This window comes from Zonotrichia leucophrys, chromosome 11 (genome assembly GCF_028769735.1).
Source record: "Zonotrichia leucophrys gambelii isolate GWCS_2022_RI chromosome 11, RI_Zleu_2.0, whole genome shotgun sequence".
NCBI classification, from domain to species: domain Eukaryota; kingdom Metazoa; phylum Chordata; class Aves; order Passeriformes; family Passerellidae; genus Zonotrichia; species Zonotrichia leucophrys.
In genome coordinates this window covers 13,047,144-13,119,232 of record NC_088181.1, presented here as the reverse complement: position 1 = coordinate 13,119,232, position 72,089 = coordinate 13,047,144, and the positions used below count along the sequence as shown (strand labels likewise).

Genomic DNA, 72,089 nt, shown 5'->3' with positions numbered 1-72,089 from the left:
AGCGGCTGCTCATTTCTGGGGGCAGCGCGGCCCCGAGCCCGGAGCAGCCCAGCAGTGCCGCAGGGGCCGGGACCGAGCCCGCCGGAGCCCTGAGGGGGCCTGACCGTCCTGCGAGGGACCCCTCGGTGCTGGGGCGTTCGCGACTCCCGCCCGTGGCGGAGCTGCCGGACAAGCCAGGCCCTTTTCTGTCTCCGGCTCGGCGCAGCGCGCACAGCGGTGCCCGCAGCCAGACCCCCAGCTTGGCCGGCTCCGCCGCCTAAAATGACACCTACGTCCAGTTCCTTCGGCCTGGTCACCCCTCGGAGCCCATTCTCCTCCCAGCACCGGCTCGCAGGGCCCGGGGACCCAGGCAGGAAAGCGGCCTTGCCTCGGCCGCCCAGGTGCGGGCGGTTTCCAGGATGAGAACGGGCTCCGAGCAGGTGCAACCAGGTGCTCATTTCACATTTCCCTGCCAAACAGGGAGCCAAAGCACCGCGTACACGGAGAGGTGGCGATGGCTGCGAGCCCATGGGTGCGACCGGCTGGCCTGGGGAAGCCCAGCGCCCCGTTTGCCGAGGGGGCTCGGCAAGGCCGGCTTCCCTCGGCCGCCCCCCAGGCTGATCGGGGGCACCTTGGCGGCCTTCCTCTCCCTGTCCGCCGGGGGCGCAGGGACGGCAGGAAGGGGCTGCTTTAAAACACAACGCGTCTGCCGAAGTAAATCACCGGGCAGCAGCCCGGCCGCGCTTCCGAGCACCGCGGCCGGGGCATCTCCGGGCCGAGCCCGGGCGGGGATGCAGCGGGGCCCGCCCGCCCCTCCAGGGAGCCGGGGCGGGTCCCGGGCCAGGGCCCCCGCCCAGGACACGGGCAAGGGCTCCCCGAGCCGGCCGAGCGCCGCGGGGGTTTCGGGGCGGCGGCAGCGGCTTTACCTCCTCAGCCAGGGACGCCACTACTCCCGGCCCAGCCCGGGGCCTCCGGGCGGCCCGAGGTGCGGGCTCGCTGAGGGGAGCATCGCTGAGCGGGGCGGGGGGCTCGCTGCGCGGGCGCGGAGCAGACGAGGCTGTTTCAAGCAGCCACGGCGGCGTTTTATAACAGCCGCAGAGCAGCGATTTGCTGCGATCGGAGTAATGTAATATCCAGCTGCACAATATTAATGAGACGCTCAGAACCAGGGGAAAACTTTCAGCGGAAGGTGGCGGGTTTATTTGTTTCGAGTTAAGGGAGAGGAGGGAAAAGGAAAAAAAACAAAACACGAGCATCAGCATCATCAGCCCCCGCACCTGCGGCGATCGCTGGGATCCCCCGCGGCGGGCCCAGCCGGGAGCTGCTGCCTGGCTCCGGCGCGATGAGGCGGGGAGGTCACAGGGCCGCCTTCCTTTCTCTTGCAACCGAGTAATTTTTGTTCCTTCCTCCTGCCTTTTTTGTTTTCCCCCACTGCCCGCTCCCCGCGGTCACGGGAGGCAAGGGCGGCTCCTCCCGCCCTGACCTGTTCGGGAGAGGAGGTCGCGAAGGGGGCCCGGGGCTGGCAGCCGGGCGGGAGGGAGGCGGCGCGGTGTGGAGGCTTCAGGAGAGAGTGATAAAGAGTCTCGCGTTGAGAGAGGGGAGCTTGCGGCCGGAGAATGCGACGTGTTGGCTGTCTTGAGCAGTTTGTCACTCCAGGTGGACGCAGTTCGGCTGCTTTCCGTCACGATTCCTTCTCCTGGTCTCAGCTGTTCCCTCGCACGGCTCCTGGCCGGCTCCATGCGAGCTCCTGGCGGGACTGGGGAGGGCCGGGCCGCGCCTCCCCTGCTCCTGCGGGGCGCGAAGCCAGGCGGTACCCGGGGCCCTGAAGGCGTTTTGTCCCGTGCGCTGCAGGGTGACCGGGGAGCAGGAGCTGGCAGCAGGCTGGTGAATTCCACTTGCAGTCCGAGGGCCGCGGCCATTCCCGGCTCCGGCCGACCCCATCCCCACCGCCGCCCCTCGCGGAGCGCGTCCCCGCCCGCCCTGCCGGTCTGTTTCCAGGGCAGAACCTGTGAATAAAGCGAGAAGCGCTGCTTATTGTGCTCGTATTAATCCCCCCGTCCTGGAGCTAATTAAATTCCTTCCCAGGAGCCGGGGGCTCGCGCGGCTCCGCTGGCGCCGCAGCCGGGGCAGCCCCGCTCCAGCCGCCGCCGCGCCACGCACACAGCCCGGGGGTCGTTTCACCGATTTATTTCACATTAAAGTTTAGATACAATCGAAATCCTCGGTACGCACCTTTTAATAAAAGTAGTAATCTCTTTGAGTACTGCAAAATTATAGCATTTATGTCTTCAAAAGACGGTAAACAAATAATACCAGCGAATCAATAGTATCAGCCTCGAGTGCACATGGTCAGGTGGTTTTAGGCAGCCGTATAAAATGCGATCTGGTTTAGAGAATATAATACAGATAAATGCTATAAATAAGTGGGTATCAGAGACGGCGGGAAACTCCCTCGTATGGACGGGTCCGCTCGGGCTGCGGCACCGCCCGCAGGGCTCGGGGAGCTGGGTTAGTTAGCTAACCCTAACCCTAACCCGCGCCCCCGAGCAGCCCCGGGACCCCGCCGAGCCTCCTCCCCCGGCCTACCTGCAGTGAGAAACCTTATTTCTGGTTAAGAAAAATAAAAGTCCCATTTAAACTTTATTGAATTAAAGCAAAAATTAATTTTCAATATTCACACATATATTACAGAGTAATAGTAAAAGTTCAATATACTTCCTGGCGTTTAGTTGGGCCACGTTGTACAAGAGCAAAACAAGCATCAAAACATTTAGCAGCCTTAAATTTCACAATCACTCAGAATTACATAGAAATATTGAAATACTCTAGTCAGCCTTGGCTGTGGATAGTTCTTCATGTAGAAATTTTTCCTTTTGCCAGCCAGTACACAGCAAGAATTGCATTTCCCCTTCCATCATGGCATCCATGTATTCAAAAAATACTTTGCTTTTTTCTTTTTTTAAAAGTTAAACTCAGAGAAAGAGTCAAGATTAACATGTTTTAAAAACAAAACTACAAAATATGCTGTAAAGAACAATGAAAATATCTAAAGTCTACTTGTGTGAGGCAGAAGCCATGGGGGAACAATGGCAGATTACACCAATGACACAGAGATGGGAACTAATTTTGTGGGAGGAGAGAGAAGAATATAAATGGGGGTTTGATCAATTATAGTGTCTCCGGCCTGTTGGCTGCAACACAACAAAAATAAGTAGTAATTCTTCAAAGCAGATGTACACAAACCTAAGCAGGATTAAGCTTCTTTAATATTTGAATGTAAAAAGTCTGCTGTCCATGACTCTTCAAACCCAGCTTTGACTTGGGAACTTGTAAGAGATTTCTCCCTTTTCTTGGACGAGAAGTGATTTAAAGTGGGAACACTAGAAATCCAGAGAATGTTGAATACTTCCAGCCTCCCATCAAGTTTCCTCTCTCCAGTTTTAGATAAGCTCTGTCTCCTTTCTCCATCTGAATCAGTACTCCATTGCTAGCAGCTTCTCGGGTCACATCTTGGTCCCCTGCAAAGGCAGAAATCACTGGCCACCCGTTTAGCATCAAACTCACCTAAAGAGCAAGATAAAACAAAGCCCTCTGTCAATTAAAGTCAGACAATGACACCGCTGGGGCTCGCCTAACAGGCAAAATGCTTAGTTAAGGAAAGGCCTCTTCTGACAGCTGAAACTCCAGCCCCATAAAAAAGAAATACCAGTCTAAACCCAGGTAAGGTATGTACTCCAAAGGAAGAAGTCTTTCAGCACTGTTTTAGACTGACAACCACATCAAAACACCCGGTGCATATAAAGCAGGACATTGATCCTATTTTGGAGGATTTCAATAGGGTGCCTGTGTTTTCAGGCTATGAAAAGAGGTCTGCTTGTACTTATTGAAAGATGGCTTTATGCGAAACCTCAGAGGCAGCGAGGAGCAGAGCCACAGCCGCCGGGAGTCAGGGCCTTTGAAGTGTATTCAAGGGGTAGTTTTCCTTTGTTAGGCAGCAAAGACAATATGCCACAACACAGTCAATAAGGTCTGCTAAGCTCGCGGTAATGATCCCGGGACTGCACACCCCACATTAATAATGCACTACCTGCCCAAGCTAGAGGTGTTAAGCCACTTACACCAGAACGGTGCTATAGCTGTCCATACACCTTTGCAAAGTGCATCATTATACAGTCAGATTTCCTGTCTTGATTGCACTACCTGGCTTCAGGCCGGTAATTTATTAACCCTACCTAGAGACGCATAGGCATCAAACCCCGTAGAAACGGCAGGTACATACAGGGTAGCTGCACAGACATGCACAGATTCATTATCTTTTCCATATCATAGGCACCTCCCTGAACCCCAAATCCCTATGAAACCTTCTGCCATAGGAGAGTGGGTGAGAAGCCTGCCAGGGACGGCCGTTCCCAGGGGCTCTGAGCAGGGATGCTCCTGCCAGCGTTCCGCGGCACTGGGCAGTCCGAGGGCCCGGACAAGCTGGGAGGCAGCGGCAGGCGGCCGATCACCTCCCATCCCGGGACGGCTCATGCGGAGAGGGGCGAGCGGAGGCCTGGTGGGGCTCCGTGGTCCCTTGGGCACCGTCCCCCGGGCGGAGAATAGCCGCAGGTCTGCGCTCCCGCGGCTGCTCGGGGGCACGTCCCGCCCCGCCGCCCGCACGGCCCCGTCCCCGCCGAGCCGTCCACTCCCGCCCGCGGTGCCCAGCGACGGCGCTCGGGGCTGACCTGGATGGTTTGCCTGTTGTACACTTTCACCACGTGAAAATTGAAACTGTAAATCCCTTTCCTGGGCGCAATGAAAGTGCTCCGCTCCGAGTCGAAGTTGCTGCCGATATTCACTAGTACCTGTAAGGGAAGGGCACCGTCAGCACCAACGCGGGGCCACCGCCGCCCAGCCCCGCTTCCCCCCGGCTCCCAGCGCCCCCCCCTCCCGCGGGCAGGGCCCCGCGGGGCGGCGCGTCCCGGCCCGGCCCCGGCAACTTCTCCCGCGGCGGCGCGCCCCGAGCCCCGGAGCGCCCGAGCCCCGCCGCGCCCATCGCACCTGGTCGAAGTAGATGATCATGGTGCGGTTGCTCATCTCGGAGGGCTCGTGGTTGGTGCTACGGATGGCGGAGAAGGCGACCTTGGCGCTGCCGGAGCGCACGGAGATGCCGAGCGCCGTGCCGGTGGGGTCGGAGGTGGGGTTGGAGTCGCACACCACGAGGCACTTGCCCTCCAGCACGATGGGCTCCGTCTCGTTCTGCCCGCACGCCACCCACGCCGCGCCCAGCAGCAGCCCCAGCCCCAGCCCCAGCCTCGAGCCCCGCATGGCGCCGCGCTCCCTTCGCTCCGCGCCGGGCGGCACCGTCCGGGCTCCGCTCCGCTCGCTGCCCTGCCCCGCCGCGCTCAGAGCGGGGCCGAGCGCGCCCCGCCGGGTGGGAAGCGGCCGCGAGGAGGCACCGGAGCGCCGGCACACATAGCGCGGAGCGCCGCGGTGCGGAGCGGGGGCCGAGCGCTTCGGAGCGGAGCGGAGCCGCCCGCCGCGCCGAGCGGGGCTGAGGGAGGCGGCGGGAGGCGGCGGCGCTGCCGGGGCTGCCGGCGAGCACAAAGACGGCGCGGGGCGCGGCCCCGCCTCCCCACCGGCCCCGCGCTGGCGTCAGCGCCCCGCGCCCGCCTCCGCCGCGCCCGGCCCAACCGGCGCCCGCCGCGCGCCGCCGCCGCCAATGGCCGCGCAGTCCGCCTGCCGCCGCCCGCCGCTGCCGCTTTTGTGGGGCGGCGCGGGCCCGGGCGCGGGAGCAGGTGCCCGGCAGCCGCCCGCACCGCACCGCACCGCGTAGGTAGGAGCGCCGGGGCGCGGAGGCGCCGCGCGGGGCTGAGGCAGGGCGGGGCTCCAGAACTCCCGTGGAGCGGCTCGGACCGGGGCCGTCGGGCGAAGCCGGGCTGAGGGCCCGTGGGGCGGAGCGGGGCCGCGGCTCTCCGCGGTGCAGCTGGGCGAGGCGGGCTGGAAGGGAGAGGGCTGCTGCCCGGGCAAAGGGCCACCGCCGCCTCTCAGCAGCCGGAGCATCACCGGCTGTCACCCCGCGCCCCTCCCGCCGGAGATCGCGCCGAGGGACGGGATGCCGCCGGTCCCCCTCTCAGAAGTGTCAGGCTCCGCTGTCTTCTTCAGCCGCCTCGTTCGTATCCCGGGGAGGAACAAACCGCACGGCTTCCCGAGCAGGCAACTCCGGCACCGTCTGTGCCTTTCGTGGCCGGCAGAGCGCCGTGAAGACACGGACAGTCCCGCCGGGCCAGGACTCTGTGCCCTGCCCGCCACGGGACCCGCCCGGAGCGCGGCTTCAGGGTCGGCGTTGTTTCGTAAGGTGCAAAGATTGCTTCGTCTCAGTGGGCGTCTGACCTGTGTTCGTTCTGGATGTGCTGTCAAAAAATCATCACCCGGGATTGTAAATGAAGAGATTAGAAACAAACGACTGGAACAGAGTTATTTTCTAACTGGCAGATCTGTTTACAAAGTTAAACTTCAGAGATAAAAACTTTTGTGGAGTTTTAGCATCTTCTGTGGGAAACTGAATGTCATCCAAAACTTGGCTCCAGTGCAAATCATTATAAATTTTGGTAAATGCTTTACTTTATTTTATTGTGCTGTTCCAATTGTGTGATTCGTAAGATTTTTTACTTGGGGTCTCTCTCTCTGAAAACTGCCATAAATAAAACTTTGTCCATATAGCTGCCCTGCAAAGTTCAATGAGTGTCTGTAAAGTTGTTCAGACAGTCTGTGAAGTCTCAGTGTGCCCGTGGGTTGGTACTGGCTGGCTCTGAGGGGACGGGATGTAGCGGGAGCCAATGGCATCAGGAGCCTCCCAGGGAGGGTCCAAACACCCCGCGCTTTAGATGTTCAGCAGCGAGGCAGGCTGGAAACCAATGTAGTGGCAAGATGATTCTAGGGGAAGAACAGTGGTCAGAAGGAAGTTGGGGAGATAAAAAAATAGAAACAAATATTCTCCTGAGAAGCAGAAAGTGAGTGGGTGGAGCCACAGCCTGTTAGAAGGTGTGTTACGTTTTACTTCAAGACAGGAGCTTAAGATTTACGACAGTCTTAACTCAGTCTGAAATCAGAATCAGAAACTTTAAAATAAAATTTATATTTCTAAGGGGTACTAATAAGGCTAAACCAAATAAAAACTAGTGAAAATGAGCATTTTGCATTCTTGTCACTTTGGCAAAATTACTCAGGGAAATGGAAACAGAAGGAGCATGATGCTGCCTTTTTAATTTTTTTGAGCACTTGACTCAAAGAAACATACATGTTCTTTCAACACACATGACTCATAAAAAAATATTCATGTATTTCTCTTGTAATACACTTCTTGTGCATGACAGAAATCAATTCTCTTGTGCTATAGAGCTCTTTAGGTGCAGTTTGTGGGTTTGAGGGCAGGAGAGTGCCAGAGCTGGAATTGTTTGGTGTGGTGACCCCGTGGCAGGAGGCTGGGTGGGCCTCCTACCCCCAGGCTCCTTGAGTACTCCAATGACTCTGTGGATGGAGTTAGCAGAAAGAGCCAGAACAGGGCACCTGGAAAAATGAACAAATGTGTCACTTTATCTCACACAGGAGGTGGGCAGGCAGACAAGGGGGTGCCAGGATTCCTGTGCCAGACACCCTCGTTGTCAGTGACTTTCATTTCTGCACACCTGACTAGCACTGTAGCACCCAGCTTCTGCAGCTCTGCTGTAATAAAGTAACACCTGCCATGCAAATTAGACCCGACTTCATTTTCATTAAATGTCACATGCAGCTGACTAGGCAGTTGTGTTGATTCTCTCTGTGGTGACAGTCTCTGACTCGTACTGAGCACAAAGAAGAGGGGCTCAGCAGGAGGGTGTAGGGACTGATACATAAGCACATGGCATAATTGGTGATGTGTGGCTAAGAGCTCCCCATCCAGGAGTGGAAATCTGAAATCCAGATGCTTACAGAGGGCCAGGAATTAAGTTACCCCATCTAATTACAAACTGCAGTGTTAGTCAATGTCATTGAGATCCAAGAGGGCAATGGTCATTGAGATACACTGGAAATGGTGTCAAGGTATTAACAAATGGTAATAGATGTTGTAGATGTTGGTCTGAAATGGATATATTGGTCAAGCAGAGCTCTTTGGTGTTTGCTTTTAAGAAAAAACTGTTGTGGATGTGGTAAAAATATGTGAACTGTCCATTGTGTGGTAACTCACCCTGACCTCAATATTGACAAATTGACTGCAGGCTATGAGTTTATAGAACTCCCCTAATGTTTCACCCCAGGTTAAAGAAACAAAAAAAACCCAAACAAAACAAAAACACCAAAAAACCCAAACAAACAATTTGGAAATAATCTGGACAGAAAAAAAAAATGGAATGATCCTACTTAAGTCCCTGAAGCACCACTTCAGGACTGGTTACTATCCTGCTCAGATCATGACAGGGTTGCTTATTTTGTACCAGAAACAAAACTATGGAGACACTAAAATAACAATTTTTTTTACCTCTGAAGAAGCAAGTTTAAAGCTCCTAGATACTGAACTTTTATATGTGGAAACCAAAACATAGTTTAGCCAATAAGCAGCAGCACTACCTGGCCTCCATTACAGTGTCAGTGAGCCTTAATCCTATTTTAGGAAAACCATCCTTAAAACTCAGTCTCACTACACATCTAACTTCAGCTTCACTCATGAAGAAAGTCTCTAAGGGGAACAAGCATAAGCTTCTCTGAAAACATGTATAGGAAAATCTACTGGAAACCTTTCTATTTCCTTCAAGAGAATAATTTAGCAAAAGTTTAGCTTGCTGTGTATAAATTCACCTTTTCACAGACTACTTCCCTTTTGATTTAATCCTTCTTGAATAAGAAATGCAAGGTCTGGTCCATAACTGGATAACTTATATGAAATGCAGTTTGTTCACAATTCTGAAAATGCAGTTTGTTCACTGCTGTATTAGTTTATGAACTATAAGCAGCAAAAAGCAATTCAAGAGTTTATATATGCCCACATAAACTTAAGATACTTGTCTTCCCAAGCATCTGCTGGGATTCTGTACAAAGTCTGAAGATGTGTGAAAATGAGATTTAGAGTGAACCAGCTCTTGCTGATCCATACTGTGCTCTGTCTAGAACAATCTGATTTGCTGTTGTAAGAGAGGTTTGCATGTATTTATGGTGATTTGCCCATGGTGTCACCTTCAGCTTCCACAGCAAGTGAGGCATCTCAGGAGCAGGCTGAGTTCACTGAGAGAGTGCACAGCAGGAGCAGATGCACTGCGAGGGTGCCAGCCAGCAGAATTATCTGTAATGCTCCACACTGTAGAATAAAAAAGGCCCAGGACTTGCTGTGCCTCTTGCCTGCCTGTGCAGGTTGTACTCAGCAGAGAAAAAACATAAAATGGCACAGACAGGTTTGGGGCCAGGGCAGAGCAGCACCAGGCCAGGGATGGACACCAGAGAGTGCCTGTGCTTTCTGAGGTGTGTGGCTGACAACAGCCAGGTAATCATTTGTGTATATTTCTGTCTCAAACTTCTGTAATTTTATTTGATCAAATGAAACCAGGTTGTTTCCCAACATTAATGATGCACTTTTTTTTTTCTATAGAAAAATAGTTTTGATTTTCACTTTTAGATATCGCTTCTGCTAGAGAATATCAAATAATATAAGCTTAGTGTTTTCCCTGTGCCTTCATGTGTTTTGTAATGTTACGAAAATTGATAAAATGTTGAAATAAAAATTCAACTCTTGCAGTTCACATTTTTGGCAAACCTGAGTCTCAGGAGTGGGAATTTTTGATGGATACAGGTAGTTACAAACAGAAGGTCAAAGGGGAAAGAGTTACACAGTCTTAACCAAGTGGGGATTGCAGCAGTAAATTAGTGTCAAATTATCTACCTTGAAGGATCCTTGGGCTACACAGGCCTTATACTGGGCTTGTATATTTTGAAGAACAACACAGCTCATTAAGATAAATTAATAATAAATTTCATCTGCTGAATTTTACTGCCCGCCTGCAATACAGTGTTTGATTTCTGATTTCACATATGTATTACATAGGGCAACTTTGGAAGTGGGAAGGAATATTAACTCACTGCTAAGGACATTTGAAAACCCCATCCCTGAGACAAATATTAAACATTCTGGTTTATACAATTGTAAATGTCCATGTCTAGAATAGCACTATCAAGATATTTTTTTTTTAACATTGGATTTCAGTCTTACCTTGAGATGTCTGTTTTATGGCTGCATTTACCTATGGCATGCACAGCAACAGATCTCTGTTGCTGTATTGACTGATGATGTGGGATAATTTATTACTCACGTGGAATATCAGCAGATTTTCTTTCAGGTACAAAAATTTCCAAAGTGAGTGATGATGCCAAGGTCAGGAGCTCAGTTTGTTTTTCTTGTCATGGACTTCTGTCAAAACAAGTGCATTGTTACAAAAGAATAACTCAAACTGGGAATTAGTTGCCATTCAGATAGGTAATTGTATTTTAACAGGGCAAAATCCCAGCCCAAGCTGCCAGAGAAGGCTCAGCTGAAGCCAGCACGGGCTGGAGCAGCGTGTGTGCTCTCTGTAATTGTAAATGGGGCCACCTCGGTCACGCTGCCTCTTCAAACTTAAAAGAATTAAGACCAAAGCTGTCCAAATGTTAACTGAAACTCCTAATAATTAAGGGTTATTAGGGGCTGTTGGCTGGCTTTATTTTCTACTGCAGTGCACTTGTATTTGTGGATTCTATTTATACACAGAATTAAGAGCTCTGTTTGAACAGGTAATCCAATCTCCTCTGTGTAATTTAGCCAATGATTTTTTTTTCCTGGCCCTTAATTTTGGCCGTGTTTCATGATGTACAATGCAACTGCAATACTAAAAATAATCTCATTCAATATATTTTATCTGAAAGGATAAATTAGACCACCTTACAAATGCTGGGTAATATTCTGATTTTTTTTTTGGTTTGTTTTTACTTATGAAGGAAGCCCCAGAGGTGCTGAGGGGAATTTTTTGTGTGCATCTTTCCCTCTAGTGGCTGCTCTTCTCAGGGAAAAGCAGCAAGAACAACACTTCTGCACTTCTGTATTGGGGACAAAGGGATGGCAGGATGGAGGGAAGGAGACAGACAAACTTTTAGATAGCAGGAAATTAAAATTGAATGATGAGCCATAGAAGACAAAGATAAAACAACCATGGATTTGACTACATTTTCATGGAAAATGCAAAGTGTTCTTGAAATGTTATAATAATTTTGATCAATTGCATGCAAGACCAGCTTCTCAGCCAGTTCATAATCTATCACGCTGATCCTTTTTGTCAGTCAGTCACATTCCCAGTGGTTGCAGGACTCATGGAGTTGGAAAATACCTCAGTGACAGCCCATAGACCAGCTGTCCCTCATGTACCCATTCCACACCCTTTTCTCCAGTTTGCTAAATACTTGCTTCCTTTTGTCTGTCCCTTTCTTTTTGGCAGCATTAAACCCACAGCCAAGTGTCCATGTTCTCTGTGTCCTTTTGGCTGTTCCTGCTCTGGGTCAGTGCCTATCCCACACCCCAGCACCCCTTCCCAAATTGTGGTTAAAGGAGTGAGTTGAAGCCATAAATCCACAACTGTTCAGAGGATGAGGTGGCTGAGACAGCACTGCAGAAACACAGCTGGCCCAAGCAGAAAACAAGGCTGCAGGGGAACAACCACCACGTGGAATATTTCATTAGGACTTATTTATGGTCTGCATGCAGCAGTGAGGGCTCACAGGCAGTGAAGCCCATGCACTGTATTGCATCTCTGCTCACCTTTTTCAAGTGTTGAACCAGTGACTGTGTGGAGGCTAAACACCTCAAATGGAGTAGGAAGAGAAAAAAATCCTAAAGACAGAGAGGGAGAAAAAATCTGCTGTAACTTCATTCATCGCTCACATGGATGCCAACCTGGGTTAGTTTTCCAGTCCTTTAGCTGGAGACATCTTTATTCCTCTTTGCTTGCTTTCACCCCTTTATTTTCTTCCATTTTTTGCTAGTTTTATGGCACAGTTGCTCTCTCCAGCCAGACTCATTTATTCTGGCTCAGAATTGAACGGTTTAGGTCTTTGCCAGCTACAGTAGCTGAGAGATTTCCTTAGCCCTTGTCGTTTACTGCTCTGACAGTCTACAGTAACAAAGCCTGTTAGATACCTCCCCTTATTCACTGCACATGTTGGGCATATGTGGAATCCTGGCTCAGAAACTATCACAGGGCTACCCCAGGGTGCATCCCAGGGCACTCTTCCATCAGAAATCAAACCTGACAGGACTAGCAGATATAGGAGGTTAACTTGGAACCATAAGCCACAAACAATTAAAATCCTGAAATATTAGTATTTAATTAAGGGCTTCTTCTAAGTAACTTATTTGCTATTCAACCAGTTAAAAATGTCTATAGCATTTCTCAGAAGAATTTAGACCAACCCATGGTTAAAAAAAATTAATAATAATGGATTACTTACAAGATCTTTGAATTTCTACTGGGACAGTTCTTCCTGCACTTATTTCTCTTTAGGTTTGAATGGGAAAATGATTAGTAGTTATGTCTATCTTCAGCAAAAAAAGTAAAATAGTAAATTCTATCAAACACTGACTACAGCTACTTTTTATCATAAAATTTTACAAAGTCCCCACCAGTGAGCTCATTAGTGTAAATGATAGAGCCTTATTTCAGGTTTAAAGTCAGCAGTTTTCCTTAGCTACCAAGCAGCCTGTTTTCTTTTGTGACATGGTGATGGAGGACCTTACTCCAGAGAGCAGGGAAAATTTCCTCTCTGTTCTTGCAGGGCAGGCGAGTAGGGCTGCTAAAAGCAAGCAGACTGAGTGGGATTCAGTACTGTCAGTGTCCTTCTGGAAGCCTTTCTGAAAAGGGGCAGAGCCTTTGTGTGTAAGGGAGAGAAGTGCACAGGGCACCCCAAGCTTGTTGTGAGGAGCTGATCTCAAGGGACGATGGAGGAGAAAAGCTGTTTCTAAAGAAAATAACAAATTCTCCCTATTCTACCCTCCAAAATCTTTGTGGCATACTAGCACAACATGACATACACATTAGCATCCCAGGATGCCATCTGTGTGCCTCACCACACACTGGTACCTCAGCAGAGCTGGGGACACTGCACTGTCCTGCTGGCAACAGACACGGCTGGGGCTGGTCTCAATTTCCATGAGCACCTGCAGGGGTAGAGGCAAGAGGAATGGGTTGAACTGTTAAAGACACTGACAGCTACAGATAAAGATAAAAATATTCAACTGAAAATGATTACTTCAGTGGCAAAGAGGGGGGAGGGAGGGTAAAACCCTGAATATCAAGTAATTTCTCCTGATTTTCATCTTAAAACCCCTAGCCTGGTAATTGTGGGTTAAACGTGTTAGCCAGCACATGGACACTGTGCCATGCTGCTTACTGAACTCTGCTTTTCACGGACAGTGATTTCTGCACTCATCACAGGGCATCACAATAACTCTAATGAGCACGGTCAGGGGCTGGGGCTGGATTGTTCAGATGGGTTTGTGCAGGAACCGGGGGCTGTCACTATGTCCAGTGCTCATCTGCTGCTTGCTGAAACCATAACACAGCACAATTCCATCCTCTAAGCATCGGGGTATTTTAAAGCGCTGTCAGTGGCTCTGAAGGAGAGCCCAGCCCCGCAGCCACCGCGGCGCGGTGCGGAGGGGCTGCGGGAGCTCAGCCCGGTGGGAGCTCAGCCCGTGAGGGAGCTCAGCCCGTGAGGGAGCTGAGCCCGTGCGGGAGCGCAGCCTGTGCGGGAGCTCAGCCCGGTGGGAGCTCAGCCCGTGAAGGAGCTCAGCCCGTGCTGGAGCTCAGCCTGTGCAGGAGCTCAGCCCGTGCGGGAGCGCAGCCCGCTGGAGCTCAGCCCATGCATGCCCCGCTGGAGCTCAGCCCGGGCGGGCCCCGCAGCTGCGGGCTCCGGGCGCTGCCGCCGAGGCACGGCCGCTCCAGGGGGAATCCAGAGCTGCAGCCCGGAGAGCCTTTCAGCCCGGAGAGCCTTTCAGCGCAACAAACAAAATAACAAACTGTGAGATGTGGGCACACAGATTTTCAAAGTTTGAGTTAGTAAAGGCTGGAGGAGCGTAATTTTGTTCCATTTCTGAAGGAAACCCGCTATCCCTAGAGGCAAGAGCAATCTAGTTTACAAAAGAAAATAAAAAATCCTGGAAGCAAACCACCTTGACTTGGTGAGGAGAGAATATATCTCACAGAAAACAAAATGTCTTCCATTGACTAATCGGAGCAACATTGTTTAAATATTAAGCTGTGAAACAAAAAGTCACTATTAATTTCCCTGGGGTTAAGCAGTGAATTCTTACCTCTCAATTCTAGATTTCTAATTTTGCAGGCAGCTGGGCTTGTGGTACCCCCCACAAAAGCATCCTTTGGTGTGCTGATTCCCTGTAAAGTTCCATCCAAAGCCTATCAGGCTGACAGTCCATTTTTTTCTTTCATCTTCTCTCAACCTTGAACTTACCTCACCATCCATGGACTTGAGTGTTTTGTGTCATTTCTGGAACTGCAATTGTGCTACAAGATTAGGGCAGAAAAAGAATAAAGAGAATTGTTTCAGATGAGGAGGACTTCTATATTGCAGGTTTTTTCAGGTTCACAGAGCACAGGGAAGTGCCTGTAGGTTGCAGTAAGCTCCTGGCCTGGTACAAGGCCCAGGGGAATGGAGATTTTTTTATTTGCTGAGCATTGCAACCACCCCCTCCATGACTGGTGTGAGGGGTGGCTGGGAAATGTAGGGAGAACTCCTTTTCCTCAAGGGCTAAATCTACTTGTTTTGGAAACTGCTTATATAGATGAACTTTTGAGGAGATACAGATTGCACTTCATGTAATTGTCACTGCCACTTGGGCCAGATTCTTATTTACAGTGGAGTAATTTTTGCATATATATTAAATACAGCAGTGGTGGAAAGAATAGTTAACGAATATGGGTACCTAGTTCTCCATCAACACTGCCTCCACAGGTACATTTCATCCCCTGAAACAAAAAATCCAAGTGAAGGCTGTCACAAATATCATGTCTTACATATTCCTTCCTCTAACAATACCCACCAGCAGATTGTCCATCAGTGCTGCAGGCAGCTTGTGACAAACTGCTGCTTCAGTAATTACTGAAGGTCTGTACCACATTTGTGATGCTGCTCACCAGAGGGGTTCAAACCTAGAAAGACAGACATCATCATTTTTCTTTTGAAGCTGAGACCAAGTCTGAGTCAGTGGGCTGGCCACTGACTGGCTCAGCAGATCAGCAGTGGCACCAAACATATTGTATTTATTGAATCTGTGAGGGAAACAATGAGAGGTAGGATGGGAACAGCAGTGATACAAAGGGATAAGGAATCCAGTCAGGTATTGGCCAGCCACCAGCATGAGCATATTTATAACAAAGATCATTTGAGGGTCATAATCAGGACATAAAGGGAATCTGCTTTGTTTGCACATCATCATCACCATTGTTCAGCATATTTTTAAGGTACAAAAATGCACATGTATTTTCCAAGGTTTTAATAAGAAGTACATTTTTCTTTCTGCACGTAACTTCTTTATTATTTTTGCATCTCAATTAAACTGGGAGTTCTTCATTTAGGTTATGTAAAATATCTACCTACAGAGAAACCTAGCTGCACTGAATGACTCTGCACCATCCCATTTTCTTCCAGGGTCAGCAAAATTCTTAAAGGCTGAAGTGTAAAAATTGTGTTGCACTGCATTTGCGCATTGCCTCCCCTCCATCCACAGGAGCTCACCTCACTTGCCTCAGTCCTTTTGCATCCTAGGGCTTATTTACAAATTGGCAGTAAAGTGCTGTAGCCTCTTTGACAGTCTGCAATTAATTGCACACAATCTGTTTAGGTTTCAAGATGCACTGTTCATAAATGATGATATATTCCAAAAGGCAGTCCAATTGGCTGCTTTGCATATTGCATATATTTTTCATATTTCTGAGACAGGACATATGCAAAATCATTTTACTGTGGCACAAACACAGGCAAGATTATTTGGAAGAAAGGCCAGAGGTTCTGTATCTAATTCTTTTACTCACCTGCTGCAGACTGTGGGTAAGTCATCTAATATTTCTCTGCCTTTCTTCTGCATCTGCAGAAGGTTGTTTATTCTTCTAAGAGCTGGAATTCAGTGAATGAAACTGTAATTTATTATTATTAATATATTCCAATAAAATGGCATTGCAGTGCTTTGAAGTCAGTATTAAAGAGTATTAAAGAAAGAAAGAATTGGAAGAAAAGGTAGTTAAGTCCATCTGATATGCTTGCATGGAAATGCTGTTTGTGGGATAACCTCCTCAGAACATGAAACTGATAAAGGCATATGTGCTACATGGATCCCAGAGCCTTGACAAGCTTATCTTTTTCCTCATCTTGAGTAAAGAGTGCCATGAGTCATGTGTCCCAAACCAAAAAGCAACTTTTACAACACAAAGCATTTAAATGTGCCAGTAAATACCTCATATTGACATCATATCTCTCACCATGCTTGCAATGAGCTCCTATTCACTTTAATTTTTCTCTCTTTTCTCCAACCCTGCCTTCCTGTTGTGAATTATGGGCACCTCTCAGAAAAGCGACACCCTTTAATGATACATGTAATACTATAATTGAATCAAAGTACTTTGTTTCCCCAAAAAGCTATTCTTTATTTGCTGGCAGGCTGCTTGTTTACCCTACATAATGTTTCCTAACATTGTCAGTCACATCAGGAAAGCCATCTTAGTCATAAAATAGCTATTGTAGAGGAAGCATTACTGGTTCTGTACAGGGCTTTTTAGCAGTAATTATGTACAGCTTTTAGTAATTTTGAGAGTCACCCAAGCATCATTGATACAAACCATTTGCAATGACATGCAATGATGCCTGTATAGAATTTTTACAAGCAAAATCAAATAAGACATTTTGGTGGTAGCTTGTAAATTAGCCTTGAGGCTTGCAATGCAATGCTCATCAAGTGTGTAACATTTAATTACAAGACCACTGAGCATGAGTGAGGTCCCCTGAGCCTTTCATCCCCACAACAGAAAGATTCTCCCACTGAACTGATCATTTGAATCCTCTCATCAGATGTGGAGTGAATTCACTGCTCTCTCAGCAGGCCAAACTGGCATTTAAGGGTCTGCTGTGCTTCAGGACCCTGTTGGCTAAAGTACTTCATGGAGCCACTGCTGCTTGAGATCCCTTGTTGAGTCCCATCTGCCAGGAGCTGAGAACTGCAGTTGATAAAATAGCATGTCAGGAGGAATAGAGTTCACAAAAATTTGATTTTAAAAATTGATTGAAATTAATTGAATTAAGTTCAGTTGATGACAAGAATCAAATAGAAAACCAATTAGCCATTTCAAATTCCCAAAGTGATGCTGTTTTCCAGTAAGAGAGAAAACATTACTCAGTAGGTTTGCTGGAGATAGGAGTTTCATTTTTAGTGTCTATCTATTATGGCAAATAAATTTGGTAACTTACTTGTTATAGACAACAATATAGACACTATTATGTGTGTGCTGTCCCAGTTCCTAGGTGCTGGAAAATGAGAAGCCTGAGGGACTTGCTGCCCTGCTGGATGTGGTGAGGGACAGCTACTCTTAATGTTCTGCAATGTCCTGGCTTCCCAACACTGTGTTACCTTTTTATGCAAATGGTAGTGGCAGCAGCATGCTCAATCTTTGCTATTTCATGATTAGTGTTTTCATGTGCAATCAATAAATGCCCAGAGCCTCTGTCTGAAATGGCCACCTTGTTCAGCCTCTCCAGTAGGGAGGTCTGTTTAGCAGCAGGTTTTCAGCAGACCAAAAAGTGGAATCAATGCCCTGAGAATAATCTGTCCTTATGAAATATTTGTATTTTTCCATGCAAGTTCTAACAGACTGGATGACTTTTCCAGTATGTAAGGCTTTAGTGCCCTGTATGGAAATGTGTCAACTTCACAACTGCCAGCACATCTGAGAGGATCTCTCAAGGTCACTACTGGATGGACTGAAGAGCTTCAATGAAGCTTTAAAGTCATGCAGATACAGAACACCCACCCAAGAGGTTACAATGGCCTGTGAGCTACTCCAATGTGTAGGTGAGGAGAGTCTGGGTAGGACATGGAGCTTTGCTCTCCTGAGCTCACTCCGCACCTCTTCTGTCACTTGAGGCAAAAATGGGACCCTCTCTGCATCCCTCACCTAGGGAAGGAACAGTGGCTCCAGCCTGCTTTCTCTGTTGTTTTACCTGCTGCATGGTTTCAGCCCAGTGTGGGACAGCAGCCCTCACCTCAGTCTGTCCCTTGGGCAGGGGAATCCTCTGCATTCTGTCCCCAAAATATCCCTCCCTGGTTGTAACTGTACCATGACACCATTTTTTAACTTTGAAAAGTAAATACAATAATATTGTTATTAATAATTTTAATAATAATGGTGATTTAGGAGGACTTAGAAGTTTTTCACAATTAGTTTTTTACTTGACTCCTTTAATATAGTCACAAGACTGCAGTAATCTCCACATGTCTTTCTGATGCAGGATATATCTTTCTCATCATGGCTTTCAAAGGGGAAGCCCTCAGCAAAGGGTATGAGGTCACATTTTCATTTTTAGCCTGGTTTCCTAAGGAAATGAGGGTCATGCCATTACTGTCTGTCTGTCTGTTCTTATTTTTCTGTCATATTGCCTTACAGGAACTCTTGAGCCTGTCAGTCAACCCCAGTCAGAGTAAAAAAAAACCTTTGTAAGTCTCAAGAATAAATCCATGCCTGTAAGGCTTCATGGCCAGTGTTGGCTGGGGAGCAGAAGGACACACAAATTCGAGCTCTTGCTGAGCAAAGGTGAGGAGAACTCAGCCAGTGCCATCTGCTTGGCAGCAGCAATGGACAAACCAGGGCTGGCCACTCACCAGCACGAGGCTAAATTTGGACAAGGCAGGGCAGGAGCAGCTTCTTGGCTGGAGAGGGTGGCATGGTGGCTCCAGCTGCTCCCAGGAGTGGGAGGCTCCAGGAGCACAGGGCACCTCTCCCTCACAGGCACATCTCTGATTCTGTGCTTCACTGGGGTAATTACAAATCTGTCATCAAATTCTGCCTTCCCTGCCAAAATAGTCAGAGTGTTTTGCAGATCACACAGTGATACCATTCATGTTCTAGAGAGATTATAATTTAGGGATATAAATTATGGTCATTCCTAAAACATACTGCCTGCCTAAATTTTGAGTTAAGAGACTGGAATATAATCACATGGTATCAAAATCATCCAGAAATTCTCAGATAGTGTTTAATCCAGCTTTTTATGTAGCTGAAATAAAGCTATCACTGAGTTTAGTGATGCAGGACCAAACCTGGGCTGTATTTGTATTTGCTTAGTAGCACTACACAGGATGAAATAAGCACATTGTTTGTATATACTTTATATGAAGCAGCACTGTGTGGTATGAAAAAGCACTGAGAGAAATCCCCACAAAAATAATTAAAAAACCAAACTACCAATGATAACAAAGAAAAAAAATCACCCTGAAAAAAGCCACAAAATCAATAGATTATGAAAGCTATGCTGAGGCTTCCACTGCTATTATCCCAAGGCTTTATTATCAAATATCAAAAAATCATTACTGCAATATCAAAACAGCCATAATAACAATATAAAAACTCCACTCAATCTGTTCCTGCAGGGAACTGATCTAAAAATCCTCAAGAAAAAAACCAGTTGCTGTGAAAATGGCAGCTAGCCAGTTCAATCATGCTGCCAACCTGGTTCTATAATTGTACACCAGTCACTGCACCTCATGCCACTTCCATAGATAACTTCAAAAGAGGTCTTCAAACAAACAAATTACAACTAAATCAGACAAAGAATGAAATCTTTTGGAAAGGCTCATAACTGCTATTATCAGGTGCTGTACTTATGGTTTTGGCTTTTTCTATGCAGTGCAACTGATTCCATATCACTTAGAAATGTAACTTAGACACTCTGCCTTGTGTCCTCCTGCAGAAGGTCAGTTCTTACCAACTTAAACATTCTTCAGGTTTCCTTACCTCAAAAGTGAGAGTCACTTCAGCTTGCATGGGAAAACATCATCCTTGCTGCCTATGGGAACATAGTTTTAAGGAAAACAAGTTTCTACATGAAAGACTTGTGTTGTTTAAGATTTCTGTATCTTTAATGAGTACTTATCATAGTGTTTTCAAAAATCCTCTTGGAACCTACATGCAAATAGAGCTTGTAGCTCATAATGGTATTTGGTGGGTGGGAGAGAGGGAGTGAATGCCATTCTCCATTTTTTAGTATAAGAAGAAAAGAAAGTTTTCCGGTCCAGTTTGTCCAGAGTGATTTGCTTCATTCTTGTTTGACACCAAAACACCAAGTCTGGCCTGAGATTTTTAAGCCCACTCAGCTCTTTGCAGTGTATTGTTATATTTAACAGTTATTTATAAAAGTCTCCTCTATTTAGGGACAAATCATAAATTCACACTAGTAACAGATGTCAGTCTTTTCTTAAGCTTGTAATAAGTAAGACTCATTATAATTCCATTACAATTTGCAAAAGTCATACCTTTTTGTGTGGCTTTCTTCTTGAATGTGTGGGTAGCAGATGGCCCATCTGAATTCCAGAAAATGCACAGAGTTGGCTGACTAGATCAAAACAAGAAGTTACAAAAACTGAGGGGTGGGCAGAGAAATGACAGGGTTAAATTTTTCAGTTGCACAAGCTCATGTGAGCTTACTCTGTGATTTTACACTGCTGGAAAAGACCTGTGGGAAAAGTACCCAGACCCCCCCCCCTCAAAATGAGAACTTTGTAGGTGAGGAACATGAAATCAAACCAGCCTGTGAGCAGAGAGCAGCTCTGCTTTATATTCCTCCCTGCCTACACGTCCTTGGCTTCTCTTGTGCTGCAGGCAGACTGTCTGAAGTCACCCTGCAGCCTTGCAGCCCATGATCTACTTCCTGACAATAACCAGCAAAAGACTAACGCTGCACTGGGCTCTGCAGTAGGCTCAGAGCAGCCCAGAGGCAGCAGGGCCAGCCTGCTGCTAGGCTGTTTGTTTATTTTGCTTGACATTTTCCTTTGTGGAGAATCTGTTCCTTGTTATTCAGGACGTACAGCCTTGCACATATCCTATGTGTTTAACTGTCTTTGGATAAAAGTGGGTATTTTCCCATGTCAATAAATGTTATGGTGTGAAGCTGTGAGCTGGACTCTGAAAGAACCACCCCCTGCTGATCATCTCACTTTTGCATTGAGTTTTCTTTGTTAATCATGTGCAAAATAAAAAGGCTTTCTGTCTAGCAAAAACCCATCATTAATTTTTCATATGAGCACTTAAATTTTGAACACAATCCTCAAAGAAGAGAGAATAATAAAACCAAAGAGCATTTTCTTTTTTGGGATCTTAGTTATTTGATATTTTAAGAAAACTTTTTAATGCAGAATTACGGTTCTCTCAGCTTCACAGTGACACATTCATTCTGAAGGCTACATTTGACCTTCAACTTTGTCCTTCATTAGCAGGATTACACCTAAACACTCCTTCATTTTACTGCAAATGAGACAGATGCAATGTGTATTCTGTTCGGCCCCAGCATTAGGATTATCCCAAGAGTGGCATTTATGTTCTTGTAGTTCCTTGGTATAAATAAATATCAAAGTAGGAAGACCAATCTGTACTCCACTAGGAATAATAAACTAAAATAATATGGCACTGATTCTGTTTGGGTTGTCTAAATGTGTTTTTATGATTGTATATGTTTATGGCTTTCTCACACAGCCACCATGAATTCCAGGCAATTAAAAAGGACATGAGTTCTGAAGCATTTTAAAAGGGGCTTTGCTTTCCAAATGGTGTGTATTAAAAGTAGAATATATTTTTTGACAGAACTACTGCAAAATCAACAGTTGCACACTTGCCCTGCTTCAAATTCCTTTCCCTTCTCCCACCTGAGATAACTAATTAGAATATTTCTGTGAGTTGAAAAGAAAGGCAGGGAAGGATTCCTTATGTTTGCACATATATCAGGTGCAGGGCTAGCTCAAGCTCAGCTTGGAGACCCCACATTTGAAAGTAGCTCAGAGGGAGAATTTAGCAGGTCTTGTGTCAGGTCTATCAACCTACCCATACTCTGTACCATCTGCTTTTTTCAGGCTGAACCAGTGCAGTATCACCACAGGTGGGACTGAGAACTCTGTGCTGCTCACGCTGCCTGGCCTTCACCCCCACTTGACTGAGGGACAGATTTTTCAGTCATGGGTGCAGAGAAGAGCTGGATTTAATTGGACAAAAAACCACTGTGCTCTAACCTACCTCAAACTGGTCAGTCTGTATGGTGTCATGAGTAATTGAACAAAGAAGTTAAAGTACAAATAGTGAAGAAGCATTAAATTTGATCAGACTGTTAAATATTGTAGGCTGGCTTTTGTTATTTACATCATTTCAAACACAGGGGAAAGGGCCAGGAGAAGAAAAATATTTTAAAATAATTTTCCAGTTATGAACCAAGTCCAGTTTCCAATGGTAATGTTCAAGAAATACTTTGGAAGGCTAGAGAAAACTAATTAGATAGGTACATCAAAAAGGTACATTTTTAAAGGCAAAAATATCTTGTTTCTCCCTCAAGTAGAACCATCCCACATAACTTTATACATGAGAAAAAGTTAATAAATGGAAGAGAAAGGCTAGTAAAGCTTGATAATTTGCTGCTCCACACAGTGCCCCAAGCTGTCAGAGGAAAAATTCATGGACTTCAGTAGTAACAGGATAAATTTCAAAATTTAGAATTCAGAATTAAAAAACAACTTATTGAAGAGTATGGCTACAGCTGTCACTAAACTGTTAATAACACATCTGGAACAAGCACCTGGAATCACTGCAAGGTCTGGAGACATGATGTTGTAGTTCCAGCAAGTGGATGGCACAGCCTTGGATGAACAGTGGATGTGGGCAAGCATACCTAAAAATTCTGAGCCAAGAGCATTGAAATATGACAAAATCACTGGGGATCTCTGCCCCTTCACTTGTAAGATGTTGCCTCTGCATTGTTCACTGGGCTTTGGTCCATCAACCTGTTGCATAAGTACTTTACTGGGAGCACAGTCATAAAGAGAACTATTAGCCCATTGTGCTGAAGTGCAGAATGTCAGCTGTTTAGTGGAAATGTATCATCATGTCATTATTAAATATTTATTTTGTTGTAGCACCAAGAGACCAATCCTGTCAGGTTTCCTCTGTTAAATTTTTTATGAATGATAGTCCCTGACAAGCTGACAGGAATATGAAAGAGCAGAAATTGACACAAGCTTCTGGTGTTTCCAGAGGAAGGGTGTAAATCCTGCCCAGGACTCTTGTTTAGCAATGAGATCCCTTCTGGAGATGAAACTAGGATAACCTCTGCCAGGAGCAGGGCAAAGAGCAAAAACCCTGAAGAGCCAAAAGTGTTTCCAAAGGCAACAAAAAGCAATCTAGTCCCTCTGGGGGGTGAAGAGGCAGGGAAAAAAATGTAAGCAGAATGAGGGAAGTCTATCTTAATTTGTTAAAATTGTACCCCAGTTCTGACTGGTTTAATCAGGCTCTGAGCCCTGCCCAGCGGGGCACAGCCAGGGCTGGAGGCAGAGCCAGCCTGGGGGAGCTGCCCTGCAGGAGCCCAGCCCTCCTCCCTGCCTGGCTGGACAGTCCCTGCCTTGGCTATTACAGCAGGAAATGTTTTTAAAGCTGAACAATGCAGCAGATCTGAGGGCAGACAGCTCAGATAATGAAAAGAAAAAAGAACTATTACTTGGAAATGATTGTTGCTTTGTCACTTTCCCTTAATTTCCTCAGTAACTGGTAGAAATCATTTCTTAGCAAATATTTAGGAAATAACATCCATAATACCATTTCCCTGCCTCAGTCTTAGCTATTGTTTCCATCCTTTTACTTTTGATGACAGGTGAGTTTCAATTGTAGTCCTTTTTATGAATACCCAGTGTATAAATTATGCAGATTAAAGTTTCTAATTTCAGAGTAAATTTCAGAGATGCTTTTCTTCTTGTGGTGCATAACAACTGGATAGCATTTTTATTTAGTTCTTCAAAGGCTTTGTGATCAAAATTTTGTTTTAAAATAATGCTAATTAAGTCCCCATGTTGACTTACGAAAGCAGAAGCGGAAATAATTAAATAAAAAGGTTTAATCTTCAGTTAATTTGTTAGATTCAGGTAAATAATACTGATGTTCACACTGTAATTTGGATGAAAAACCACTTTTTGTTGTTCTTAACTGAGTATGGTCCATGGCTGGAAAAACTGACCATCAGTCACATCTTCACCTGGTGCAAATATTTTTTAAATTAATGCAGCAAAAGCAATGCACATCAGCAAAGAACTAAAGTACTATCAAGGCTCTGACTCTGAAAAACACCAAATCTTTGTTAATCCAGAGTGAAATTAGGGAGTTTCATGGAGGGGACAAGGATTCAGCTGTTTGGATTTCAAAGCTTAAGGCTCAAGGTTTGGAAGTAATTTCCTGCATGGCCATTTTCATTTTTAAGTCTTTCTGTCTGTTTCACTGCAATACAATGAAGAAAACCTTCCTCATTCCCCTGAACAAAATTTTGGCTATCAAATAAACTTCTTGTCAGAAATTGATATGGAAGAGACCTCTCACAGCCACCAACTCCAATAGGAGAACTTCCCTGTCATTCGTAGAAGAGCAGCTCTCAATGGTTATTTATCTCTGTACAATGAAGCAGTTGGAGCAGCAGAACGCAGCTCTGGAGCAGGGCAGTGCCTGCTGGCTGGTGCCTTGGTAAGGATGCAAACTCAAGTATTTGTGTGCCTGGTTAATCTGGCACAGAGATCTGAACAGGCTCCTGAATTTCTTGCATGAGCTGCCTGACTACTGTGGTGCTGGACAGCAGTGCAGACCAGGGCCTCATGTAATTTCAGCATTGTAAAAGTCAGTATTTTAACTGCTACAGAAGGACTCAGGCTTTGAAATTTGGTGCCTTACAATGACACACCATTTATTGGAATATTCCCAGTTAACCTGAGCTGCATGTTTTGCTATTAAAGCCCAAAGAGTTAATATGGCACCAAACCAGAGGAATACAAATCCATATTGAAAATCATGCACAGCTTCCTTTTGTGTTGGATCACAATAACACTGCAGAAAGTCGGTCACAGCCTTGCACTGTTAGGTTTGGATTGCTGTGCATCACAAGCCTATTCACAAGAACCTGACAAATCTTTCTCATTAATAACAAATGACAATCTCACTGGTGCTACAATGCATGTTACATTTAATCAATTTGCTATTTATATTCATTATGTACACCTCCTATTTTGAGTCATGAAAAATTGAAGAGTAATTACAACATGGAAGAGCATCATGGATAACAAATGAGACAAGATGAGAAAAAGTACTAATAATTGGTCAGTTGTGCTTGTCAGTACATTTAAAGCAATTAAGGCAGGAAATGAGATAAGACAATTGTAAGCTTGAAGTGAAACAGAGCATCAGGAAAACCAATGGTATGGTACCCTGGTTATGACAAAAATGCAACCATCCAAACACAGGCTTTAAAGAATTGTTTACAGCTGTTATTTAAAGAAGTCTAAGTAACTTCCCTGAGTGAACAGTAGTTGTAATGCCTGGCATCATGATCCTGCTGCAAGTCTGCCTGTCACCATGTCCATTATAGCCCCCACTGTAGCCAGGGGCAGCTAACTCATCTTTTCCACATTTCAATGGCCTCAAAGAAGGCAAACAAATTAATGACTCAGATGTCTATTTATGCACTAAAAATAGGAAGACACATTAAACTGTTCATAATCAAGACAGTACCAAGATGCTGAAAAACTGTTAGGATTTCAATTGCACTGTCTTGTGAACCTTATAAAATGGAAGTGGGAGAAACCATGTCTCTCTGAGAGAGAACAAGCTGATGCAGTTTTGCACCTTGGAAAGATGTTGAGAAGTGGAACAGCCGCAGTATCTGATTTAATGAACAGCTGCTGACTTCCTAAGGCTTTTACCAAGCCTATTAGTTTGCATTCCCTCTGTTGCTGGAATACATAAACACATAAGATCAAAGGTCCCCTTTAAGAGAAAAATGTGCCTAATTTATTTTTGATCAGGAACTTACATGTCCACAGCTGACACAGCAGTCGTGGGAAGGCCTCTGTGCAGACAGTCCCTGTGTCCCAGGGTCCCTGTGCCAGGCAGGACCAAACTGAGCAGTGCCACACCTGGGGCCAGCCAGGGCATGCAGCAAGCACCCCAGTGTGCTAATAAACACACTGGATTTGGCTCCTTAACAGTGCTACTGTGGACTCTACCTCAAATGAGCATCTCTAACACCTGAGATAGTACTCAGAAGAGTGGACTGGTCAGAGGCAGTATTCAGTGTCTGCATGGCAGATCTTCAGAAACAAGAAAAAGGAATTAAAACTGATACATCAAGTTCTTAATAACTACTTTTTTTCCCTTCAGAATTTAAATTCATCCTTATAGCATGATTTAGGTGAGGCAGGGGGCAGAGGTTCCTGCAAAGCAGAGTCACAGGTATAATCTCCATTTCTGCTTAAAAGGGTAGCTTTAAGGCTTAATTCAAGCAGAAAACAGAGTAAAGACATAACAACAGAAAAAGACATGGCTGACAATCACTTTCTTGAGAGAGCTGTAGTGACAAGGGAGGGCAAAAGTGCTGAGGAAGGTGATGACTGTATTGCTGTGACATCTGGAAAGCAGAGTTTGGTCATAAAAAACTACTCAGCATTAGCAATTATAGTAGCTTTTCTTTGACATTGCCCCTGAAGTTTAGAGGGAATATCATTGATTTCATAAGGAAAGCTATTCATTTTGCAAAGGTTTATTGTGAAATGTCATGAGGAAAGGCATCCTCAAGACACTAAGAAATATAATGAAAAACCTGCAAAAAGGTGTAAAGAATTCCAAATCACTGCATTGTCTAGATATTAATGTGAGTAGGTACTAAATGTACTGGCTGATTATTGCTTCATTCCTCTTAAGGAAAGAGAATTAGTAAAACAATACTTAAAGAAATGCAGATGTGAATAAAACCTGTACTAGCAGCACAGTGATTACATGGGAAAGAAGACTCAGTAAAGCTAATGGGCTTTTTAGGTAAGATTTGATCTAAAAATTGAGGGATAACGCTATTCAATGAGGCCACATGAAGTCTTCATTACCTTCAAGTAAAACATCTTTTATCTCCTAAGTCTCTTTCCTGTTCTGTGTGTGTATAGAGTCTATTCCCCACCAGCAGTGGGGTGCAAAAATTCTCAGCTTTAAATAATTCTAGAAAAGAGTCTCAGCTTTTTGGGGAGCTTTTTTAAGCTGCCTGTTGAAAAGGATTGCAACTGTTTATTTGTCACCACCCTGTAGTCAACAAAAATGATAGGTTTTTGTGGAAATGTAGGAGTATGAGCTTTTTGAAGAAGAGACTGTGCATTTATGTCTACTCTGAAGGAGGACAAGGATGTTTGTGTGCTGGATACAAGGGTTTGTAAATAAGACTCCAGACAGTTTATTGGTATAAGCAAAGGAGCAAAGGCAAAGCTAAAAAGAGAAAGTGATATACAGGATTTTCCAGATTGGTGTGAACTTCAAATGGAAAGAGAAGAGGTTTTTTGTGTTTTATAGGACATGTCCCCACCAGCCTCAGCACAATAAAATGTGCTGGCTCCCAGCATTTCCCAGAATTTGCTGGGCCAGCAAGACCTCGAGCTGTGCTCTGTGTGTCCAGCTGCTGCATCCATGCAGACCCTGCCAGGCTCTGCAGGCACAGAGGCCCAGAGCTTGGAGGGCTGGGACTGCAGCTGGTATATTTTATATGCAAGCACATAACAGATATTCCAGGTACTACAAATATTGTGTGATGTAATTATGTAACTTAGGACCACACATGCAGACTGCTAGATTTATTAATATATTGTAGGTCTTGGTTTTATTTGGAAGAAAATGTATATATCAAGCACTCTTAATAGTGATATGTACTCAACTGTGATTGACTCCCAGCTAGTTGGAAGTAATTATATGATTTCTCAATAAGCATCAGAAGTCAGCCATAAAGTTCAATTATTTTGACATAAGAGATCAATAACAGGAATCTGAAGCAATTATAGGCTCATGATTCAGAAACTGCTTGACTAAAAACATCACATGGTGACTCAGTCCCTGACAGCTGCTCCAAGTTCAGGCAGTGGTGTGGCTCTTCACATCAAAGCACATGTAATCAATGCTTTATGCTACTAACACAAGCTGTTGTTATTTTGCATTTCCAGAGCACACCTCACACCATGGACTGCATCCTGGGCTCAGCACATCCTTTCCCAAAGTAATTCTGAATGTGGTATTGAAATCTGTCATCATTGATATCTGTGAAAAGCACAGGAGATAACTGTGTACATTCACTTTTAAATCAGCATCAATGTGATGTCTTACTTTAAATATTAATCAAACTTCTGAGTTAACAGATTTCATCACTGGAGCAAACAGAGCACCCTTCAAGTTTCCTGGACAGATGACTATGAAGAAAGCAGAGCTTTATTTAGAAACAAGCAGAAAGACTGTGTGTAGGCAAACACCTGAGCAACATAGCCTGTAAGAAAAATACCGTCTGTCTTTTAAACATTGCATGTAATTCTGTTTTATATCCTTAAGAACTATAAATGAAATTATTGGTTTTACACTAGTGTCATCACAATAACAGTATGGTCTTAATCAGGCATCACAAAAACACGTCTCATTTTCAAGTGTGGGCTCATTAACCAGACAGAAAGATCAAACTTCTTCAGACCATGCCTTAAACAGTGGGGCTGTGTGCTGGTTGTGCTGTGGGGATTTCTCAAATTAGAGCTTTGCTTGGCTATTTTCCCAAAGGCTGCTCCTGAAAGCACTCATGCGCATGTGGACGTGCAAGGTCACTGCAGCAGCTCCTTGTTTCTCTGGAGCCCTCCTTGAGAGCCGTGCTGGGAAACTCCCAGGCTCGTTAAAGTGTGCCAGCAACCCAAGCAGCCAGCCAGCTCCTCAAAGGAATCTCACAGCCTTGGCACTACTCAGTCCTTTGTCCAGGGACAGAACATTTGTTTCTTGAAACTGGAGCAACCAGCATAACTCCACAGCCAAACCAGATCTCGCTGCTGGACTCCTTCCTGGCACCTCTGCCACCTCTTCCCAAGCCAAGGCTCGTCTGCTCCCTGCAGGAGGCATTCCAAAACAAAGCTCCTTTCTGGCCTTGCCCCAAAGAGCCACTCACTCATAAACTTCTCCTGACCACTGGGACATAAATAAGGCAGCAGAAATGAGACTTGGACTGCCTCTGTTAGAAGGAGGCAATGCCTCCTGCCACCTGACACCAGTATGCAGGTTCAGTGCTGTTCTGTGTTTTCTGCTGTGGTGTTTGCTGTTTCATAATATGAACATGTATATTTTATTTGGGAGTTGGTTGTATTTTTTCTTTGGGGGGGAGGGGATGTTGCTAATTTGTAAAATTTGAGGCGAAGTCCCTTTGTTTTTTCCTTCTTGGGATCTGTGGAAGGCAACAATGCTATTCTGTTTGTGTCAGCCCCAAAATCCATCCTTTGAGAGACAACTAATTAGTCACAGGGAGATTTAAGTCTTATTCCTTAAGGAAGGAGGCAATGTCAGGGCAGAACCTGTCACCTTTGCCTGACCGACCTGAAGGGAGGAAGACTGTTACACATCGACCAATCCATTTGTGTGATGGGGAAAGGATGCTGACTTATCTAGGGTGGGAAATGTGACAGACTAAAAAGATTCAAAGAGAAATCGTCTCCAAACAGTGCTAACATTTTCAGACAGCTCTCCCTTCCAGTGGCACAAGTAAAAGAGAGTATCAGAATGAATTCATGGGCAGTTATTTAATGAGTTAATCTCATTAGGATATTTGAACTCCCAGAAGAGACTCAACCCATTAGCTACATAAGAGCTTGGGAAAAAAGCCTTTCAAAAGGACTGTAAAAACATGTTAAAAGGTGGTTAATACACTGTGGATTTAACCAGGCTGTGTGGCAGGATTAAGAGCAAAAGGTTATTGCTGGTGAGCTCCTCTGTAAGCCCCACAGTCACCCCCTGAGCCCACCAAGTAACATCACTAACAATTTGAATTCCTGTTTCTAAGGCTAAGTTTGCTATTCTGTACAATCCCACCTTGCTTTCCATTTATGAGTCCTACAGTTTTATCAGATCTGGATAGTCAAATCTGGACTAGTCTTACTTTGTATATAAAGCAAACACCACCACCTCCCATAAACAGTTTTAAGTTACTTAACCTCACATTCTCCATAGTTATGGAATCCCTTCTAACCCACTTTTTTAACTAGTACTTTATTAAAATAAATGCAGACTGTGATTAACTGCTCTAAGAACAACATCAGTCTCATCTAGAACAGCATCTTGTCATTACTTTGATTTCAGTGGGACACCTTAGCTTACACAATTGCACCTTGCAATTTACATTCTATAACTGGTTTTTCTCTTCATAGTTACTTATATTAGCTTCAGTAGAATTATTCACATTGCTAAAGTGAGCAGTATTTGACCCTATAACATTAAATGAAAAGCATTAATGGCAGAACCTAAAGAATATCTTCCAGCAATAATTAAAACTCAGGAAAATCTTTTTCTATCATCATTGAAAATGTTCATTTTTCCATCACATTGAAATGTGGATACATAATGCCTGATTATCCAGATCTGCTCCACAAAAGCAGTCAAGAAATTTCTACCGTATAATTGCTAATGCTAATTGCATTTAGTCTATGGTTTCAAAAGCATTGATATGAAAGGTTCTGACTGTTTAGAGTATTGTAAAATGTAACTGGTAAGTAATGTATTTTCAAGAGTTTGGGGAACATTATTAAGGTTCATTTCCATGCTGCAGCTGCAGGAGTTGGAATTATGAAAGTGAAGAAGCTGTAAAACTGAAAAGGTCAGTAATGACATTCATCTATTCCAGCTGTCAAATCAAGGGAATGTTAACAAAACTAGTCTCTGGTAGAAAAGCTAATTGTCTCCTTGTATTTTGCTGCCCCAATACACATACTCTACTGTGGCTAATCCATAGGAAAGAACACAATGGAACAGTGTATCATTTTTTGAACAGGCCTCTTGCAAACAAATAAACCTAATTTCCCTAAATGAGCAAGCTCTAATGATTCTATAACCTAAATTTGTCTACAAGGCAGCCAAAATTTTCAAGTTTGAAGAAAACGGTATATGAATAAAGTTCAAGTTATCCTGGAAGCTGAGTTTCCAGAGTGCTCAGAGTATAGAGTAAATTTAAAATTTTGCACTAATGCAGTCCTGAAAGCAGCATTTCTAAAATGACTCCTACCAATACATGTTTTATTATAACAACACATAGAAAAGTTTTTTTCACAGATCAAATCTTTTCTAGATGACCTGGATTTAATAAACCCACAGTGAGAAGGGGTTGTCTTCGACAGCCCTTGCCCATGAGGTGAGACAGTACAAATGGAACACACCTAAACACAAATCACCAGTGGACACTGAGTCTTAGACCTTTTTATTGAAGGACAGGCCCCTGCCATGGGCAGCAAGAGTCCTCATCAGGAAAAAGTGAGAGCCTTGTTCTTTTTATGATGCACCAAATCCTGCCTTGTAGAGAGAACGACATTCCTCAGCAACTGAGGCCAAAGAAAAAGGCCCCAGATCTATGGCATGCCACTCATTAAAGGGAATCCTGTGATTAATCTGCACAATTTTATTGCAAGCCCTTCTGGCTATTTTCTATTGCTGTCTGGTTTTGTATTTTCACCCCAGCTGTTAGCAGAGGTTTATGCTACTACTGGAACAGGCTCACATAACCAACACTCAGTGTGAGGACAGGATTCCCGTTATATGCACCACCTCAGACTTTGATTTGTCCTGCTTTATGTAACAGAAATGTGACAGAAACAATCCAACTTGACCAACGACAACATAATATTAGGTCAGTATGTAGCTTTCTGGGTAACATGTTAAAAATCTTTGTTATCTGTCTCCTTCCCTAGGCAGAAGTATTGCAAAGGCCAGAAACAATACTGGCAATTCATGAAATATTCAGGTGTACAGTTGCAATTCTTTAATAAATGGAAGTGACCTTCAAAACAGACATCCCAAAGATTAAGAGAACTTCTCAAAAGATGGCATTTGTCACTAATCAATGACTTACACTCTTCCTAGCAATGAATACAAAAAAAGACCTTTCAGAATTATTCGACTTTAAAAGCAAATAATTCATAAAACCTACACAAAAGAACATTAATGAGCTAGCAAAACAACAGATAGAAAACATCAAACAAGGAAATTGAAAGGATAAATCCCCTGTGCCTATCAGTCTCCATGTCTGGAGTGCTGGGAAGCCACTGGCACATCCATCTGCTGTTTCCAGGCCCTGGGTGATGCTGCCTGCACTAACTAAATATCTTTTATTATGATATTGTACATCAAAATATTTATAACATTTTAAAAATGGGTTTCCTTTGTCACAGTCACACAGGTGTCTTGGCTCTAACTGGGTCACTGTATGGGAACAGATGTAATCTCAGCAGAATACAGTGGGAAATCTGGGCTACATTAACGACTGATCCAATTACAGTGGAAATCTCTAGAAAACCCAGATTTATTAAGAAGCTGGAGATAATTGCAATGTACTTCTAGGGATGACCAGATGGACAAGCCAGTCTCAAACTCTTTAAGGGCAGTGGAGCTGAACAAGAGGTGCCAATGCCGTTCCTTACGTAGCTGGAGAATTCCCATTGTGAGGATGTGGTGAAAAAGCTGCAGATGAGGCTCACTGCAGACACCTGGGCAGAATGAGTTTAGACCTGAGTCCAAACACATCCTAGGCCAGCAGCATGGCTCACCTGCTGCTCTGAGGGCAGGGGGACAGACGAAAAGGTTTCCAGGAAAGAATGCAGCAGGAATGAAGAAACCCCAGCCAGCTTTTTGTCCAAGACTATTTACACAAAAGAGCTCCTCATGATTTAATATCAGGGCCTCTTGATGAGCTACATTTTCTCTTCTGAGTTGGAAATAAATGCTATCTCCCAGGCAGCAATCTGATCTCACACTTAAAGAAACTCAAGCTTCTTCCACAGAATTGCACCCAAGAAAAGAGAATGAAATACACTTGAGAAATCTGAGTATAAACATCTCTTTTTACCAATGCAAAGGTAGATAAAATTTCATAGCAACCTCTGAGATCTTGATAACATGCTTCATCACAGGGGCCTGCCCTTGTCTCTAGTAAAACTGCATCTGTGAGTAGTCCCATTAAGGTAATTTGGATCTAAGAGGATGGCTGACTTTTAGCATTTGGTTAATTAGGAACTTTGCTGACTCAAGATCTTTTTTTTATCAGCTAAATATTTTATCTAAGAAGATAAATTAAGTACTGGAAGATAATATTTCTTATTTCTAGTACTTCCTGCCAGCTTCAAACTAGTAAATATTTAGGTTTCAGCCACTGATAGGTAATGTGACCTTTCTGTTGCACACTACACCCATGCTATATTTTCCTCTCACTACTAACATTCTTTCCAGTCCATCTTTCATTAACAAGCAGTATTTAAATATATGCAAATTTCCTATTTTAGCTGATGTTTTAGCAACATTTTTAAGGTCACCTTGTTTGATCTATCACACAGACATAGCAAATTTATGCACCATATATCCTCTCTCTACTTGTTTTTTACCTACATCTGTCTTCTCTGATTGCATTTGAACAGAGTTATTTTCTATTTTAAATAAAAGATTTATGCCTTAGCTGTCAGTTTGCCTTTATTTGAAAATTTAATTTTGTTTCTAGAAGTCTAGATTAAGTTATTAGATTTAACTGTCCCTTGTGCATTGCAGCAATAGCAGAAGTATATTTTCCCTGGTGGATAGAGAACATAAACAAAACACTCTCAACTTAAAAATAAAGAACATTATTACTAAGACCAATAAAACACAGTCCAGGATACAAAAACTGGTGGTGTCATTTTTAATTATGACGGTGAGGAATGGGAATTGACTAATAAATATGACAAATCACAAATCCAGCAGCCTCTAAAATCTGGAAAATGCTTTGCAGAAAAGGCATGTTGCCCCAAAATGTCCCCTACATTTAGGCTAGTGAATATCCCTTTGCACCACAGCACCACTGGGACACACAACTTGATCTCTGATACTGAAGGGTTTATTTAAATGAGGCAGAAATTAGAATCAGCACCAGTTTCCAGTTGGTCAGAGGGCTATTTATTGATCCAGTGTGGTGTATCTCATCTTCAGTGTGACACCTTCTTTGGCATCTCTCAGCAGTGCTACATTGGTTATGTTTTCTCTCAAGGCCTGGAATTTTAGGGCTTTCCTAAAGCCATAAACATGTCACTGCAGTTGCAGCCTTGCAATGCCCAAACCAGCTGAGCTCTCTGGGGCAGGGCAGGGGGTGGGGTTTGGGGGAGTGTGATCTTATCAAATGTGTTCACATGTTTTCAGTCTTTTTCTCCATTTTTCATTTCTAGAAGTACCTGGGCTTCTGGCCAGTAATGTTATCTTCTCTTCACATGGTAACATCCATATAGACCCAGTCAGAATCTGGTCTTAATCAACCTCTGCACTTCTTATCAACACTCAGACACTACATCTTGTGATTCTGTGCTCTCAATGTGCAGTGTGAACAGAGAAAACAAAGAGCTGAAGGATAAATATTTACCTGGCTATATTAGTAAATCTTCAGTCACATAGGGGAAACCTTGCCCTGCTTCCATTTTTTAAATACTGAATATCACGAAAACAGGTCCTTTGAGGAGAAAGGAGGAATTCCTTATACAAAGAAATCAAATGCATGCACATGATGCCTTCTGTCATTCACAAAGTATCAGCGAAGGGTTGAATGGCACATATGGCTACAAATTCCCCCTCTCTCCCAGTTGAGGACAACACAACAGCTATTTAATATCAGCAGTGAGGAAGAACAGTGTGGCCACCTCCTGCTCAGGGAGGCAGGACAGGGCAAAGCCGAACCTCTTTAGAAACCTTCAGTCAATGCACCTGTATGCATAAAGTGCTATCAAAGGCAAGCAGTCCCAGCAGTAACTAGTCAATCTTGACATCACCCCAATAAAAATTAAGTGAAAATACCACAAGGCACTATGGTCAGGCAGAGAGCACCATCAATATGAAAGTGGAACCTTCCTAAGGATTTGCTTGGAAAATCTTGTCAGCTCAGAAAAACTCTAAGATACACGTTCTAGACACAGTTATGAATATGAGCCTCCTGCTGCCACATCCTGGTAAAGAATTCACACAACCTGTATGACAACACTGTGGCACAGGATGACCACACCAGTGGGGCACTGGGCAAGGAGCCATCCAGGCTCACTCTCACCTGCTGTTTTGGTAGCAGGTCCTTTTGCTGGGAGCATGAGCCAACTGCTTCTGCTCTGATAGCAAAAATTCACCAAGGATGTGTTACATTAACCCTTATGTCAATGACCTTTCAAAACATCATACAAGAAGAAAGTAAAAGGCTAAGACCTGCAAGGAAGTAAACTCTGCACTACACACTAAGTAGAATATATTATCATGACAATTACTTTGTTACAGAAAGCACCTTCAAATACCAAATAAATTGCACAAATCACTGCACTAATGCAGCTGAAAAGACTGCTCCTCCTCTCTTTGATTTAACAAGTAATTAATGAATACATAAACCCTGAACAAAACTTTAATCTATCCCAGTGTCAAATAATTAATCATTCGTTCCACGTTTAATCCTGTTCTGATAAAGGTAATTAATATTTCACCATGACACTGCAGAACAGAACAGTACCTGGGAGCAGAGAAGGCAGCCTTCCATTTCTCCTTTGTTGTAATGCTGAAGTGATAGGTGCTTGCTCTCAGTGACAGGTAATCCAGAACACAGTGCTCCCCCACAGCTGTAAATTAAGGTTTATGCTTGTCATCTATTGTGATTGTAATGAAGCTTTTCTTGTTCTAACCAATTATTAAAAAAAAAAAAAAAAAACAACAAACCAATAACAACAACCCAAAACCCAACAATATGAAAAATAGGCCACCTGAACTTGGTCAATCATTTTTCTGACCTGACAGCATTTAGGAAACCAGAGCTTGCCCAAATGTTTTGGCCTATAGAATGTCACTGAACATATGCCAGGGATGTGGATAGAGAACAAAGCATGTGCACATTGTCTGCTTCTGTCCACAGAGAGCTGTGCCGTGAGAAAAGCAACTGGATGAAGATTTAAGTCCTAATTTTACTGCAGGAAAACACTGACATCTTTTTCGAAAGCTTGAAGTCTAATCAAGAAATGTGTTGATGTGCACAAAATTAAACTGAAGGAAATCCTATGTTGATTTTTCTCAGGGTGACACATCTCAGGTATCCACATATTTCAACAAAGAGTTTCACAAGGAAGATTCTATAAGAAACAAATTGCCTTGGGAGCCTGCTACCCAATTACTCAAAAATAGAGAGGCATACCTTCAGAGTCATCTCCTTGCTCAGCATTCTCCAGTAGAACCACAAATCCTTCTCCCTAAACAAATGCTAAATATACTGTCATAATTTATTCTCATTCAAATGCAAGAAAAAAACCTAAACCCAAACCCTTGATTGAGAATACCAATTGTAATGACAAGTTTTCACAAGAAATCCAGCTTGTGACACAAACCCCTCCCAGAGTGTGCTATATCAATGCTACTACCCCAGCTGTCATTAATCTAATTCTCCATTATGTCCCAAATCAATAAAGCAAAACTTTCAGGTGGGGGTCTCTGGTGGAGTAGGGCTAAATAAACCCACATGAAACCAGGCAGTTTTAATTTTGGGACCTGTCAAGAGCTATTTTATCTGCAAACCAATTTGCACACCTGATAACAGCTTATCTGAGGTGACTGATATTTTTAACACCTGGACAGCAATTCTTGCCAATTATGCTGGACAGAATTTGCACAGTTACAGAGAACTTTGATTTAGGATCATGGTTCTATTAGCTGAGATGAATTTCAAAAGATTCTGTTTTCCATTAGCTCTAAATACTTTGAAGATGCACCCAACTTCTCACTGCTTGAATAGAAACTACAGCTGCTAGGAACCTGAGTCATACTCCTTTCTCAGAGTACTTCTCAATGCTAAAATAAAACCTAAGTATCTGGTAAAGTGCTGGTTTTAGGTTTATAAGGAACACCTGACCTGATTAGGGGCAATGAATCATTGAGGCGCATGTCCTGCTCCTAGCAGCAGCAGCTTCAAAGGAATGCTCTGGCCCCACAATAAAGCCTTAGCAATAGATTTTATTTTTGTGTTTCTTGATTGAGTCAACAGTTCTTTTGCACAGGAGACAACTTAAAAACTGATTGTCTATGCCACATCTTTAACTTGTGCTTGCAGCAGTGGGTGATATTTATTCCCATGTACCAATAGTCACACGGATTTGTTGGCCAGCTGCTGCACTGTCACTTCATTTCTGACTCCCACAAGGAAACCTTTTCCATATTCATGAACACTGCATTAATTTCTAAGATCCTGGAAACTCTCACTGAAGCTGTGTATTATAATCCAATTGATTTTTTTATTGCTTAAGATCAACAAAGCCTTAACTCACTGCAGGAACCGTGTCGTGTGATATTTTGTATACATGCACCCATAACATTACATCTTTGCTATCACTTGGATTTTATTTCTACTCATTTATGCTAATTATTTTAAATGGGAAGGATTAAATTATTGATATATGTAAATGTACCATTCTACATTACATTTGATGAGATTGCATTAGGAAGGGTTACTCTTGTAAAAAAAACATATTTCTACTCTATAAGAAAACCAATGCTAAATTGCAGTGGTAGCTATCAGCCAAGGCTAGACCCATTCATGCTAATATGACCTTCAATTAGTGAAGCAGACATCTCAAGACCCAGCTATTTTATCTGACACACAGTAGAGGATGAGGAAATGTTGGTATCCTTGAAAAATTCTACTTTGAGGTGACCTTCTACTTAGCCAGGCTCATTATGCAAAACAAAAATAATTGTGCATCTTCTTCCTAGTCTCACTTAAGGAGGTTTTTGGCAAATTTCAAATTACAAATAATGATTTAACCCATAGATTTATGCTAATACATAGCAGCTCAGGCAGCACATGCATCCTGTACAATTCCCCAGAGACACTGGTTTACTGTGTTTTCTTTTTCTTAGCAGCAACAGATATAAGCTTTTACTTGAAAAAAGACCACTACACATCTACTTAGGTCCAGATTTTTTAAATAGTAAATACCATTGTGACATCCTTAGATACCAAAGGACTTGGTGGCCCCCACAGTAGTTTTCTCACTGCAAATAGTTGCAAAGTTATGCTGAAAATCTGGCTCACTTCAGTGCTTAAGTAGTTCAGATTTCTTTCATTCTTATTCACAAATATGGCACCTTTGACATGGCAAACAAGTGAATATATCACATTCAATTTGTAAGCTGTAATATACACAAAGACTTTTAAGGCTACTAAAAGTAGGTTTATTCTAGTCAGAAGGAAAATCAATGAAATCACATGTGGAATATTCTCTAATTTTTATATGAGCCTTTTCAGCAACACACTGGGCAGGAAAGGAGTTCCATAAAATGTTTATTTAATGAACAGTCACATTTCTTTTAAGTTAGGTATTAGAATACAGAGAATTAAATTAGAGAGAGATGCTTAAGTACCTAAATAGAAACAACAAGCACAGGTAAAAGATTTTAAGTTTAATGGTTTTAAAGGTTAAAAGTTGACTGTTAGGAACCAACCACCAGGACCATGAACAGTGCAAAGTACATGAGACTGGAAAGGATGGTAAATCTTCATAGGTAAATCCATTGAAAGAGAGAAGAACCAGTCAAATAAACAGGGGCTTCCCAAAAAAGTCAAAGAATTGACAGGAGTGGAGGGGAATATGTAAAGAGACACAGCTGGTATATATTGCCATTACTTACTGAAGCCAGGTGAGACATAACAACCTAGATAATAGCTAAGGATTTGGCTGTGCAAAGTCATAGACAGGATGAGATAATAGACAGGTACAATGGGATCGTGTTCTATTCTTGGTACAGGAGAGAGAATCTGAATAAACTTTCTTCTACAATATCTATACAATTCCCTTCAGTTTGCTGTCATATTCTGGACACTGAAATATGTCACAATGCTTACTTTTTTCTTTCCAAGCTTGCCTTCTCTTCTGAAACTATTTTATATGTATTATTCTTTGGCTGTGCCTATCATCATGTATATATATATATATATATATATACACACACATTTTTCCAGAACTCCTGCAGTCATATGAGGATGGAGACATTCCCAAGTCTTTCAGGATTTTCATGCAGGTCTTAGACAAGGGGTTTTGTTTGTTTGTTTGTTTTTTCTGGTTTGGCTTTTTTTGCGGGGGAGACGGTGGGAGAACTTTTTCTGATTGGTTGGATTCGGGGCGGGAGTTTGTTTATTTGTTTGGGTTTATTTCCTTTCGCTCTTTATTTGTCATTTTCTGCTTAGCGATTTGAAAACAAAGAGGGTTTTGAGCACAGCCTTATGTGGGTGGGCTTAGCCAAACTGTTAGGCACACAGTCTGCTACTTTTGAGTGGTTCTTAATATTGTAGACTTTCTTTTTCCCTAAACGAGACTAACAGCCAGAGAAACGAGTCCTTGGAAATACTCTTGGTTTTGCCCCCTGTTTTGCGTGAACCACTGCTAACAGGCAGCCTGAGAAATGCCCCTTTTTCCCGGCTGGGGGATCCCCAGGCTGGAAGATCCCCCTTTCCCGGCTGGGGGTATCCCCCTTTTCTCTCCTAGAGATCCCCCTTCCTCCTGCATGGGGGATCCCTCCTTTCCCCGCTCTGTCCCCGGGCTGGGTGCAATAGACAGCCCAGAGGATTCCCATTTCCCCTTTTCCCGGTTCCCTGTTCCCGCTCTGTGCCGCTGCAATAGGAAGATCCCCGTTTCCCCTTTTCCCGTTCCCGCTGTGTAATAGGCAGCCCAGGGGATCCCTGTTTCCCCGTTCCCGCTGTGTCCCGGTGCAATAGGCAGCCCAGGGGATCCCCGTTCCCGCTGTGTCCCGGTGCAATAGGCAGCCCAGGGGATCCCTGTTTCCCCGTTCCCTCTGTCCCGGTGCAATAGGCAGCCCAGGGGATCCCTGTTTCCCCGTTCCCGCTGTGTCCCGGTGCAATAGGCAGCCCAGGGGATCCCCGTTCCCCGTTCCCGCTGTGTCCCGGTGCAATAGGCAGCCCAGGGGATCCCCGTTTCCCCGTTCCCGCTGTCCCGGTGCCGGCGCAGCGCTCTGCGGGCCGGGCGCGGCGGTTCCTGCAGCAGCAGCGCCACCTGCTGTCCCTTCCCGGCGCTGCACCGGCCGACGCCGCGCCCGCCCCGCGCCGGAGTTTCTCACCCAAGTGTCCAAATAACAGCAAGGAAATGTTTTATTTTATTGTACTTTTTTTCTTTTTTCTTTCTTTCTTTTTTTTTTAATCGGGGGACAGGCCGATCCCTCAGCGTACCCTGCAAAGCTCCTGCTGGCCACGCGGGTCAGTAACATTTACGTGACATTTTCCAGCAGAGTGGTTGTAAAATCCTCACTTTCTCCACATTAGTGGAAAAGGATAAAACCAACAAAGGAGAAAGCCTGGTACGATTGTGATTAAGCGCAGCCACAAAGGTAAACACTGAAGTGGAGGCTGTCAGCTTGCTCCCCAGAAACACCCCCAACACTTCTGTTTGAGTGTCTCAGGGGCAGTAGGGTTGTGGTACAGGCAGGGCAGCAGACCAGGACAGCAAATTCACAAATGTGTGCCTGCATTTCCTTCAACGTCATTTCTAAATCTTGTCTTTAAAGGAATAACTTATCTTCCAAGGTCATGTTCTGTCAATAGTTTAATTTACAACCAATTAAGACACAATCACTGTTAATTTTACATGCACATGCACAATTTGCTTGCTTGTATTAGTGGGGATGTGTTTAGGGGGTGTTTTTAAGAGGAGCTCTTTTTTTTTCTCTTCACCACTGTTTGACAGAAGTCCTTCTGATGGCTTACAGAGCAGTGGTGGCCCACAAGAGCAGAACCTGAGAGACAGCCCCACAAATGAAACTGCAGGGATGTTTCATATATCAAATATTTGATTTATTTGATGGGGGCCATTACTTGCTCTTGGCACTGCTCTTTTTGCTCTTTTTTCTAATTGTTGTTGCTATGGTTGAGGTTTTGGGGTTTTTTTTGACTTTTTTTTTTTTTAATTTAGCTTGTTCTCCTGACATCTGTAGTACATTATTTTTTGTATAAAAACAGAATCATACCTTGTGCACAGGTAGTGAAAGGACTGATCTACGAGTGCAATGTATTTCTCAAAGTAGTGGGGTTCATTCTGGCAAAGTACTTTATCAAAGCTGTATTTTACCCACAGGCAAACAAACAGAGGAATAATTATTTTTCATATTAAAATGTGGCTTATTTTAAATGGCAGCTCATTGTATCCATTAAACATTACCTATTCTTCAGGCTGGAATCAAGAATGCTTTCAGAGAGTATCCAGCTTGCTACTGAAATGATTTAAATAGATCTAGTGGAACACTGTAAATATGATCAAGGCAAAAAGCCAGTCAATAAAACTGTCAGTTTCACCCTAATGAAGGAGGAAGGCCTTTGCCATTTCTCTGTAGCAGACAGTTTATTGTCCAGCTGTATGCAATGGCTTCAGGACATCTGGCCACTTAATCATTGAGTATCAAGTCCAGAGCACCAAAGGAGCCATAAGCAAAATAATCAGTGGTCTAATTCACTTCTGTACTAAAGACCCTGCACACAGCTCTGACATCAACAGACTGTATGATCTTAGTCTAAAATGCATTTTAACATTGCTGGTAGCTGTCAGAACACAACAAAGAGCCTTGATGAAAAGACAAGTATGTCTGAAAGCCTCATACCACCCAGGCTAGCTCATACTGTTTATATGGTGTTTACATGAGTCTGGGAAATGCAGGAGCTCCTTGAACCAGCCTGGAGCGGCTGGGGCCTTGTCCCAGTGCCTGCCCTAGGCCAGCTGGAAGCATCAGGAGCATCAGTGCTCCCAGCTGGGGGGCAGAACAACCCCCTGAGCTGAGACTGGGTGGCTGTCAGCTGTTCTGCTTTGAAACAAGGTACCTTCAACCTAATCCAGAGGCTTCAAGGATGGGCTCCAGACTATGCAGAAATGGTGTGGCTAATGCTTGGTGCTGCTGGTAAGGCAGTGACATTCTTTGCTCTTGTCACCCTAAAAGCAGTTCCTGCCCAAACTGAGACATCCACCAAACTACACAACCAACTGAACCAGCTGCTTCCCCCTGCCAACCCTTCTGTCAGGCCTCAGGTAACCTGTGCGCACTGAAATCCCCTTGCTTTAGCAAACACATCAATCTCTCACTTTCATTGCTACAGCTTAAGGCTTAAAAATGCACTTGATATCTGGATTTTCTCTGTTTAATTTTCTGGATTCAATAGAGTTAAATTTCAATATATTGATAGGAGCTGTAAGGCTTGTTTCCTTCAGGGTGCAATCATAGCATGTGGATTTCCACAGTTCCAAGTGCACAGCTTTGGTCTGACTGCAGCTACAGAAGCTGCTGTGTAAGCCCACAGGCATCTGATGCAGAATAGACTGGGACCATGTTGGTGGGCAGTGCTGGCCTATCTGTATGTTTGCACTTCTGAAAGTGATTCTGCATGCTGTGCTTTAACAAACTTCCTCCAGGATGGTTCTGGAAAGTGATTACACATCATGATGGTACCTGCCCTCATCCCCCCTTTCTCAGGAAGCATTGTTTGTCCCTGTCTGATGAGTCTAACAGGGATCTGTGTTATCTCACAAAAAGGATGGGTTTGGAAGGACCAGAGGCTCAAGTGATCCTCTTCCCACACCTGTGCACCCAGAGGGTCACTCACAAAGAGGCTGGGCTAGCACGGACTGAATTTGCTGAAGAACTGGCAGGAAGTTGTAGTCAGCTCATTTGTTGAGCTGTTGTAGTAAATGGTCACTAAATTCCCAGGCACCCTCAAACTGTGGAGGTTTGAAAGGTAGGAAGGAAACATTAACACATTGCATAGAGGAGGGACACAAGAGAAGGACACAAGGAGTTAAGGGTGAAAAAAAGGAACAAATGCCAAATAGCCCTTCTTTCCAGGAGTGTTCCTTCTCTACTGAAATACAGAGCTGTCCTCTATTACCTACCATTCTCTTTGTGCTTGTTCAGCTGGGGAGAAATCTGTCTGCTGAAATGAAACACCTCATCCCAGAAATGAGGTAGCTGCTAAGTGAGAGCACTGGCTTCACACAGTCATCAAGGCAAACGCCTTAGGACTGAGCTGTTCAACCTGCAATGGAAAACAATTCTGTTTTTTTCTTCCCACTGGGCATAAGTCTTTCCTGTCTCTCTATTGTGCTAGTGAAAGCAAATTTCACTGGAAACCGAATCTATTTACAAATATTTTGACAGATTGAGACAGTTGCTCAGGAAAAAATGATTAAATGTATGCAGATAAAATACAGTGTCATGTGAACAGCTGCTGCACAGACCCACAGCCTGCGTGGATGCAATTTTATTTATGCTTTTTAAAGGCTATGTGGGTGTCCCTGTAAAACAGAAACAAAGAGAACATTACTCCTGCTGGTGATAAATTAGAGAAAAATCTCAGATGATTAATCCTCCAAAATGTGCAGTCTTGACTTTTTTTTTTTTAACTTTTTGGCAGGAAGATATACATGCAAAATTGTACCAGCACTGACTGCTCTTGTATACACTCACACGTCCCATTCCATAGATCTCACCGGCAACTCCCTTTGAGGCTGTCTCAGCTCCTGACTGGAACAGGTCATTATGTGTGTGCCTCAATCCATCATTTCTGAAGTATCCTGCAAAGAGATTGCCATTAGAAGCCAGTGCACTGAAACCAACTAGCTTCCATCTAGAGCATGACTTGCGATTTTTTATCACATCTTATTTTTCTATTTCTAACGTTATATTACCTATCTATATTTTTACTTTTTTGTAGGGACAGAGATCATGCTGTACCTGCTTTTCCTGCACCAATTACCACTATTTTAAGACTGTGTAGAGATGTCTGCAAATAAACATTAGCTGGAAGTTCCTGATGCTTTCCCCTGACACTGTCATTGGAACATTATGACCATAAACACCCTTGCCTATAGCAGTTATAATTGATTTTGTTTCAAATTCTGGACACCTGAGCAATGAAACACTCTAAGTGTTCCAAATACCAGGATCAGTCTATAAACAAAGGGCAACAAATTTCAGATGCAGCTGTTGCACAGAGTGCCATGAACAGACAAACTGCTTCTCCATAAATGCCAGCACCTGCTAAAACCTGTCTTGCCCAGCACTAGGTAGAGTGCTCACAGTCTGCACAAGGCTGTGATCCTGACTGCAAACACAGACTTCCTCACCTTTACAGAACCTGAGATACATGTTTTGACACCCAAATTCACGTCCTCAATCCAACACTAGAAAACAAAACATCAGTGGGGGAGAAATAATTCAAAGGGCCTTGCTCTCTGAGAGTTCAAATAATCTTTTCATACAGTGAGACTGCAATACCCAGATAAAAACATGGTAGTTCAGCCAGAAAAAGGAAGTGCAGGGTGCTCAGGCAGCAGCCATGAAGCAGCCTGGCACAGCCAGAGCCGCAGTGCACATGAGGTGCCCCAGCAGGACAGAATCCTGCCATGGCAGGGCAGGCTCAGCACGTCTGCTGGCTCCTGCCAGCCCCAGCAGGGCAGGTGATGTCCTGGAGCCTCACAGTGCCAACCAGCTCCTGCTCTCACACAATCAGCCTCTACTCTAAACACAGGAAGCCCCACAGAACCCAGCATGAGGTCATAAAGAACTTAGAGGTGAAGGGGATATGCTCACCCAAAGGTAAATCTTGCAAGGATATCTTAGAATAATGCTGAGAGTTTTAAAGAGTGAACCACCCCATAGGAAAAAAGTGATAATAGAAATAATCTATAAATGCTGTATTCAAATGTAGAAGATGTCTCCAGCTGTTTATCATTCTTTGAGCACTTCCCTTGTCAAATCCTACTTTGCAACTGATGAAAAAAAATACCCACAGTGTTTCATAATGACATGGCACAGATACTTTAAGGCTGCTGATGAATAAGGAGGCCTTGAAAACTGCTATGACCATGCTGTTCTTTGTTTGCCACATAAGAAAACAAATGCCAAACCTCTTCATTCAGGGTCTTCTATTCATCAATCTGAAAAAAAAAATTACAGGAAAAAGAATGACGCTAGAAATAACACTGTGTTGAAAATTATTCTCAAGGCCAGTGCCAGCTTTCTGGGGAGCTGCTGCTCGTGAGCTGGTACCCCAGATTGCCACCATGCACTGCTCAGGAGACAGGAACTATTTGGCTCAAATTTTCTTTTACCTTGAAAATTTGGTGAGCAGTAGCTGAGCACGCACTTAAGAAATCCACTCATAGCACTGGCCATCTACAGCTGGATTATATCTTTGTATTGTTTGTCTTTTGAAACTGTGGTGCATTTGCTAACCCCCAATTAGAAAGCATTTTTTGGGACATGGGTCAAAAGACAAAAAATACCTACAAATACCTACAGGATGATAGGAAAACCTGTCACATCACTGCAGGGAGAACAAAAACAACTGCCTGCATACCTTGGGAAGCTGACACTATACCAGCACATATTAGTGTCCACCAGGTGTGAGGATGGGGCTCAGGAACTCTCAGAGGTCTGTGAACCACAAAGCAGAGTTCACCATTTGGTCCCTTGAGTGGAAAATACTGCAACTTCTAACCTTGCACTAGCATTTTCAAGTTAATTTTAAAAATAAAGCTTTCTGAACCACAGCAAAATTTTCATCTCTTTGTTTAGAGATAATAGGCAGGTGCCTATGAAACTTCTTCATGATAAAATATATTCCAACTTTATGAAGAAGCTTATACCACTGTTAATTAAGATGAATAGTTTCAGGAGATTGTGAGAAAAATAACGCCTATACTCATAAAACTTGATGACAAAATCTGATGTGTTAGAGAGAAAAGTGATTACTCTAATGCATTATAATGCTTGATACATAGTCTCACAGCTCTCCCCTGCTGTGTTTTGTATAAACTATGAAGTCAACAAAGCACTGATAAAGAAACAAATTAAAGGTAGGATTCACATGATTCATATTTCAATAGAGAGGAATTAAAATAGATAATGACTCCCAGACAAAGAGAAAAAAACAGCATTTCTTATAGTATTTCGTCCCTGACCCCATTAGAACTTTGTGATACTGCAGGTCTATCCTCTCTCTAATTAGTACATATATTAACTGTTAAGTCACCTCATTTCAATTTATGATTTATATTTACAACACAAAGACATGGTACTGTATTTGAAAAACATGACATCCCCGGTATAAACTATTTGATGAATGTTTGAGAATCTCTACCTTTTATCAGAAATCTGCATTCTTAGCAAGCCTGAACCATTGTCCTTAAGCTCCTCCTCATCTCATGAAACAGCAAAGTGACCTCATTGAAAATTTCTTTCCATGGACTATTTTCATCTGCATCCTTCCAAACTCATCTCTTTCAATTTCAATGAAGCCAGAAACCGAAGAAGTGCTTAAAGGAGTAGATGAAAAGCAGAATGTGCCCGTATTCGCAATGCAGCACAGCAAGAGGAGTCACATCTGTAGTTTTTGTTTCTGGTAGCACGCTGCACCTGCCCCTCTGACGGCAGCAGCGCCTTGCCACAGCTGCAGGGGCACCAACAGCCTTCAGTGGGACACAGAAGTACAAACACTCCTGTGAGAGACCTTGACAGTGCTGCCCAGGAGCCCAGGCTTTGCCCACCACGAGGAACAGCTTGCTGCTTTTCTGTACAACCCACATTCTCAGGGCTGATAAGCATTTGTCAAAGACATCCACTTCATTATTTAGGCAAGACGCTGGAAATGCTACAGCAAACTTTTCAAGGGGCTTTCTGACCTGACTCTTTGTAATTATGAGTAAATATACTAAAAAAGTCATAATTGTGCTTAAACATATAATTTTTGATATAGTATCCTGAGCCTAGTTGTACCTTTTATTTCTCCTGTGGTCAGCATAACAAGCCAGGATACATTTTAACTTAGTTCACTGTGTGTGCATCCATGGCTTGACTACAGGATTCTGCTGAATATGTTCTGCATTGCTTAGCTGGGCACAAAAGAGAATAATTGTTCAGAATGTACTCTCCTACTCCAAGGTAAACACCAAAAACTGATTTTAGTAAATATTTGTACTGTGTTATACCTGTTGAGTATATGTTCTGTGTTAGGCAAATGAGCTGCCCCAGGGTATTATCTTCATGGACTGTTTGCAGTTCTATAAAGCTCTCATCATATCTACTCACTCAAATAATTTGGGATATTGAATATCAAAAAGGGCTCTGCAATGCAAACAAGTCAGTCTCCATTGTGCTGCTTGTATAGTTAGACAGCTACGAGAGCACTTAAAGGAATTAAAGTGAGCATGAGCAGGTGCTCTGTCTTTGCCCTGTGTGCTGAGTACTGACTGTGAGGTGTGCACATGATAAAACACCTCACCTGGGATAAAACACAGAAACCTGAAACTCTTACAGGCAACCAGCAACTGGAGGCAGCAGCTTTGATGGGTCATTACTTTCAGTTGCAAAGGGAAAGACAAACTTTACACAATTGCTCAGTGATGTCACTTTGGTGACACAGGTACTTCTTTTCCTCACTCCATATCTGTTCCTGGACCTTTCAGACTAATTTCTAAAGAATAATAAATTAATGGCAAAGTCACCTTTCCCTGCTTGCCCCATCTCTTTCATGCAGGGAAGTCCTAAAACTAGCCAAATGAAAAATTGCTGTCAGACAATTGAAGGAGCCAGGAGTAGAGCTGGGGACACTTCATGGGGCAGCCTGCTGCAGGTCCTGGGGCTTGCTCTGGCTCTGCTGCCAGGACTCCCTGGTGACAGCAGCATTCTCCCAGTCTGTAGGAACTGAACTGAGAGCTTGTCTGGGGACAGCAAAATGAATGCTTCAGTCAAACTCTGCTGAGAAAGGGGGGTGGATGACTTCTCTCCAAACATATTCCCTGTCCCAGGCTGCCCACAGGGCAGAGTCCACTCTCTGAGTAAGTATATAGCCCTCCCAAACACCACACAGCACCTCCACCCCAATCTTCTGATGGAAAGGAGCAGAAAATGTATAGAACTGTTGTTCAGCTGGAGCCTCATGTCCTCTCTCCTCAAGGCTTGCCAGTGACTTTAGCAGCCAGCTAAAACAGTTGTGTTTCTGGGAAAACCTGTGGTAATATATATAAGCAGGAGATGGCCTTTGGAATCTGCAGCACTCCAAATCCTGGAAAATAGATGCCCAATCCAAAAAGTAACTGCAACACTTTTAGAGTCAATGTTCAAGTGCCAAATGAGAAATAATGGATGATTTCTCTGCAATGATATCTCTTTTCCAGATACAAAGAGGGCACTAATATTTTCTCTCTGAACAATGAATAATTTTGTGCAGAAAAAGAATCCCTCATTGCTCCCATGAATCACATTGTAAGAATCACAGAGAAAAGGAAACCGACCCTTTAATAAAAAAAAATTCTGATACTTGGGATGTGTAGGTGGCTGGTGCAAAAAGCCACTCAAGAAACTAAATATCAGATGACAAAATCAACTAGGAGGATACAATGGCATGCTGGTGTGCTCATATCCAACAGCCTGAAAGGCAAATCTTGAATTTCTATAAAGTATTCTACCTTGTGCATTCTTGCTGAGGAAAAGAGACACTTACCATTATCTACGTGTAGAGGTAACCCTCCACCTCTCATGGAGACAGTGCTGCAGGAGGGAAGCAGCCAGCCCTGTTGGTGGGGTGAAAAGAAGAGCTATTGCTTCCACAGCCCAGATCTCCATGTGCAAATCTATTTCTGGCTCAGAATCCTTTACCCTGCAGATGATAAAGAACAGAGCAGCAAAGGATAAAGAACTTTCATGGCAACAAACAAAAATACACAAGGACTCTGTCCTCAATATTCAGGTCAGTATTTAACTCTGCCCAAAGTTCAGCAACATTCAGCTCTAGGGTTTTCTTCAAGGCCAAATCTGGGAAAAGGAGAGAATGAAAGATCTCATTATGTGTGTCCATTGCATGGAAAAACCTCTTCAACACACCATGAGAAACGCTTTGTATTTTAGAAATCTATCAACCAGATCTAGTGCACATTGAAGTTAACAGAAAGCTTCCCACAGGCTTTACTGGGCTTTGGTTTAGGTTACATGTTTTAATTCTTTTTTTCCCTACAACAGAGAAGCACAGTAAATTATAGAGGTTCTCCTTGCTCTGTTCCCCTCCAGGCTACAGGCAGCATGCACAGAAGCTTCTCTCCATCTTCTTCCATGTTCATCTTTGATGAGGGCTCCATTAAACTCTCCCAGTTGTTACTGCTCAGAAGGATTTAATGACTGGTGTTCAACCCTGATAGCACTTAATAATAGCATTTAAGTAAGGAATTTATGCTAAAATGATTTTATGGCTTGCATGAGAATGCAGGAGCAATAATAATAATAATAATAATAATAATAATAATAAACCAGACACAATGTATTTTTTTAATTCAAACTCTAAGGCAAACATCACTATTCTTAACAGTTAAGACGTGAAAATACAATATTGAATCACGAGCTCTCATAACATCATTTTCACAACTACAATTCAGAGATTAAAAAAGGCCATTTCCCTGTGCTTACTGTTACAGAGATTGTAGAAACATAAATGTGCTGTTTAATTTTTTTGTAAGTTTTAGTGAATACCAGAAGAAATCAATGCAAGCAGTGTTCTGTTATCAAACCTCAACCTTTCCAAACTTCTGTGTAACACCCTGGGGGCTATGACTCCTGAATATATGCAATCAAGCATTTTAAAAGGCCAAAGACCAAAACTTTGGTGATTAAATACTCTACTTAGCCCTGGGAGAAGCATTTAACATATGCTTCTTCAGTGACATTATACATTAATTTTATATTATCACATCCATAGCATGTTTTATCTCTTTTAAGCAGCATCCCCTAATGTACACAATTGCCAGAGAGAAACCCTGAAAATGAGAACTGATGTTTGCTGGGAGGAGACATCAAAAAGATCATTTACTGTTTTACAGTGCAGTAGATGGATGACCAATGAAAACATCCATTCCAAGGCAGTTTCTTCTTTTACTACTGAAAGCTTTCATTGCCTTGGATAAGGCACTCAGTTATAAAAAGATGCAGTCAGTTCTTCATGATGATGCATTAAACAAGGTTTGGGGCTTTGTGTGTTTGTGTTTTAAAACATTTGAGCATTACCAGGTTTCTAAGCCAGAGATAGAAAAAGTTTTTTTCTGAGTCACATTTTCAGGGAAGAAGCAGAGACAGTTCCTTTGTTTTCTTACTGTCACAAGGTTTAGTATGATTAAAATGCAAAAGTGCTTCAAGTAGTCCCATAAAGCATGTCCAGTCTCATCAGCATTAGGAACATTACTCAAATCAAACGTATTTAGGTGTCCTCATGCAACTCTTTCCAGCCCATCTCTGATCTCTTCAGCATCATGGGACATCCTATCAGCTCTGTTCCATGTTTTGACCATTTTCAAAAACCTTTTGCCAACACTCCCTTGCTTCAAATTCATCTCTACCCAATTGCTCAGCCAAATGCTGCCTTCCCTCTTCTGCTCCATCTCATCTGCCACTGTCCCCACTCTTTTTCCTCCTGCTCAGGGCTGCTGCCACAGCTGTTCATCCAGCCAGGGAGCAGCACCACTGAATTTTGCAGGAGAAGAGCAAGTGCAGCCCCTCGCTTTGTTAAGGGACCCTCTGCATTATTTGTTTCAGAGGCAGCCACCTTCACTCTCAGATTTCTAAATGGGAGAGGGGAATTAGGCAAGCAGGCAGGCAGATGCCTGTGTAAAAAGCCCTTTCTTATAAATAAATCTCCCAGAATTTAGTTTACAAACTAGATTAATAATGCAACTACTGGATAGAATTCAGGGAAATTTTGAACAATGCTTTACAAAAATAAAGTAATTAATCCTGTAGCATATGAAAACACCGTGTCAGTATTATTGAGTGACTCTCACCTTGGCAACAGGAAGAAGTATTTTTTTTCATTTTGAACTTACCAGATTCCCATAAATGTGGACTACCACACTCCTTAGCCGTGGCAAGGTTTATGCCCTCTAAACATCAAAGTATCTGCGAGGTACTTAAGGATTTATTCACAGGCTGCCACGATGAGGCAGTAGTAAGTTGTGGTGAATTCAGCATTTACAGCACAAATGATGCTGCTGAAGTGCTAATTAGTGCTAATTTGACTTGGCCCATTTTGGACCTCTGACAATCGCAGCTCTTCAAAAGCAAGCAAGTCTGGCATGTGCACATCTAAGAAAAACTTCCACCTCTCTATTTCCACATTATGATATTTCTAAGGCAAAACATTAAGAAATTTAAAATATCTGTGTTTTCCTAAAGTAGTAGCACAGGCTAGCTGCTGCTACAGATTGATTTCTAGAAGAGAATGTTATAAGATATTTGGCTTAATGGAGAGTGTCAAAAGTATTAAAGCAAAGCTAGGAAGAAAATATGTCACTGAGCATAGATTTGAGTGTAGAGTTACTTGTTCAGAAGTTAATGAAGAAAATAACTTTTTTTTTTTTCCTTCAGATAAGCAAAAGCTGTTTCCCAAAGAGAGGGTCATGAAGAGAGAAGCCAATTTTTCTACTTTCATCCTCTGCCTTTGGGCCCTGATAACTGTACTTGCCTCCCCCCATTTTCACTAGATGAATCAGGCAAGTGAAGAAAAACAGCTTAGAGATGCAGTAGGTTCATCCTTTGAGAAACCTGATGCAGTAAACTGTCTTGATCAGAAATATTTTTTCTACTAAGGCGAGCTACATAATTTGGTTCCTTAAAAAAGGGGACTTTGAAGCTACACTCTGCCTCCAAATACTTGTCATTTGACCCAGAAGGCAATAAGTGAAAAATTTTGAACAAATAAATCAAAAAAGCTGACACACTTTTCCAGGTGGCAAAGCTTTCGTGTGCTAACAAAAGCCTTGATTCTCAGTGCTTTTGATCTCTGCAGAATGACAGGCCAACAAAAGCAGCCTCAGTGATCGACAGTGCAGCAGAACGAGGCCAGCAGAGTCAATACTCAAAAGAAGAGAGTAACTACTCCAGGGATTTCTCAGGTGGGTGAAACTCTGGGCACTGAACATTTTCTAAAAATTACATTTTAATAATAGTTTTAAAAATGCACTTAAATACTTTGAAGACTTACGTAACAAAATACCTAAATAATCCTGGTTTGTGTTTGATGCAGTGCTTTTGTGCTTTAGGTCTCTACTATAACAAAAGGAATAGCAAAAATATTAGATAATTTCTGACGGCTGTTCATTTGATCAAACTATTGGCACTAAAAATGAGTGGCTCTGGCATCTTCAGAGTGCAGTGGGAAGTGGTAGCAGGCAGGAAATAAATAAATAAATAAAATCACAGGATGGTGCATTGCAACTTCAAATACATGATAAGCAGGAAAATGTTTTTGTTGATTAAAAACCTCCAGATCAAGGGTTTGAGAAGAAATAATAAATATACATTGAATTGAAGCAGAAATCATTCAAAAGACTGGGGAAAATTAGCATTAGGAATTATATAAGGATCTTACCCCATTTTTTACTGCTAAACCTACCAGAAAATTAAAAGAAAATAAACAAACAAACAAAAATTAACCCCCAAAACTATGAAAGATGCAACAGAAGTGGGGTTGTGAATAGATCCTAAAAGATCATTATATGGACATATTAATCCAGCTCCCTGTGGTTTTCACATTTGAACTCTGCTCACAGGAAGTTGCAGCCTGCACTCACACATGAACAAAGCACAGCCACCCCCGTCACACCTCAGCAGGGACCACCCCAGGCCTGCAGGGAAGGGGAACAAACAGGACAGGACACAACCTTCTCTCTTCCCTTCATGGTTACAAAGATTACTTATGCAATAGGTCAGGAACTGGCCAAAGACCATCTGATGAAATATTTGAAGAAATGCATGAATATAAACATAAAAGCATGCATTCATTTGAATTTTATTTTCTCCCTCCTTCCTATATTAATGTTATTAATGTTGAATTTTCTCTCTCTCTTTTTTTTTTTTTTTTAATGAGAACTGCAAAAACACTGATAGAGGAAGAACTGTACTGGAAATACAGTGATATTTAAGTTTTTCTTAGTGTAGTGGCTTTTTACATTTTTGCTTACTTGAACAACCAATCCCACCTAATGTCACAGAAGATAAAGTCACACCGCCCGGAATCTTCTTTGTAGGGGACAATGCACTTCAGTCACTCTTCTTGTTTTGCTCTATTCCAGATTTCTCAATTCTTGTACTATCTATTTCCATGGTATAATAATACCTATGGAATTCCCTGACAGCAGCCAAGGGTAGTGTTTATTCACAATACTATCCTTTCTCTCTGGTTTCTAAAGGATGAGGGACCACATTTTAGTGACTCCAAAATCAATCCAATCTCCTCAAAAAGCAGACAAATCCTGCAACAGCAGAAAATCTTAGAAGAAAAAATGGGCTGTCACCTGTCTTTCAATGATCACAGAAGACTGTTAAGTTAATTTCCTTAATGCATGTGATGGAAAGCAAATTTTTTAAGGTCTGATTTTAAGTTTACAGCTTTGAGGGCTCAGTTGCAGCAACAATGAACATTACCACAGGCAGCCAAGAGCAGCAGCAAAAGCAAAGTTCTTAAGAAGACTTCTACAAAAAAACACCCATCACCATCTACTGTTAGTGCTCCTAATAGCATAGGAACTATTGGCCTAATTGGCCTTAGAGTTGGCCTGTGCAAAGCAACATTGCTGGGACTTGTGTAAGAAAAGTGGTTTTAACTTGCAAAATTCTTGCTGTGACTTAGGGACAGGCTCTTCATCCCTCTCAGCACCAGGGGGCTCCTGGAAGTGAGAAACTGAAGTCCACTGACTTCTCTGGAAAAAACATTTCCAGTGTGTTCTCTGCACAAAGCCTGCGGTGCTGTTTGTCTCTGCACTGCAGGAGAGGCACTCTGAGATCAGGGCTCTGAACACTGGCCCAAAGTTTTCATTATTAACTAAATTCACTCACTGTGCCCTATTGCAATGAGCAAAGCCCTTTCTGTGCACACCTGAATAAATTCTCTTTCACCTTTAAATTGAACAGGTCAGCAAAATGCCGCTTTTAATTAAACCTAAAACTTTCATTGATAAATATCTTACATTTACAACATGACACAAATTTACTGTGCTGCTGCTTGTACCAACACACCCTCAACCCCCTTTCTGCTTTTCACTGGTATCTTCTCCCCAGCAGTGCTGTGTGTTTGGGCAGGTCACACCTGTTTCCAACCCTGCTGATGAGAACTGCAGAGCTGCTGCAGAGGTGCACTACACACACAAATGCTGACAGCACTGAATGCAGAGGGAGTTGAGTATTGGTTGTCAAAGACTATTAAGAGCTGTGTGCAACTCAACTCAGGCAAATAATAAGCTGCTCTAAAACTGCCTCCACGGCAAACTAAGCTTTAGAAAGGGCTGATAAATGGACATTATTCACAAAGAAAAACTACTTGAATTTTGGGGATGTTTTGTTAATAGAATTTTGAATAAGGACAATTAACCATGAGGATACAGAAGCAGCCCAGACAATTCTTAATCCAGGGTGTAGCAATCCATTTGCATACGTAACTAACAATTTTCATGCTCAATTTCCTTATTATTCAAAATATATTTATGATTGCAATGCATTTATGGTGAAATTGAATGCTCAGCTTTGGATGGTCCAGAGCTATTAAACATTATTTTGCTGAGGTGTTCAGTGATATATTTCTTAATCGATGAATTTTGCTAGAGTCAAGTATTATCCTTGATGCAGCTCCAGGTCGATCAGCCCAGGAAAAGGGCTGCTTGTAATAAGAATAAAGAATATTTCTAGAGATGAAACCTAGTCACTGTTTCAAATGGTTGGGTTTTTTTTTTTAAACCTACATTTTTAATTCCTTTTGTGTGTGAGTGCATTTTCCCCCAAAATATTAAATAAGCATAATGATGCTTTTGGTCTCTCTTGCTACAGTAAACTTATGGCTGAATAATTTCACTGACCTCTTCAAAATGTGAGTTTTGCTTTCATAAGTATTAAAGAACTAGTTTTTAACAGGTCTTGAATTGACTGCCAAAAAAAAGAGAAAGCTTTTAGGGCAAAATATATTCAAAATTTCCAATATTTGACACATGCATCAAACAGGTTTCCCTAAAACAGTCTGTGTATTCCAGCACCAGCAGCACTGGCTCGAGGCCAGATTTAGCAACACTGGGGAAAAAAAGTGGATCTTAACACAATAAAAATATTGTTAAATAATTTTAAGCTAAACATCTTGTGCTTGGATTTTTAAAGAGCTCAGAGTGTGTGTCAGATGGGGGATGATCCATAGTGATACAGTTAAAGTGCAATTTCAGGACGACCTGCCTCCTCATCTCTCTCCACTAGAGCAACTTTTCTCTTAAGCTGTCCCCTCTGGTTCTCAAATGCTTTTGAAGAAAGAAGACTGAAAGTTCTTGACAGTGCTATTAAGGCAAGAAACTTGTGCTTCCCACTCCCCTCTCCTCATGCCAGTAGCCTGACTCACCCCTGGATATAGATTACACACAGGGAGAAGTGGTTTTGCTGCTTTCTCCTTCCCAAGTACCTCCATCCACATCCTCACAGATATGTCCATTGACCTTCATGGCTGACACGACTGCCAGGTCTGTCCATGCTCTGTGTAAAATGAAGCAACAAAGCTGTGTTACTGCAATTCTAAACCAGTTCCAAATAATAGTTGAGAGAGCAGAATGTTAAGCTGGGCAAGCTGATCATGGCTTACTGTTTCTGCAAGCCTGGACAAATCATAGGCAGATTTTACTCAAGCAGGGCAGGGTTCAAGAGACCTTTTGGACTTACCTGTGCACAAGTGATATACCTTGCCTTTGCAGCCTGCTAAAAAAGCATTCCCCATTTGACACATGGGAAGGGAAGTACAGCCAAATTCAAGGATGGATCCAGGTGCCATGGGAAACCTCTGGGAAAGCTCTCACTCAGCCTTCTAGCAGTCACTTCAGTTGACTGCAGTGCCTCCTTGTTCTTCAAGTATTTTCAGACTGCTCTGTAGTATTACAAGCAATGCCACGTATTTCTTCAAAAACAGCAGTGGAGATTAAGCTAAAGCTGTTGATAATTTCCCTTTGTACTGTTTCTTGGCCGGAAAAAGAAACCCAAATACTGATGGCAGCACTCTTTCACTGCCTCCTTTCTCTTCTGAGGACAGCTCCTGACTGCTGCGTCCAGACTCAAGGGAAACCCAAACCATGTGCATCTCTGAGTGTGAACACACTATTCAGTCACTAATTATGAGACCAGCTGTGGCATGGAAGCATGGTGAAAGAGTTAACTGCAAAGCCTCTCTCTCTGGAGGATCTCCACTGCAGTAATCTGTTACACCAGCTCCATTTTGTAGCTAATGTTTAATTTGTCCATAACTTTGACAATAAACCTGATTTGTGAATGTGCATGAACACACCTTAGTATGGGCAATTTGTATTTACATTATAACAGTACTTGCTTAAAGAAAAAAGAATGGTAGATTTCATGGAATTTTGGAAATGTTCCTGCAAAACCGAGAGGCTTGAACCAAGGGTACAGACAGTGCTGGTCCTGTGTGAAAGGCTGTATGCAGTCATGGATTTTGATTTGTTTCCCTGCTCTCAGCTGTTCAACAGATGCCTCAGACCCATCCACTTCCTTTCTCCTTCTTGTTCATCTATTTGGATTGCAGATCCATGAGGCAAAATCTTTTATCCAATAGCAGTAAAACACCTTGCACAATGCAAACCATTTACTGAAACCTGAAGACCCACCTCATATATACAAAAATGTACAGGAATGAAGCTGCTTGACATGACAGCTGAATGGATTACAGAAAGAAATGCCAAAGGCTTTAAATATCCTTCAATTAATGAAGGAAATTCCTCTCCTCCAAAAGTAATGCATAAAGGAGTGCATAAAATAGCCCTCACATCATTAGAAGAACTCTCATTCAGCTGTCACAGTATTGTGCATCCTTAAATGTTTTTTTTTCCCCATGAATTCAGAGAATTTTCTTTTGGATCCATGTGTAATTTTAAATAATTACACATGAATAAATAAATGAAAATCAAAGAAATTGTCTCTGCTTAGAAAACCAGCTTAATTTGGCATGCTCTGCTGCACACTTCTAAATGCTCAGAATCTTTCAGGCCTTGCTTAAACCAAATGCCTCCACACTGTGCAAGTAATCTGTATAAAAATGTATTAAATTAAATTTGGCATTAAGTGAGGTGTAAAATTCTTAAATTGTCTCCTGAAAAAGAAGTCATCAGGTTCAGATAGGGATGGTCATCCTTGTTGCCTCCAAGCACACATTTATTTAGAAAATAAAACTCCCCAAAAAACATCAAGTTAGGTGAAAAATATTGCCCCAAGTCCCCCATGCTCCCTGCAAGAGTCCCAGTATGCTTTGTAAGCATGCTTATGAAATGCACTCATGGTGTGGCTTGCACTGATTCAGCTGAGCTATTCCTGCTCATCCCCTTCCCGGAGCAGGCTGCTCTCCACAGTGCCTGTGCTGACTTCTGCTGCTTTGTGCATCCCCAGACCCTGCTGTGCCTTTTGTATTGCCCACTCTGCAAATAGAAAGTGTCACATTTTACTGACCACTCCACCCAGTTCCTTTTAGCAGCTGCCACCAGACTTTTTGGGACAGGGCAGTACCTGTGCCCTAACCAGGACAATTTACAGAGGGAGTCTCAGGTCTTCCAAGCCTTTCCTCCCTACAGCCTGAGCCTGCTCATCAAGGGAACCAGTGCTGAGTCCTGGGGACTCACTAGCTCAGTTTGCCCCTCTGGGAGGGTGGCTCACAGGGGTTCACTGTGACAGTAATGCCAATTCTTTCAAACAATAACCCAACACAAAGGAGCCAAATCAAACCCCAAAACAAACAATCCCCCAAATATACCCATAAAAGGAAAGGGAAAGTAGTGTAATTTATATAACAGCACACAATTTCTTGCGAATAGGAATGTGCAGAGCCTGATTTTACCTAAAATCAAGTATTTTAAAAATGTATTCTAATAAAGGAAATAATTAGCAACTGTCAGTAATCAAATCTATCTAAACACCAGAAATAATGAGTTTTGAAACATTATAAACACACATTATAATGGAGCATGAAGCTCAGAAGTTTAAAAGTTCTACCACTTTCAGGACAGCACTTTCAGAGCAGTCTGAACTGCATTGATTAACATTTCAAACCCACGTGAGCCTCCCTGGGGCCCATGGAATCAGCTCTCCGTCTGTACAGGGTTTTCTACTTACAGGAACTGAGGATCTGAGGGCCAGACGCTGCATTGGCATGTCCACTTCATTTCAGGAGGAGTCTGACAGTGTGGTATCACTTAAATAATGAAGCACACATCTGGCAGGAGATTGCTGAGGTTGGCTAAGTTTGTACAAGGTCAACTCATCCTCTAAGCTTCTGTATGCTGAAAATGAAGCAAGAAGTTTACATGGCAATCAGCAGAATCCACCAACTGATTTCAGGGTTTGTTTTCCAGGTAGCATGTCTTTCTTTGTAAATCAGTTTTGATTGTATAAAAAGAGAAGGGAGTGGTATTGTATTGCTCTGAGACAGACTTTCTGAAATGTTTCAGTGACTAATGCACACACATTAAAAAATATGATGCTTTTTCTTTTGTAAGGAACTAGAAAAACTACAATGCACCAGACATGACAAATGAAAAAGCTTATTTATCTCTCAGATCTACCCCACTATCCTGATTTGCAAGTTTTAAGCTATTTTTACCAAAAGTGGAAATTCCTTAAAGTGAAAATAATACAGGATCGGGATTTTAAAAATGTATTTATTTAGTATTTCCACTAATTTTCCCAGAAGAACAATACCTGCTTAATATGAAATGTGAAATCCAGTACCCTAACATACTGTTATCAACTTGCTTTACAGAACATGCAGTACTGAGAAAAAGCTTCATTTTTAAATCCTTCCTATTTTAAAAGAAAGAGCTGACATTTTATAAACTCAGTGTAACATAGAAATGAGACAAACATAATGAAAAATTACTTTTATCAATCAATAGTCCACAACATTAAAAAAACAACTCAGTGAGTAAGGGTTGTATGTTAAATCTCCAATATCCATGATTTTTCTCATTTTAACAATTATGCAAAGAAGCCTTTCTCCAGAGGTCATGGAAATCAGCTCCCTGCACCCCAGTTCAGTGCTCTCACTGCAAGCAATCTTTTCATACTAGTCTCTGGCATTAAAAAAAACAAAACCAAAACCAAATATTTGTGCAAGTTTCCTTATTTTCCGTGACCTGAAGATACTAACTTCAACATTTTTGTTGTTGCTGTTGATTTAATGTTGTTGTTGTGACTTTTTTAATGTCTCCATTTGGCAAGCATTGATTTTTCATCAATGCTGCAAATCAGAGCATGGGCCAGCTGTGGTGAGAAGAGCTCACCCTCACATGGGTGCACATACAGACACTGATCAGCAAGATCACCACGCCCTCTGTCTTTGTCCCCCTCCTCCTAACAGCTTGTTTGTCTTGGAAGGGACAATGTCAAGTAAATACCAAGGGAAGGGGGCAGAAAATGCCATCAGAACTCTCCTTCTGATGGCCCACCACTGCTGTGCCAGCAAACATCAGGGCTCCATACCTGAGCTCATGTTGATGCCTCTCCCTGGTTTTCAAACCTTGAGAGCCAGGCACAGTTAAGGGATAAGAGATTTTTACCTTGCTGTTTTAATAAGGATCTTTGTGGTGCACTGTTTGGCCAAGGTGGGATGTGCCACAATGCACACCCCCAATAATTCTGTATACAATTTATAGACCTTACAAATTAGCAGATCTAACAAGGGGGCCCCAATGGCAGACATGGATGGATGGTGTGATATTCTCCCATTTGAGGATGGGGCCAAATCTCCACTTTACAGGAATGTTCTAGAGGGCACCTTGGTTTTCCAAGATAGCTTAGGGCTTTCTGGCCTCCTGCTAGGAGGCCTTTAGGATGTTTGGTCTCCTGGCCTAACAGAATACAGGAACTATGCTAAATTATCAGACTTAAGGAATTACAAGTATGCATGCTAACAGTACTGAGGATACATAAAAGTTGTATAAAAGGTATATAAAAGAAAAGGCAAAAACTCATCCTGGCATCAGTGCGACTGGGGCTGGCTCCTTCCACAGAGCAACTCAGTGCTTCAGCCACCACTAGTGATCCTTTCTGCTCGTGCTGTTTCTTGGCATCTCTTTCCTGGGCTTTTGCCCTGAAGTGACTGAAAACCTAGAGAATCTTAATAGAGAAATCTGAAAAAAAGATAAATATTTTCCTTTCATGGCTTTTCCCACTGGTCTCAGTTTTATATTGCCATCCTTTGAGAAAGGTCAGCCTCCCCTACACCCAGGATACTATAATAGGCACTTCCACACTGGGACTTCCCATTAAAACAGTGGTCTTTTCAATGAGCTGCCTTTTTAAAAGTAACATACGTTTTTATGAGCCTTTTTTTTTTTTTAAGTAGAAAGACCATGGGAAATTCTGATATGTTGGCAATTGGCACCAGTCCATTATGATGCCAAAGTAACACCACAGAACCCAAATACTATTTTAAGTATTTCTCATCCATGGTGTGCTTATTTATCCCAGAGAAGGCACAGAGAGACGATTGAGATGTTTCTTCCCTGTGGGGCTCAAGAGCTTCCCACTTGCCTTATCACCAAAAAGATATTATTCATGCAACACGTTACCATGGAGAGGGGCCACTTCAGGCTTTGCTCATGTTGTACTTCCTCCCTTTGTTTTTCTGCCTTGAAAACAAGGCCAGTACATTCTTCTATACGTGGAAAGCACTGAGCACATTCACTTTAGCAACACTTCTGTTCATTGTTTTTTTCTGTTCAGAGCAGCAAAGGAGATGTACTGTCAGATCAGTTTGTGTATTATTTGATTTCCTTCTTTCCTCTAACTTGGTCAGTCACTATTACTTTGCTTTCTTAACAGATAGGCAACTTCTCTTGGCAAGCCTGTTGACAGGTCCATCTCCTCTGATGTCTTTCTTCACTATTACTTGGATGGAGAAAAACAGGTTCTATTCCTTTCAAAAAAGGGGTGCCCAAATCTGGAGATACGTGCACCAACCATACACTTCCACAGAAGTCCAGCAGCATTCCCACTCCAAAGGCACATAGCCATCCTATAGCCTTGCAGCCATGGGGACTCCCCTTTTCTGACAGGGTCTGGAAGCAGCTTTACTTTGGCAATGACTGTCCTGGATTCATCATTAACTTAGGTATTTTGTATTGGCTCCTCCATAGTGCAGCCAGAAACCTGAAACTGAAAAATCAGGGATTTTGACAGGTGTCTTATCTTTTTGGGCCTTTGGATTGTGGCCAACAACCCCTGGGTGCCCTGTCCATGCGTTCCAGTCAGCACATGCAAATCCCTGGGACAAGGTCTGCACAGTTACATGGCAGCAGTCACAAGGTGACATGCAGAGCAAAACAAATTTGTCCTGTCTGTGGTAGCACCAGAAAACTGCAGCAGTGAAATGAGGACACAGAAGGATATCTGGGCTTTACCCAGATACCAATGAACTGGACCTCGACTTGACACCTTTACCTCCTGTGCCTGGTCTGCAGCTCATGGCTCATCTGACTGCTGGGACAGACAGAGCTGCAGGACTGGGCAAACACAGCAGAAAGGGTTATCAGGGTGGTGGAGGGACCCAGACCCCATCTGATGGGAATGTGGGCTGAATGGCTGCTGCCACCACAGAGGCACCAGCCAGTGTTATTGTTCCACCTACTGCCTGAAAAAGAAAAGCTGGTTGCTTATATTTCCAAAGTCTTCGCTTTGGGAAAAGCTAATTTTGCACTGAAACACAGAACATGCACACCAGCTGGCCATGGCAAAAGCTGGAAGTAATAAACCCTGTTTCTTTCCTGAATTAGACCTAACTGCAAGGAAGAAAACTACATTCAAGCTGTACCAAGAGAATAAGCCCAGTTTGCCTTGGTGTTGGGTGGGATACCCTGCTCCAGCCCAGGATCTCTTGTGCATAGTGTATGTGCAAAATTAACCCAAGCATCTCTTCCCATGTTGGATTCTGCTACCCACAAATCTGAGGAACAGGGAGATAGAGGCTGAGTATCCTGCACTTGCAGCCTGTGTGAGTCAGGAGCAGGACCCAGGCATCCTCACAGCCAGCACTTCACTACTGGCGAAAGTAGCAGGTTTATATTGCCAAACATGATCACACAGGAACAATTATCTTTGGCAATCTCTAACAATAATTTTAAAATGTTCTCTTCAGTATCATCACTGAATTGAAATGGTAATTTTTTTTTAATCCACTGTCATTCTTCTTTCTAGTTCTAATTATCTGGACTGCATCCACACCATGAAGCAGAATTGTGACAAGAAAGCAATCACCCCAGAGATTTCTCAGAAATTTGCTTTCTAATTGGGTTGAAAATGTCTCAGCTTCCTGCATTGAATTTTGCACATAACTAGATTTTCTGTGATCACAATCTATGAAATGCAGAGATGCAATATCATGATTATTTGTGTTGTCACACTGCTGGACCTGATAGTACTAGGTGTTGAACATAAATCCAGGCAAAAAGACAGCTCCTGTGCAAAATAATTGAATACTTGAGGGAAAAATTAAAAAGAATAAAATATTGGAAAAAGTGGTAAAGAAAATAAAATCACTTGAAATAAATAGCTGTTACACTGTAAGCATGACACTATAATTCTACTGCAAAAAACTCAGAAAGAAACACCATCAGTTGCTGAATATCTAGAACATTCCAGACTGTTATTTACAGATATGTCACTTATGATGTGTAATCTCTCTCTCCCTTATTTACTCATGGTAGAATGGAAATAATACTTACTGCACCTTCCTCATGAAGTCTGATTAAATGTTCACAGTGCTTTGCCATCACTTGCTTGACAACATGGCTGTGAAATACCATGCTAAAGACACCCTGTGTTATATGTACAGCAGATACAGAGTTGACTAAGCTGGTCTTTTCTGTTTTTAAAGTTTTAACTAAGCAATGCTTAATGAAATTTGCCAGCCTAACTGCTCCTGTTGTCTCTGCTGGTGATGCAAAAGCAAACGGCTGTAAGTACGGTACCCTGAAGGCAGACATTAGGAGTTTCTCTGTTGAATCCAGCAGAGAAGTTTCTTGCATCTCCGTTGAATGCCATCACGCTGTGATTAGTTAATCATTAAGTACATAGTGCTTTTAATTAACTGCCAACTCTGCTTGGGCATCTGTTCTGAAAATCACATCCGATCATGCTTTTCCCAGTCTGTGGCTATGGAGCTCTTCAATAATACGGTTGTTGCTCCATTCTCCAGCTCTCTCTGCTACAAGACAGCTCAAGTCCAGAGTGTCCTACATGAAATGAAATATAAATTAACTATCCTTCCAAGGGAATAAAAGTAAATGGGAATTAAACAAATTTATTTGCCTCAATAGGTAATAAACGCCACTATTAAAAAGCAGAACAGGCCAATTAGCATTTTTTCTGGAAGAAAGAAGAGACTAGAACAGCATTTTTTCTCTTCAGTGTCATCACATAATTTTAACAAATATCCATTTTAAAAAAACCCTAACCACTAATCTTTAACTGCAGAATAGAATCCTTTCTATTTTATAAAGGGCAGTGAGACTGAGAATAAATACAACAGATTCTGCAAAATATTTCATTTGACTTTGAGTGCACAAAGGATGCACAATGTGTAAACATTCCCTTACAAACACTTTTCTCCATCTATGTAGCTCAAGTTCTGTTGGCTTCAAAAAGCTCAACTTTAAGAGTATTTTTAAATTAATCCTAGAATGGCTTGGGTTGAAAGGGATCTAAAAGACCGTCTTGCTCCAACCTCCCTGCCATGGGCAGGGACACCTTTCCATATCTCAGGTTTCTCCAGGCCCCATCCAACCTGGCCTTGAACACTTCCAGGGATGGTGAAGCCACAGCTTCTCTGGGCACCCTGTGCCAGTGCCACATCACCCTCACAGTTAAGCAAATAATTTCTTCCTAAGATGAAATCAACACCTTTGCAGCATATACTGTGGATAAAAATTAGATTGCAAAATATCTTAGGCAGCAGATTCTGTTTTAAAGGAGATAGGAAAAAAAACCAACAGCATTTGAGCAAGACCACACAGTGAGAATGGCAGTAGGCAGGGCAGCTTCTGCTGGTGCTGCAAATCTTGTTGAAAACCAGGTCAAAAAAGATCAGAGGATGACTGGGGTCATTTGATGGTGCAAAATGAAATAAGGGCAGAGATTTGGATCAGGTGGGGCCCTGGTTGTGTGACACAGGATTAGCAGTTTCAGACTAAGAATTTGCTGGGTTCCCCACCCTAGGTAGGCACAGAGGGCTGGACCCCTCAAGAGCAGTGGCCCACAGAAGAACTGACTGACCCACCAAGCTAACAACAGAGCAGGTGTTTTATGGCATGAGAAATAGCTGTGCTAGCTCCATTATCCCTGCTGGAACTCGTACAGCCTGCCAGAAAGCAACAGTCTCAGCAAACACTCTGGTCCAGGTGAGATGCTTGGTCACTCTGCAAGTGCATATGCCATGCAGAGGCTCCTGGATTCATGGCAATACACTGGGGAAAGCTGTGAAAGTGGTTATGTGGCCTGTTCTACTCAAAACTTCTTAGGATGAGACATGCAGAAACCCAGTGTGCAGGATAGAGCACCAAAAAACAACAACTTTCCTTGCTGCCACTCCCACGCCAGTGTGCACCATCTCAGAGCTGTTACTTATCACGTATTAATCCAAGCAAGAAAAAAGGTAGAATTCACAGAGTGCCAATTATTTCTGTACAGAAATATATGTCAAGGAAAAGGCCACTCTTTGTCAAGTGCTGAGAACAGAGAAGAATACCATCACGAAGCTTTAAACTTGTAGTTCTTTCAGGAACAGAGCTAAGAAACTGGAATGAACTTTGTGACACAGAATAAAACACTCCAGTTAAACAATAGCCAGTCTATAGCAGACAGGCACGTAGCCACTATGGTTAATGTAAAAACCACTCACCATCAGACACACATTTTACATAATAACCCTTCTTCAACAAGTTCAAAGCAATTCTCCTGTTTTCTTCAAAAATTCCACCACAGATGTCAAGATGTGCCAGCACATAGAAAAGAAGTATTTCATAACAATATAAAACCATGCATTTCTAATTTTTTCCATACTGAACTACACTGAGGGCAGCACTCTTCTATATGGAGTTCAAGGTATTCCTGGGAACAGGCTGTTTCCTGATGACATCATAAGAACACTATTGCTCAGGCAACAACTTGCTACTATGGCAACCACAGCTTTTACAGATGCTGAATGCCAGAGAGGTTAAAAACACCATTTAGAGGTTTTTTAGTTAAAAGTTTGCCAATATTTGATGCAAGTAGCAACAGAGAGTCCCCTGCAGATGCACAGCGTTGTGCAGTTCTCTACCCATAACTGGAAATCTGAGAACATTCAGTTATACCTTCCAGCCAAGGAGCTCCTGGGGTAATTGCACTTTTAGATGTATCCTAATATGCCACAGCAAATAGAAAGACACCTGAACAGTAACTTTGTGATTTGGGGGCAGCTGGAATATAAGGACTGCTGCTTCATGCCTAAAAATGTAGAGCTTTGAACGTCTGGAGTTTTAATGCTCTCAGACCAGAGACCACACAGACTGTGAAGACAGCCTGTTATTATATGAAGACATATCTCTGGGAAAGTGGATTATTTATTTTCCCTCCTGACTGCAAAGAACTATAGAATATGAGATAAAAACATCTGGTTTTGTAAACAATTGCTATCTGTTCTGAAACTACTGTCAGATGAAATCAGTCAGTTACAAAATGTTTTAAAACTAAAAGCCACATGTTACTCTTCTGGAATTTTATGCATTTTACTAACTGCAAGCAAATCTCAGAGGTACTAGAAGGCTGTCAAATTAAAGATACCAACCTGGCCAGTAACCTGCCCTCTGCAGGACATTGTACAATTTCCCAACTTTAATCACAGGTTTGTTCTGCTGGCTTCTTTCACAACCAGTACAGCAGAGACTTGTAATCAACATTCCCAGTAAATCAGATTGCCTGAATTATAAGGGGTCATAAGCATTCTTAAGGCCCAGAAACCCTTCTTAAGCTTGACTGAATACCAGCAGAGTATTTTTAATTTTGCAGTAGCAAACCTCAACTCACTTAGATCCTTTAGTTGCATTCTCTGCCAGGCTGGAGAGCTGCTTGGGGTGGCCTGGTATGAAAATGAAGAACAGGACCAAGAGAGGGGTGTACAGACTTTCCCTTGAAGCTTCTTTTCTTGGCAATACCTTACAGTGAAACTCTTTAACAAAAGCTATTAAAAAGGGAAATTTAAACATGCATGTTAAAAATGCAAAACCTAAGGTATACTGTTTGTCAGAAGTTGCCACATTTGAACTAACTGGCCACTACTGGCAGTCTCAGAGGAATACTTAAAGCCAAGTTATAATACTTTGTGGGGTGATCTCAACAATGGGATTTTGAGATGCAACTGCAAGTTTTGAGAGTTGCTCTTGTTCTGAGTCTGTATGAAAGTCATCTAACTCCAGGGTGGTGAAGACAACTTTCAATACACCCACCTACTGAACTCCTGCATTTTTTCCCATATTTATCCTATTGGGCATTTTTAGTGCCCAGGACATTTCCTTTTTAGTACAGAATATTAAGGCCATTGCTGGGTTTCTTTTCCACACATTAACCAGCAATCCTGGCTCCTATTGGCAGCAAGCACCCTCTCCACACAATTCTCCCCCATCATCTGTGAGAAAAGAGATGTGGAAGAGGCCAATTACCTTTTGGAGAGAAGAAAATTACTTGCTTATAATTGAGTTCTCTGAGCATGGTGTCCGCTATTAGAGCCACACTCATCCTCCCACTTCCCCCTGAGAGATGGGGTTTTATTCCTATTTAAGTTCTAATTATTATAATTAGTCTGAAAAGGATTTGGGAGTTAGGGGCTATGATATGCCATATAGACCCCTCAAGGCATCTTTTTGTACTAACTCATTATGACCAGTTCTAAACTTTACCATTTAATCTAGTCATTCAGTACCCAAGGTCACAACAGCTGAGACCCCCTGAGCATCAATCCACAGAGACTCCCACCTTCAGAGAACTACAATTAAAAGGTAAATAATTCCCTTGCTGCCTTCTCTGTGAGGCAATGCTATAAGTCAGAGAACGGGATCCAACCTCAGCCTAATTACTACTTCAGCAATTCACGCAGTTGTAATGAAAAAGTTGGTGAAGGCTTTTGCATTTATCCAAACAGAAACACAAGGTCAGTTACAGCTCATTCCAAACTGGACAACACTCTGGCTTACAACAGCCAAGTTTCAAACTTTGTGTGTATCACCCAAACTCCAAGAAATTCAGAAGATCTTTGTTCCAAGAAAGTCAAATCATTGGCACAACATGCAGGCCGTGTTTCCCACCATGCCAATGAGAGATGCAATCCTTGTCTTTGCTTATGTCTCCACAAAACTCCTATGGAATCAATACAGTCCTAGTTTGAAATTATTTGAATTAGTCTGTGCTTAAAACAATTTGAAACACTCAAAGCTGAGTTGAAGCTTGAGCTTGAGCGAGTAAAAATTCTTAAAAATACCAAAGCCTGAGCTGACAGACTCCAAGAGATTCCACAGATGCTGGTATTCCTGGATGACAGCAGCCTACAGGCCTAAAAACTGTAAAGCAAACCAGTTTGTTACAGGGCCAGCAGCTGGAGTCACAGCTCACAGAATGGTTTGGCTGGAAGGGACTTTCAGTATCATCTCATTCCAACCCCCTGCCATGTGTACTTTCTGCTAGACCAGATTGCTTAAAGCCCTGTCCAACGGGGCCTTGAGCACTCCCAGGAATGGGGCAGCCCCAGTGCACAGTGCCAGTATGTGGAGGACAGAGTTTCAAACAATTCTAGTGCAGATTTTTAGAAAGATAAGTGCATCCACAATTTTACCCACAAAATACAGTGCACAACAATATAGTACTTGACAATTTAACATGCTCTTAACCACAACTACAAACTTCAATGGCTGTATTGAATTCCTAGTGAAATAGTGTCTCTCTGAACCGAAATTTGGAAAGTGCAAATAATAATGCACACCTATTTCTAAGTAAATAAATAGAAGTACATGAAAAAGTACATTGATAAATGAATTATATTCTCAACACATTCTTAGTGAGCAAATAACATTTCTGTCGTTTATTATAAATCTGTTACAATGTAGCATGTGGTGTGTCCATACTGGTTTGGTTGTTGTACACACTAATGTCACACATGAAGACTGCACGACTCTAAATCTCTGATTGCAATTAAGTGCATCCTGGGAGAGGGGTTGTATTTATTCTCATTTTCTGCAAGAACTATGAGTGCTGTTTCTTCATCCTGAAAGCAAGCTCAATCTCTACCCTGGGATCACAGGTGTAGCACCTTCAGCACTGTTCCCAGCCATACCACATCCTCCTAAGCAGGCACACAATTAAGCACGATAGGTAATCCTTGCTCTAAAGCAGGGTTCACAAAATGAATTCTCTTCCTCCCAGACAACATTAGTATCACACTAGGGACCAATATGAAGAAGTCTTCACTGTTGCTGTCTAAGCTCTGTGTTTGCAGGCGACAAATAGACTTCAATTTCTTATGTTGCTGGGTCAGAAATAGCCTTCTAATTTTCCTAAATTAAATAATAGGCTAGTGCCATTTTTGTAGCCAAGTACATTAACTACAGAAGCAATATTTCAGCTGCTCCTATTTCTTCTTCTAAGAAAAAGTGGGGGACAATGTTGAGGGACAGAGGTGGGGAGTAGGTCAGATATTGATATCCTAATCTGGACATGGTCTTGTAGCTGTTCAAATGGCTGAAGTCGCATATAAGAATTGTGACAAGACTAAAGATTAGTTCCAACCATCATATTATTTACAGATCCTGACAGTCATTTTTTGCTGGTGGCCATTCAGCTTTAACTACATTGTTAGAGGCTCACAGATCTTTGGGTGCAGCATTTTGGGAACTAAAAACACTTATTTCCTTTTATTAACTGAGAAGGTTGTATGTCATATGCTGCTCAGAGCTTTCCAGCACCACAGACAGAAGTTAATTTCCCCTCCTAAAAGAGGAGGAACAAAATAATATATTTTGTATTTACCACTGGCAGCAGCAAAACTCCACACAAGGGTGCAGGAGCCTGGAAGGCCATGCAGCAGCAAAGCTTCAGGGGGAGTTGTCAGCTCTCTTATAGCTCCAGGCTGCTTCCCTCCTGCTGCTAAGGACACCAACCTGAGAAATTCAAAGCCCAGGGATGAGAGCTGAAAGGTGTCCAGGCAGGAACCACGCTGCCCTGTGCCTGGGATGTGAGGACATGATCCCCAATCCCTTCAGGAGTTTCCTTCTTCTCTTACACCACCAATGCCAGAGAGATGCCTGCTTCTCCTGCTTGACTCTCATCCAACCCCTCCACACTTCCCCCGTCTTCCCCCCTGAAGAAAGGCACAAATCCCTTTAGTCCCTCTTCCTCTTCTCTACAAGATGCAGAACCCACTCTTCTCCCAGGACACAGAGGCTTGTGCTGGCAGCCATCTCATCCCACCCTGCTTGCTTCCATCCTTCCATCCCCTTAAACAGCACCAAAATCATGAACTTGGGGAGGATCTTGGGCTCACTTTCCTCCACTCAGCCCAGCTCTGGTGGCAAGCCAGGCTGGTCAGAGGCTACAGAGCCACAGCTTTCTCAGGGGCTGGAGGGAGCACCCTGCCCATGCCTGCTCTCTGGGGCCACACACTGCCCTTCACATCAGTGACTGCCTGAAAGGAAAGGGCTGCTTCCCTCCAGAAGTTGCATCTGAAATGCCCAACACATACAACACAAGCAGACTACAATTACAAATTAAAGCAGAAAATTAAGGTGCCAAGGCTTTGATTTGTATTCCTGTCAGCAAACTGTCAATTACATAAAAAGCTGTATTTTGGGGTTTTTTTTCCCTTATGTGGCTTTTACAGAATGTTTTACTTTAAACCAGAGACAAACATGGACAAAAATCTTCATACTGAAGCTTGTTTATAGTGTGTTTTTCCATCTGTCATCCCCTCTTGTACTTAAAGGTCACCTCAATCAAAACTTCACAGATTCACTCCTAGGTCTTCTTGTGAAGTGTTAAGAGGAATCTACACCATGTAAGATCATAAAAATACTGCCTCCCTCTAGCAGTGTGGGTTAAGTTCTCATTTAATAACAAATATATTATTTAATCTCTCCAGTCTGATATCTAGCATATCCTATCATCATTAAAAGCCACAAGTCTGTCCCATAAAGCTGCTCTCAGTACATCATATCCCACAATTGTTAGTTTTTTGATCTTCCAATAGCTCTGTGAAAAGTCCATTGCTATAGATATCTCCATCCCAGAGGAAGCACTTTTCTTTGAGCTACTCTGTTTCATCAAGCTATTAGATGACCTGAAGTCCCTAGGAGCACCAGATTAGTGAATCTGGACTTTTTTGTGAGGGTTTTATTTCTGACATTCCACCTTCCGAGAGGTTGTAGGTGAATAATTCCTCTACTCTGTCAAATATATCAAAAAGATATATTGGTTTAATTGAATGCATTTCTGCAAACAGATTCCCATTTGCCACCCCACCTGCAGTGCTGCACCCAGCTCTGGGACCCCCAGCACAAGAGGGACGTGGAGCTGTGGGTGCAGAGGAGACCCATGAGGAGGCTCACAGGGCGGGAACCCCTCTCCCATGGAGACAGGCTGAGACAGCTGGGCGTGCTTCAGGGGGACTTTGCAGCCCCTTCCAGTGCTGAATGAGGCCTACAGGAAAGACCCAGAGGGAAGAGCATGCAATCACAGGACAAGGGAGAATGGCTTCAAGCTGAAACCGGCAGGTTTAGGCTAGATAGATATAAGGAATAAATTCTTCACTTATGAGAGTGATGAGGTACTGGAAGCCCAGAAAATCTGTGGCTGCTTAAAGAAAAGCATCACTGACTGGGCATGAAAGAAGCTCCACCTTCTGCTTTCAGAAGAGTAGAATATCCTACTTTACATCTTCCACACCTAAAATTTAGCCAATTTTTCTCCTCTAGTCAATGGGGGTTCAGCTCTGACACAAAAATTACCTGTGCTGTGCCTTTGGTCCCAGTCATAGTCGTAACAAGTCTCCAAAGCCTGCCATTGGTAGTCCACTCTGAACATACAGAGATTAAATATAAATCATCCTGAACATCTGAAAACTTCTCATTTGTGCAATTTTTAAGACCTCCCTGAAAACAGGACTCTAAAAATGCAGAAAATGTCACTTTAATTATGGCCAACAGCCACATGCTATTTTCTAAACACCAAATCACAGGCAGGAAAAAAATCTGTTATGTACCCCATGGTAGCAAAATTCTTCCATCAAAATGCTGGTTTATGGTGATTCAGCTGCAGATAAGGAGATAATACATTTATCTGTCCATATAAAAAGTGAAAAATTTCTTTCAAGAAAGGATTCAAAGTACAAAAAAGCATTTGCAATATAAATTTGTTTTGAAAAAGTGTTATAATCTAGTATGTTCACTGAAGGCTTTTATAGCTCCTCAAGTTTTCAGTGTGGAGAACACACACTGGGAACCTTTATGAGACAACACAAACAGAAATGTAGCTGATTAAATCATTCCCCTGTTCAAAATGCTTTTCTACAGTAAACAGTTTTACAATTGCCCTCAATTTAATTAAGCTTAATTTAATGGTTAAACTAGTGCTCCAGTTGGAGCAAGCTGGCCTTGCCCTGATACA

At 42.9% G+C, this 72,089-nt stretch overlaps 1 protein-coding gene and 1 long non-coding RNA gene across 2 annotated transcripts; both read right to left on the bottom strand.

Annotated features, from left to right (window-relative positions):
• Positions 1-2,150: 2,150 nt before the first annotated feature.
• Positions 2,151-5,542, bottom strand: CBLN1 (cerebellin 1 precursor). The gene is made up of 3 exons (XM_064723304.1): positions 5,020-5,542; positions 4,704-4,823; positions 2,151-3,543 (listed from the first exon to the last, which is right to left on the bottom strand). Exons 1-3 carry the CDS (start codon positions 5,284-5,286, stop codon positions 3,346-3,348), a joined length of 585 nt encoding a protein of 194 aa, XP_064579374.1. The 5' UTR covers positions 5,287-5,542; the 3' UTR covers positions 2,151-3,345.
• A 10,514-nt stretch (positions 5,543-16,056) lies between these two features.
• Positions 16,057-36,645, bottom strand: LOC135452901 (uncharacterized). Its single transcript, XR_010441727.1, has 5 exons — positions 36,502-36,645; positions 35,830-35,935; positions 20,543-20,649; positions 20,025-20,076; positions 16,057-16,140 (listed from the first exon to the last, which is right to left on the bottom strand). It is a non-coding gene; the product is annotated as an uncharacterized LOC135452901 (long non-coding RNA).
• Between the last annotated feature and the right edge of the window lie 35,444 nt (positions 36,646-72,089).

What these genes read in the sequence shown, in the direction of transcription:
- CBLN1 (XM_064723304.1), bottom strand. Translation starts at nt 5,286, where the DNA reads ATGCGGGGCTCGAGGCTGGGGCTGGGGCTGGGGCTGCTGCTGGGCGCG. An exon ending in TGATCATCTACTTCGACCAG is followed by an intron (nt 4,824 to 5,019) that starts GTGCGATGGGCG and finishes CTTCCCTTACAG; the next exon opens with GTACTAGTGAATATCGGCAG. An exon ending in ACAACAGGCAAACCATCCAG is followed by an intron (nt 3,544 to 4,703) that starts GTCAGCCCCGAG and finishes CTTGCTCTTTAG; the next exon opens with GTGAGTTTGATGCTAAACGG.